Source organism: Macaca fascicularis, chromosome 6, assembly GCF_037993035.2.
Source record: "Macaca fascicularis isolate 582-1 chromosome 6, T2T-MFA8v1.1".
Classification (NCBI taxonomy): Eukaryota; Metazoa; Chordata; class Mammalia; order Primates; family Cercopithecidae; genus Macaca; species Macaca fascicularis.
In genome coordinates, this window is record NC_088380.1 from 140,281,929 (window position 1) to 140,354,017 (window position 72,089).

Sequence of the window (72,089 nt, forward strand, 5' to 3'; positions counted from 1 at the left end):
TTGGTCCTGAGATTATCAGCCCTGTCGTGACTGTACCCCAAAGAGGCATCAGGCCCTTGGGGAGGTTGGACAGGGACACCAGAATGGCCAGCCTTGACTGCAAGTCCCTGGATTGGTGAATGGAAGCCACAGAGTCACTAGATGTCTAAGGGCCACAGAGTCATTTCAGGGCTCCTGCTCTTCCAGTCTCACCAGAATTATGTGGTTCCTGGAAAGGGAGCAGAACCTCTACTTTCCAGGAGTCACTGACTGGCCACTGACTTCCTCATGGCCTTCACTGTCTGGTGCAACTGGTGGGTCTCTGATGCCTCCATGCCATCGTGCAAGAAAATGGGACCCCAGGGCTGAAGCCCCATCTCTATAGACGCACCACATTTGGGCCTTATCACTTGACCTGGAGTGTCCAGTCAGGGCAATCTCCATTTAAGGGTGATGGGGGTAGCTCTCTGCCTCTTCCTTGCCCAGTGCACTCTGTCGTTTTCCCAAAATCCCATTCTATACCATGGTCTTGGGCTTTTAAAAAATAAAAGCCAACAAGAAGTCAGGCAGGTGACTTCTGCTTGCAGCCTGGCCATGCAGGTCCGCTGAGGCAACAAAACCCCAAGTCTGCTGCCTGCTAGAGTGAAAAAAAGGAAGAGGGGGAAAACTTAGGAAAAACAAGCAAGAAAAATGAATATCTCAAAATATAATTCAGCCCACAGGCAATATTTGCTCAGCCATGATGGCTTGGTGTGGTAGTGAACCAGAAGAAGGTGAGTGGTATTTCATCCACTGACCTCTAGATTCAAGTCACACCACAAAACGGAGAACAGCACGGCCAGCTCCAGGCAGAGGGATGTGGAGAAGTGACCTTCAGGCGCAGCATGGCGGAAGCTCCTTGCACACAGACTTCATCCCGTTAGAGCTAAGCCATAATTGATCACCGCAGCAAATCAATGTGAGTGAGGTCCCTCCCAAAGCTCTGCACAAACTGACTTCATAATGAAATATGAGCTTGTGAAGTTTCTCATTTTGTTCTATTCTGACATTTCTTGCAATGTGATTAAAATATAATAAGATCAAATAGAAAATACTATTTGCTCAATCACCTCCAAACCTAACACAGTCAATAGTCCAATTCCATCCAGGAAGAAAAGTCATTTCGAAGACTCCATAAAGAAGCCTACATTTAAATTTCATGTTCTCTGCTGTTACTGTGAAAAATTACATGTTTTAAATATAGGACAAATACAGGGTAGGCCAATTCTTGTTATAATAAATTTTATCCTAACATTCTCGGTAAATAAAATCTCCAAGCTCCAGCCAATGAATGGCTGCTTCAAGGTTCATTCAATAATACATAATTCCAGTCCAAATAATGATTTGCTCAGTTCCTTTGAAGTCTAATTCAAGCCCCATTTCCCCTGAGAAAACCCAGATTCCCAACAATCGTTTTCTTCTTCCAGACTTCTTAGAATATACACAGCCTTAAATGTGGCCTAGCTGTTAGGTTTGTGTACCTTCTCTTCCAAGCTTGACACAGCAGCCCCTCAAGGTCAAGCGAGGCTCTGCCCTTTTTAACATCATCCAGAATGCCTGAATTCCTGGGTACCTGGCCCAGTGTTGGACAGGCTGGAGGTGCTTGACAGTTGTTTACTGATTGAAAGAGCCTGTAATGATGGCATTTAACCCATGGCAAGCTTTCTAGCCATCCATCTCCTGTGCTACTAGTCCGCATCACACCAGTCATTTCTAGTGAAGACATTATGTTATCCTCTGAGACCTCGACACACACAATCATTTTACACATTGTCAGCTGCATCTATTAATTTTCTTACTGTCAGAGACAGTTAAGGGAGCCTTTGTGGAAACATCTGAGGATTTGTAAAATGGAAGCCTGTTTGTTTGGCTTCCCCTGACACACAGGCTAAGAAACTGTGCAATTTTAAGTACCAGAGTGAGCTGAATGACTTACAGATAATTGACTGTGGGAGGCAAGAACACAACTTGGAAAGAGAATTTTCTCTCTTCACTAGTAGTTTCCAATCCACAGACCATTTGAAGAATGAACCTAAATCTTCAGGTTGGATTTTTCTAGATCTAGATCACCCTTAACCCCCAACATACCACAGACTAGTCCAGCCTCTAGACCTGAGTGCCCCAACAATGCAAAGAGGGTCTTTCCATGCTTTTAAAGGGAACTACAGTGACTGGACTAAACAAGTGCCCAGCACAGGTCAGCTTGTAGATTCCAACCTCTAAACAAGCAGAGAACTAGCCCTCAAGTCACAGCCCCAAACTTTTATTTTCACCTCCTTTGGGCTGTAGCCCCAGAACATAGACTATAAAGTCAAATAATCAACTTTTAGGACTGAGAGGATCCTTAGAAACTAACGTGTCCTGGCCCTGTGTGTCAGTTAGAGAGCACTCGATGCAAGAATGAAAAAAGCCAAATCAAACTGACTTGAATGATAAAGGGATTTATGGACTCGTATGTACAGAAAGTCCAGCTCCATTTCCTTGTAATCCTCTCTGCTCTGCTGCCCTCCATGTGTTAATTTTATCTTCAGATCAGCTTTCCTCATGGTCCCAAAATGGCCACCAATAGCAACCAGGACTCCATGCTTCACTTTTTACATCCAAAGGGAAAGAAAGTGTCATTTCTGAGACCACTGAACTAAAGCCCTAGGCTTTGTTCTGACTGGACCATCTCTGTCTCTCTATCCCTCCAGCAAGTGGGGAGTGGGATTTTCCTGACTCACTTGGGCCAATCAGGTCCACCCAAACCATGAAGCTACTGGACCTGGGAAGGGTGAGATGGATGCTGGCAAGGCACCCATGGTGTCCATTTCCTCCTGCATCTGAGCAGGGCAGCACTAAGCTCTCCAACCTTCATCCTCTTCCTAACAGTTCTGTCTCCTTCCTTGCAAATGGCTTTGGGTCCAGGAGCACTGTCTGTGATGGCATTCAGTTTAAGCCAAACTTCAGGAGTCCTAGGAATGCTGAGAACCACTCATCTCCCCTCCAGGATTGTGAATCCTGAAATCACCAACCACTTTGGACACGAATTCCTCTATTCACTAGGACATGCCCAGTAGCCCTTGCAGGTGTGTCTAGAACTCTGGGATAGGCCACTGGCCATGTTTATCTACAGGAGCAGCCAATTACTGCTCTGCCATTGAGAGTATGTTAAGCCAGTCTTGCTCATCTCAGCCCTTCAACATCTTGGAATTAATTAAGTGACTCTAACAACTGACTCCTATTCTCTAAAAAGGGCCAGATCATCAGCTGAGGGCACAGATGGAACCCTAGCTCCTCCTTCCTTGGTTTCCTTGACAAACAATTCCCCTCGTGCATTTATCTGAATTACAGATGAACCTCTCATGATGGTCCCACAGCCCCTCTGAGCCTCCTCCGTGCATTTTCCAGGCAGACCTGGCTCACTGCGAGCATCTGCTGGACCAGCTGACTGCACAGACCCATAATCCAGACAACAAGACCCCATCCAGCACATTCATATGGGCCTTTGTTTCCCCACATGCCTTCTTCATTTTATAGTTTATAAAGCTTCATCACAACTCCTCCCCAACTCCCCCATCCAACCCTGGGAAAAGGAAGAACAGATACTGCTAACCATTCTTCAAAAGAGAGAGAGATCAAAATATGAAATGGGGAGGCAGGTGATCCGCGGTACCCCAAGGGCAAGAGGCAGACCCAGACCCCAGGCCCCTGACCCTTCTCCACCTCCACAGACTGCTTTGTTCAGGCAGCCCCTGGCAATATTTCTGGAACAGAAAAACATGGCAGCAGACGGCCCGTGCTCTGTCCACCAGACTCCAAGCCAGCCCAAGGCAGCTGCTTCCTGCTACAGAGAGTCACTTCAGAAGTGCTTTGTGCTACAGTCCCTGCCTGCGGCATCCAGGGCTGGCCAGAGCCCAAGCCCTCCCCAGGCTCAGAAGTAAATGCTCAGAGAGTGAGCTTCAGAAAATCCAATTTGTCTTTCCTTCTGCAGTCTTTGCTTTGCTTATTGCTTTGAGATTTCTTTTGCAGTGATGTGGGTCTTTGATTCACAGTTTGGGTCTTTGGTGAATACAGCCGTTTCCTTCCTCCTTCCTGCCCAGCTCCGAGCCCAGCCTTCCTAGAAAACCAAAGTAGCCTCTTTCCTTCAGGAAGATGCCAGGCAGAGGGCTCTGGGATCAGAGCAGCCCAGGTTCAAGTCCTGGTGTGGCCATTTTCTTCTTTCACCTATTGAATCATTCAGCCTACAAATACACAGTGGGCCCCTATGATGCACCAGGCATGATTCCAGGAGTTGGAACCTGGGGACCCAGCAGAGAACAAGCCAAAGGTCCCCCTTCATGAGGCATCTCATCTCCTGAAACCATGCCATAGGCAAGCCAAAGAATTAGCTCCCCCAATTCCTTGCAAATCCAAAGAAAAGCTCTAGGCTTTCTCCCCCAAAACAATGCACTTAAGCACAGGCACATAAAACCATGTGCCTTTTCAGAGAGCTGGTGGATCCCTGAAGCTCACAGGCGGACTCCCGGGGGTCTGAGAACACCAGGTTAGAAACCTCTGAGCAAAGAAAAAGCTGGTACAAGGCCCTCTTCAGTGGGCAGAGCTCTCTAAGGGTTCTGTTCAAATACCACCATGATCTGTTGAATTCCTTCCATGGATCATAGTCACATTCGACCCCAATCTTCAAATCTTGACTTTCCTGCATTCCAAAGACAGATTCTTACAGGTGAGCTTCTTAAGATAAAAGAGTAGAAGAAATATGCATTCTGGAATGTGAACTAACTGCCCTGTGGGATTTGGGGGTAGAACATCCACATCAGACTTGCAAATTACCTTTTCCTCACATACGTGGGGTAACAATTTTCTCCAGGTGAGCATGAATATGCTGCGCTTTATGCAGTCCCTATGCTCCGGAAAAGTTATACCTGAATCAAAACCTTGCAAATAAAACCACTTAAAGTGCACTAAGGGAGCTTGCTACTTTGTAAAACCTGGCAATGAATTCTTCTGCGAAGCAAGGGAAACTTTGAAATGTGCAAATTATTTCTCCCCTTTGTTGAAGTGGTTTCTGTAGAATGGGTAACTATAAGTGAATAATGAAAATGGGGAGAGGGGGAGGTCAAAGCATAAGGTTTCTATTTATCATGTATCTGTGCATCCAGGAAGAGTTTTTCATAGAAAATATTACTTTGTATTCTCTGTTTCAAAAACTAAATGACCCAGTATACAACTAAATTTTTTGATGTGAAGAGGACAGACAGGAAGTCTGGGGACCTAATTCATCACGAAGGCACCCACCGTGGAGAACAGAACAGGAAAAGGGGCAGACATGCAAAAAAACTTGAGTCCAAAACAGCACTGGGTGCAGCCAGCAAGGGACACCTCATTGACTACTGACCAGCTGTGATCTCAGGCCAATATCAGGGCCTGTACCCCTGCAGAGCTCAGGGGATCAGCAATGGAAGAGGTCTGGCTATCAGTGTAAGAGAGGCCATCAGTGATTCTTGGGAAGGCCCTTGAATGGCAGGAAGGGAGGAGAGGTGGGTGAACAGAGGCAGAGCACAGTGGAAGAAGGAGGCTACAATAACAAGAGACAGGCACCAGCAAATGTGGTAGGGAGGGGTAAAGGATTGGAGCCTATTAGGAGGTTAATATGGGGTGAGTTTCCAAAGGAAAAGCAGAAATAAGATTATGCCATTACACTGAAAATTCATTAAGCAGCAGCAGCCATTTAGGAAGGCAGAGACCGCTGAATTCCAGCTGAAATTAAAATTGTAATCAAGTCAAGAGAGCCATGCTGAGAGAGAGCAGCCATGGCAGGATGGAGCAAGAGCTGTGCAGAAAAAGTTCCCCACCCAGATGATGGCCGCTCCCTTCAACCTCTCAGGCATATTTTCAAACACCTACCAGATATGTACCCACACTGAGGAGGGGACCCATGAGGAGGAGTGACTTTGCCAGATAGGTGCCAGGCAGAGTGTAGGTGCTCAATAAATGCTGGATGGGTGAATTGCTGCATAAATGCAGGGATCAGAAAACCTTGGCCTATGGGGCCAGGTTCAACCCATGGTCTGTTTTTGTACTGCCTGACAACTAAGAATGGTTTTCCCTTTTTAAAGGGTTTTAAAATGGAAAAGAGGAGGATGATAAAGAGAAAGGAGAGGAAGAAGAAGAAAAAAGAGGAAAAGGAAAAAGAAGAAGAGGGGGAAGGAGGGAGGGGAAGGAGGAAAATATGTGACAGAGACCATATGTGTCCCACAAAGTCCAAGACAGTTGCTATCTGACCGTTTACAGAAAAAGTGTGCCTACCACCGAACTAATGAGTTAACACCTTGAATTTAAGACTCACCTTGTATTTTCCTATCCCCATAGACACTATCCTAATAAATGATTCACTGAATTTATTGGTTGCCTGGAGAATTTTAAGAGCCCTTCTTGGCCTTTAGCTTGGAGGACAATTCTGAGGGGAGACTCAACCGGTCTCCACAGGAAGGCTGTGGGGCACTGTGCCACTGAGTCTCAGGTTGAGTGCCCTGGCAGAGTGAGAGGAAAGAGAGGGTCACAGTGACCTGGAAGAGCTGGGGGTGGAGGATTAATGTCGTCAGCATTTGTTGAAGATCTAAGTGCCAAGCTCCAGGTTAGGCATTGCAGGAAATAAAAACGTAAGAAGGCCTCATTCCTACCAACGAGACAGACATCAAATCCAACAAACAATATGACATAGAGAAGGGAACCAACAGAAAGTGTGGTGGGAGTGCTGGGTGGGGTCTTTTGATGCTTCCCATGCAAGTCCACCTTTCAGATGAGCCTAAACATAGCAGGACTCTAGAAGGCATCCTAGGTGGAGGATGAGGCTTGAGCAAAGGTGCAAAGACAGGTGGAACCAGAAGATGGTCAAGGAAAGGCAGAGGCTCTGGTGAGGAGACAGAGTAGGAAAAGGTCAGTTGGTGACTTAATTTGGGTTCCTCTAGAAGCAGATCCTGCAATGAAGACTTGAGCACAAGTAGTATATTTAGGAGGTGGTAACTCCTGAAGGCTACCGGAGTTAACCTGATTGGGGAACTCTGGGAGTCAATGCAGAACAGGAACCTCAGAGTTATCCCACCCAAGGGAAAGAAAGCTGTGATATATCTATAGCAACTCCCATCAGTCATTCATTTATCAAGAGTGGTTCTCGTGGGTGAGGGGGCATCAATTCTAGCCTATCATGTGCCCTTATAGAGTGGGTTCTGCATCTGCACAGATATGCCAGTGAGCCCTCAGGCATACGGATGCAGATATTGGCACCTGGAGGGTGGAAGGTGGGCCTGCGGGTGCTGATATGGTTAGACATAAGGGATATGAGAGGGCATCGACAGGATCTGCTGCAGCTGGGTCCTGATTGTGGAGAGCCTTGAGTGCATCTATGCTAGGGAGTCTACTGGTCTATAGGGAATGGGAACCAACAAGGTTTTTGAGCCTGGAGGTAGCATGACTACAACCTAGGAAGCTACGTGACCACAGTACAAATGAGTCAAGGGACAAGTGAGCTCAGACCTTCATGGAAAGATTCTGTAACTATCCAAAAGGCTGATAATGGGGGCCAGAACCAGGCCGCCATGATACTGAGGTTGGAGAGGAGGGAACACATGTACACAGTGATGCCTGGAGGCCATCGATAATGCTCCCATGGTTCTAGCACTCAGGCAGCTGTGCAAAGAAGCAGAGAGAAAAGTAAGGTGGATGGGTCACAGGATGGATAGGGGCTCTGCAGGGGTGCTGGTTTGTGCAGCATCTCCCTCTGTAGCAACTAGACTGGAGTCTGGAGCTTTAGAGAGAATGCAGGACTGAAAACTCAGGTGGAAAAACATTGACAAAAAGGTCAAGGCATGGCCAAGATTACTCAGGGAAAGGATTTTGAAAGATTTATATGAGAACTATGAAAAATATTTATGCTGATGGAAGAGGAGGAATGAGTCAATGAAGCAGAAGAAAAAAGCTGGGAACCCAAGGAAGAAACGAGAGGATATTTAGCAGCTAACTCTTTCCCACACGAAGGTATTCCTCCTCCCAGGGTCCACACCCAGGCCCAGCACCATCTCTCCATCTGGAATGGAGCAGGTAGTGTACCCGGGGTTGTGGCGAATCCAACTCTCTGCAATTCAGGACGATGGATGTTGTCATACCCCCGTGTCCTGAACCTCAAGTGTATATATTTCTGGATAATCTGAACTTTCAACCACCACCAGCGGAAGTGTTGACAATACCTAGTGTGCCTGTGCAGTAAGCATTTGTGGAGGAAAGGATCTTTCATTGATTCTCAAAGGGCTCTGTGAACCTATGAAGGACAAGAACCACAGGTCCAAAGAACCAGTGAAACAGCCACTCTGAACACTCATTCATCATTAGCCTGAGGTGGAATGGCAAGAAGTAGACCAGAGACCTCCCTGAATAGGCAGGGATGAAATTTTCCCTATACTTTGCAGAAAACTGTCAGAACCAAAAAAACCTGACCTGCCATTGCTGCAGGCACATCTACCAAGGGAGTTCATTCTGTGTAAAGTTTGCTCTTGTGCCTGCCCCCAGACCACTGCCGACCTGGAAGATCTGCTGTGCAGGCTGCTAACAGAGCCACTGGGCAGCAGAAAGATTACCCTGAATCTTCCCTCAGAGAACAGAGAAGCTTCTGTTATGGAAAAAGGAAGGAGAATAAAGCTACAAAATTTTAAAAAGCTTTGAAAAATGTTTCAATGCAAGGAAGTTAGCTCCACTGCTAGGGTACTTTGACGCTCAAGAAAGACAACTATTGTTTCCTGCATTTTACATCAGGTATTCAAGGCTCTTTGGGTCTGTCCTGTGGATCACAAGAATTGTTGTGTGGAAAGCTACACTGCTTCTCCAAATAGGACACAGAGCCTGTTGCAAAGACATCAGTACATCTCAACTTCTGCTTGCTGGCTTCACCAGCAGCTTCTGGCTTCAAAGAAAGTTCTTTGGGCGATGCTTTCTAATTCTGGAAGAGAACAGGAATCGGTGATCCCGGTGGCTGGAAATGTGCCCAATAGCAGACATTTTTCCAGAATCATTTATCAGAAGAGGTGACAGTGCTTGGTCTCATCATGGCTCTGACACTGGTAAATCTCTGGGATTCTGTTTCCTCCTCGGTATACAATATTCAAAAAGATGTGGACCATATGACGCCAATGTCTCTTCCAGCTCTGACACGCTGGATATTTGACTTCCTGAACATACCACTCTGTAGGGTCGGGTCACCCCTGCTCCACCTCCCATAAAGCTACTCTGGCCCATCAGCATCATCAGTGGCAAAGAAAGGGGCCCCTAGCTCTGCCCAACACAGCCATCTACAAATCTTCTGTGGGGTTATAGATGGTAGCAAGAGTTCATATCTGTAAGTAAGTATTTCCATTTCCAGTCTTTATAAAATTACATAAACTAATTCTTTTTTTAAAATCTTTATGTATTTAGGAGGTACAAGTACAGATTTTTTATATACATATATTGCATAGTGGTGACACCTGGTCTTTTAGTGTACCCATCACCTGAATAGTGAACATTGTACCCAATAGGAATTTTCCATCCCTCAATCCCCTCCCAGCTTTCAAACCTTTTATAGGCTTTGGTGTCTATTATTCCACTCTATATGTCCATGGGTACCCATCGTTTAGCTCTCCCTTATAAGTGAGAACATGTGGTATTTGATTTTCTGTTTGAGTTATTTCACTTAGGGTAATGGTCTCCAGTTCCATCTATGTTGCTGCAAAAGACATGATTTCATTCTTTTTGATGGCTGAGTAGTATTCTGTGTTGGGGGTGTGTGTGTGTGTGTGTGTGTGTGTGTGTGTGTATGTAACATTTTCTTTATCTAATCCTCCATTGATGGACACTTGAGTTGATTCCATATCTTTCCTATTGCGAATAGTGTTACAATAAACATACAAGTGCAGGTATCATTTTAATATAATGGTTTCTTTCCCTTTGGGTAGATACCCAGTTGCTGGATTGAAAGATACTTCTATTTTTAGTTCTTTGAGAAATCTCCATTCTATTTCCCATAAAGGTTGTACTAATTTACATTCCTACCAACAGTGTGTAAGTATACTCTTTTTTCCACATCCTTGCCAATATCTGTTGTTTTTTGACTTTTTAATAACAGCCATTCTGATGGTGTAAGATGGCATCTCATTGTGGGTTTAATTTGCATTTCTCTGATGATTAGTGATGTTGAGCAGTGTTTTCATATGTTTGTTGGCTGCTTGTATGTCTTCTTTTGAAAAAGGTCTGCTCATTCCTTTGCCCAATTTTTAATGGGGTTTTCTTGTTGAGTTCCTTACAGATCCTAGATTTTAGCCCTTTGTCAAATGCATGGTGTGCAAATACTGTTTCCCATTCTGTAGGTTGTCTGTTTGCTCTGTTGATTGTCTCTTCTGCTGTGCAGAGCTTTTTAGTTTAATTACATCTTCTTTATTTTTGGTTTTGTTACTCTTGTTGTTGTTGTTTTGCTTGTTTGAGGACCTGGTCATAAATTCTTTGCCTAGGCCAATGTCCAGAAGAGTTTTTCCTAGGTTTTCTTCTAGGATTTTTACAGTTTCAATGTATGTTTAGGTCTTCAATCCATCTTGAGTTAATTTTTGTAAATGGTGAGAGGTATGGATCCAGTTTCCTTCTTCTGCATGACTATCCAGTTTTCACAGCATCATTTATTGAATAGAATGTTCTTTTTCCAGGGTGTATTTTTGTCAACTTTGTTGAAGATCATTGAGTGTAGGAGGGTGGCTTTATTTCTAGGCTTTTTATTCTGTTCCATTGATCCATGTGTTTGTTTTTATAGCAGTACCATGCTGTTTTGGTTACTACAGCCTTGTAATATAATTTGAAGTCAGATAATACGTTGCCTTCAGCTTTGTTCTTTTTGGTGAGGATTTTTTGATGATTCAGGCTTTTTTTGATTCCATATGAATTTTGGGATTGTTTTTTCTAACTGTGAAAAACAACATTCATAATTTGATAGGGGTTGTATTGAATCGGTGGATTGCTTTGGGCAGTATGGTCATTTTAACAATATTGATTCTTCTAATCCATGAGCATGGGATGCTTTATTTTTTTTGAGTCTTCTACAATTTCTTTAATCAGTGTTTTGTAGCCCTCCTTATAGAGATCTTTCATTTCCTTGGTTAAGTATATTCCTAGGTTTTGTTTAGTTTTGTTGTTGTTGTTGTTGTTGTTGTTGTTGTAGCTATTGTAAATGGAATTGCTTTCTTGATTTGGTGCTCAGCTAGATTCTTATCAGTGTATAGAAACACCACTGATTTCTGTATATTAATTTTGTATCCTGAAACTTTACTGAATTCATTTATCAAACCTAAGGATTTTTTTTGTGGAGTCTTTAGGGTTTTCTAGATGTAAGATCATATCATCAGTGAACAGGGATAATTTGACTTCCTCTTTTCCAATCTGGATGCTTTTATTTTTTTTCTATCACCTGATTGCTCTGGTGAGGACTTCCTAAACTAATTCTTTAGAAATTAAAGATCTCTTTCATGTACATCAAGAGAGCAATAGCAGTTTGTGAAGATCAGATAAACCTGCAAACAAATCAGTTTGTAATCAATTTATAACTTAGCTGAACAAGTGCTAACTGCCATAGTGGGTTTCATCATTATACTCTTTTCAAATGTTCTTATTCTTAGTTATACATTATTTAATTTCTACTCACAATGGATCATTGGTTAGAGTCAGAAAGCATGGAAACACTGATGTTAACATACAATAAATTAATGAAGACTGTAAAAAAGGATAATAATTCTGCAAAATAACCCAGGATGATTTTTGCCAGGTAAGTAAGTTGCATCCATCTGATCAGAAATCACATATAATGCATCTAGATGTCCTTAGTACTGCAAAATTAAAATGCTTAAAGAGGAAAATATAGTGACAATTACATCCAATTTGGCTTTCCATTTGTTGGAAATAAAGACTGCTCATAGATGCCATATGTTATTTGTGGCAAAGTATTTACAAACAACAGCATGAGGCGATCTCTCTTATCTTGTCATTTAAAACATAATGCAAATGTTGTAAAAATAAACCATTTGTTTTTTTTAGTGCAAAAAGCAAGAATCCAAAATATCGGGTCATGAAATTAGTTTTTGTCCATTTGATGTTGAATCATGTAAATTTCAATCTGCATTTTAATATATATTCAGTCTCCAACTGTCTTAGTCCAGTTTGTGCTGCTATAATAGAATACCACCAACTGAGTAATTTATAATGAACAGAAATTTATTTGGCTCACAGCTCTGGAGGCTGGGAAGTTCAAGATCCAGGGGCCATATCTAGAGAGAGCCTTTTTGCTGTGTCATTCCATGGAGAAAGGTAGAAAAGCAAGAGAACACATGTGCACGAGACAGCCGGGGAGGGCCAAATTTGCTTTTACAACAAATCCACTCCTGCAGTAACAAACCCACTTCCAAGATAATGGTATTAGTCCATCATGAGGGCAGAATCCTCATGACCTAATCACCTCTTAAAGGTACTATCTCTCAACACTGTTGCATTGGGATAATTTCTAATAACGAACTCTGAGGGACACACACAAACCATAGCACCAACGAACGTCATAATTTCTTTGTTGGCAAAGCATGCTTTTCCTTATGTAACTAATTAAAAAGAAACTAAATTGACGAATGCCTGTAAAGCACTTAATATGGCACCTAATATATAAAAAGCACAAAATAAATGTTATTATTTTTATTATCAAATTATCAATTGTCAAATGGGAAAAAGTTAAATTTGTTCTCATATGGAATTAATATTACTAAATGTTATCTATGGCAACAAATTATAACACAAACTTTAGCAATATTGATCTCAATTTTTTAATTAAAATTTTACCTTTATTATATGCCATTCAAGAATGACTAAGTGATTTTCTAAAATTCTTATGGGGACTGGGAGACTAAAGTACTGCAAAATAAGTTCGTATGACCAAAAAAAAAAAAAAAAAAAAAAAAGTTGAGAAAGAGCAATGACCCTGCTCAGCCACTGTCTTGATTTGTCCTCGATATTTCTTTCCGCTTTTCTCTAAGAAGAATGCTCTGTTCTGTGTCTGGGGAGACTGACCTGTATAGATTGCAAATGAGTTTCCTTCACCTCTGGCTTCTAGTTCAGCCAATAGGAGGCACCAGGTGATTAGAGGGTAGACAGAGAAGACAGAGTATTTATTCCCCTACCTTCTCTCCTTCCAGGCAGCAATTTAACAGGAGCCACATTTCTCTACCTAAGAAAACAATAATGTAATAGACCTCGCTCCCTTGTCTACAGCTTTCTTTGGGTCCCAGTAACAGCTTCTTTCCTTTCCTCCTTCAGTTTAGAGAAGGTATCAGCTTACTGTTCTTACTAGTCCCTGGGTGTTTCATCTTCTTTTTGTGAGTTCCCTTCATCCTGCTTATACCTTTATAAATAGTACTTGCATTAAGCTCTTTTTAATTACTCTTTTGAGTGTGTCACTTTTCTCCTGACTTTTAAAATAATTGGTATTGGAACTGGCCCCAGGAAGCAGGCCCTAAAACTAGAATTTGGAGATTGGGTTACTCATCCATTTGTAGAGAGCATAAACAAGCTTCTAAAGGTAGACAGGATAGTGATCATCTGTAGCATTACAATTAAAATTATCACCGGCATATGATGGAGTGCAGGTGGAAGAAAAAGTGTGGAGAGCTGAAGTGGCTCTGGCACTTTGTCACTATAAGAGCAATGGTGATTATGAAAACCCTGGGATAGGCTAACTGCTTCTCACTGCTCTAGAGAGAATACATACAAAGAAGGACAAAATGAAAACAGTGAATTCCTGAGTAAAAGAATAGCTGGAAATCAGGAAGACTTTCTTGGCAGTTTTGAAGGAGTTTTTCATCATCTGTAGTTGCAGAACAGATATGGCTGAAGATCAAGCATAAAGCCTAAGTATGAGGATGACACAGTTGTGGTACCAGTGAATATGTATCTTTGCCAGGGCTCTTATGCTAAGCCAAGGATTCTCAGTCAGAAGTGGTTTGCTTGTCAGGGAACATTTGGCAATGTCTGAAGACATTTTGGGTTGCCACAACTGTAGAGGGTACTATTGGTATCTAGTGGTTAGAGAGTAAAGATGTTGTAAACATCCTACAATACACAGGATAGCCCCCATAACAATTATTTAGCCCCAAAAGTTAGTATTGCTGAAGTTAAGAAACATTGTGCTAAGGTCATGTCACTGATGAACAAAATCTAAGACACTGATACATGGGATAGGGACACTTACATAGTTGAGAACATTGAATCCCTAAATCCTCTTAAAATTTGTTTGCTGGTTGAAACATACTCTTATCTTATAATAAAAGCCATTTTCTTTCACATGGCAGGTATGGCAGTATACCTTTGCCATCTTATCTACCTATAGAAAAAGCTATTATCTACCCTCCCATTCTCTGTCACAATATAGCCTTAATTGTTTTGCTATCTCATAGAAAATCACAATAGTCTGTTACATGGATATTATTATGCTAATTGTACCTTTTGAGCAGGACTGAGTAAGAACCATACGTATTTTAGCAAGACATGCATGCCAGAAAATGGATGATAAATCTCGCAAAAATTCAGACTTGACACATAAGTGAAGTTTCTAAGGATGCAATAGTCTAGAATGTATAGGTATATTTCTTCTAAAATGACATAAAAAAAAATGTTGCTTTTCCTTCCATCATTCACCACAAGGAAAAGCACAACTTGATTGAGGCTCTTGGAATTGCAGAGGAAACATATACCTTGCTCTGACCTCTTGCCAAATAATGGGTAAGTCTCCTAGTTTGTGAGAGGTCTTGATCAAGAGAAGTTTCTATAGACGGTCCTGTCAATAAACTTCTCTATTATTTGGTGATCCGGTATATCCAGTTGTACGAGAAATATCTGTGGCAGATAGAGATGTTACACAGAGTGTCTAACAAGCCTGAATAGGGAAATTACAGCATAAACCCCATGGTTTTAAAGTAAGAATTCTGCTAATAATTGTTCTCTATCTGTAAAGCAGCTTCTGCCTTCCCAGTAAGCCCTGGCAAAGACCAAACACCAGACCACGGGACACCAATCTGGTGGGTAGAGGCTAGAGATGGTGTAACACCCTAGAATTCACAGGATAGCCCTCCATAACAATTATTCAGCCCCAAAAGTCAGTAGTGAAGTTGAGAAACACTGTACTAAGGTCATGGCATTGATGACAAAAACCACCGGTTATAGTGTTATGTGATCCACTGAATCATAAAATTGGAAGTACACAGCAGAATTCCATTTTCAAATGGAAGTGATATTTATAAGTTCAAGCCTGAACAGGCCCAGAAGGTGGAAGGGTACATTGCACAATAGGTGACTTAGACTCCTATGGCACCTACTCCTACTGATTCAGCAGTTCTATCTTGACCCACACCTCAGAGGAAACTTCCTATAATCAATAAATAGGAGAAGAAAGCATGGCCTTCTTCATTACCGACGGTTTGCACAGTGTGCTGAAATGAGTCAGAATAGACAATATATCACAATCCCACTCAAGGGTGACTCTAAAAGACAATGGTGAAGGGAATGCTCCCAGTGGGCAGAATCGATGTTAATTGTTTATTTTGTTCCCCCTTTCTTCCCCACTACCTTATATGAAGGACACAAATAGAAGCTAACATTTTAAGTTGATTCCTAGGAATTGACATCATGCCAGTAAGACCCATTAGCTGATGGGACTCTGTGTTCCACTGTGTAGGGGCCATACTTTTTCCCTGACAAGAGAGTAGAGCAGGGGCTGAACGTGCTGGAGAGTCCCCATTTGCCCTCCAGGTATATCCTCCACCCGTCTCTACCCTGCTCTGTGCTCTGGGTGGCAGCCTACAGAGACTACATCACCCAAGTTCCCTTGTCCTCTGGCTTTGTGGTTAAATTTGTCAATGGGAGGTACCAGCAGCTAGAGGAAAAAGAGACTGGGGTGTTTATGTCTCTTTATGCCAAATCTCAGCTTAGAATAATAGCTTAAGGCCACAGATTCTGTTTGGCAGCCTCTCTCTCATGACTACAGCTCTCCTTGAGTTCCAGTAACATCTCCTTCTCCTTTCCCCTTCAGTCATAAAGGTAGTAATGGTTTGCCTATGTTGCTAGTCCCAGGGTACAACAATCATCTCTTGCTGGTTCCCTTAATCCCACCCACAGCATTCTAAATAGCCCCTTCTTTAACCTCCCTTAAATTGCTCTTTTGGGTTTTCTATCTTTTTTCCTGGTAAGATCCTAACTGAAGCAAATACCTTTATTTCTCAGAGCAGAAAACTGAGGCCTAGAGGAAGGATAGGTGCAGCTTCTCCTTGACTGCCCATGAGAGGCACTCTGGGGACCTGATCACACCGCATACTTACCTCCAGAAACCTCCTTTTCTGTTTTCAGATGACAAAATGGTTTGCAGGCTGGTGAAAAAGGTTTTCCATAGAGGGAAACAGAGTCAGTACCAAGGTAGGTCTCTAACCCAGGGCTCTAGAGCCCCAGAACCAAATGCTTCCTGGCCATCTTTTGTCAATGATTTCACAGAGGAGGACTTCATGTCCAAAAGGTCCCACTGACCTGGCTTACCCGCCTCTGGCTTGAATGTATGGCCCACCCCTTTGTGCCTAAATGACCCTCAAGAGGGCCATGGATAGCCTACCCCTTAGAGAGTACCTCAGCCTCCCATCACTCATTCATTCACACACACACGTGCACATGCACTGACTCCCCGCCATGTACCAGGCACTGCACCAACCATGGAAATAATGATTTTATTTGGCTCACAAGGCAGGTGGAAGAGTTCCTAGGCAAATAGATATCACTTTTAAAATGGGAAGGAAAAATGCAAAATAAACATTCACAACGGAAAATTACACAGCTATTAAAGAGATATATATATATACACAAAGAGAGTTTGAAACAGCATAGAAAGTTTTTATGACAAAATGTTTAGAGGAAAAGTAGAATACAAAATGTTATATAGTGTGCTTATGTAAAATGCATAAGGAAAAAATGGACTGGAAGGAAATGCACCAAAATGCTAGTAGTGGGACGTAGTGTGACATTTCTCTGTATTTAACAACTTTCTTCTAACAGGCATCAATTAACTTATGTCTTGTTATGAGCTTCTTAAATACATAAGTAGTTTTGAACACTATTTTTTAGATATTCAAACTGCAGTTATGAAACAAAAGCCCAGTTGAGAATGCCACTTCTAATCCCAGTCTCCTCCCAAGACAGTCACTGTTCTCAGTTTGACTTGTGTGGTTTCTCATGTACAGAGAGAAAGTTACTATTTATGGGAGGTTTTCGACATAAGTGGAACATTACACAAATTATTCTGCAACCTCATTTTTTTCACTTAATAATAAAGCTCGGGGATCTTTCCACAGATACTGTACACATATCTAGCTAAGGATTTTAAACATTAATAGTGGATCCTGCTATGGCTACTCCAGCACTTATTTAATATTCGGGCCATGAAGGTTGTTTCCATTTTGTCATTATTAAAAACAAATTGCAGTGAACAGTCACATAGGTGTCTCTTTGCACATATGTAGGACTTTGTGTCTAGAACGGACACTAAGAAGCAGACTTTCTTAGTTGAAGTTTTGGATATTTTAATTTAAAACGTTTCCATATAGAGATCCCATTCCCCCAGACACCACTAGCTACTTCTGGGAAAACTGGGAGTCTCAGCTGTTCACTGGGCCCTAAGGCTCTAGAGGTGGGGTTTCCTAGCATCCTCGAGGTCCTTGGGGTCTCTGATGGGCTGCCTGTCACCCAGGAACACAGACTTTCTACATCTGCCCCCAAGATGTGCCCTGTGGATCAGACCACAGGCCCTGCCTGGTGCCAGACACCCGCAGCATCCTGTTTAGCATTTAGATCATGAACAAATGAGCAACGTGGGGGAAAAGGCTTCTCAAAGAAAGCCCACCACCCACTGAAGTTTACCATAGTTCTTTTTGCCTCATGCAGAAAGGAGGTATTTCCTCTAAAAGAAAAAAAAAAAAAAAAAAAAAAGTCCCTTGGGGGCCTGAAAGTCAGAGCCAAGTGTTTTAATATTCCAGATAATTAATTAATTAATTTCTGGGAAAAACATAACTTAGAATGACCATCATTGCTTTCTCAGGAAATGTTATCTTTCTTTGCAGAGGCAAAGTGAACTTCAGCTCAACCCAATTGCAGCTAAAGTGAGTTCATTCTGGCCCTTATGCTGAAAAGAGGGTCCTCAGGAGAGCTTGTGGGAACTCTGAGCTTGTGGGATGCTGGGATACACACCCTCCACTCAGTTCACCTCACAGAGGCTGTGACACAGCAGATGCCTCTGGGAGAGAGGGAGCCTTTGGCCTTTCACATCCCAGGCAAAGCTCTCTCCAAAACCTCTCTTTGAAAAGCCTCAGAATTGGCCTCAGAAGGGTTTCGGCACTCGCAGCGCTGACTCTCTTCACTCCAAAGCAAGGAACCAGCCCTCAAAAGGGGCAAAATCTGCCCAAGACCTCACCGTCCTGCCAGGGCTCTTCCCACATGACTGCTCTCACAAGGCCCAAGCTGGGCACAGCCTGGCAGCAGGAATTAAGGCAGGGCACAAGTAGCTGGGACAAGGTACAAAGTGACCCAGTAAAAAGGCACCAACAAGGGCTTCCTGGGTTCAGAGGAAGGTTACTTCTTGTCTCTATGGTGGGGCAGGGGGAGGACCCATGGAGTAGGACCTCTGCGGGACCCTAGTGGCCCGTAGTACCCATCTTGAACTCTTAGACCTGCTATGACTTTGGGAAAACTATAAAACTGAATCTGTATTGTCAATCATCTACTGATCCTCCAGAACAAATCCCAAGTCCATCTCCTTGGCTCCCCTCCTAGTCCAAGTCCATCCTCTCTCCTGGGTGACTCCCACAGCCTCCTTCTACTCCTGTCCCCTAATGGTCCATTCTCTACATGGTGATCAGAGAGATCTTTCCTTATAAAATAAATGATGTGGGCCGGGCGCGGTGGCTCACACCTGTAATCCCAGCACTTTGGGAAGCTGAGGCAGGCCAATCACAGGGTCAGGAGATGGAGACCATCCTGGCTAACATGGTGAAACTCCATCTCTACTAAAAATACAAAAAATTAGCCAGGCGTGGTGGCAGGCACCTATAGTCCCAGCTACTCGGGAGGTTGAGGCAGGAGGATCACTTGAACCCTGGAGGTGGAGGTTGCAGTGAGCCGAGATCTTGCCACTGCACTCCAGCCTAGGCAACAGAGCAAAACTCCAACTCAAAAAACAGAAAAACAAAATAAAATAAGTGATGTGATGTAACTCCTCTGCCTAAAACCTTCCAACAACTCCCCACTGCTCTTGGAAGAATTCAAATCTAGCATAGCCTACAAGGCCCCAGATGACCCAGGCCCTGCCTAACTCTCCAGCCTCGGCTCTATCCCACCTCCCCAGCTCTCTGCTGGTCTTCTCACTGTTCCTGTGACAGACCATGCCCATTCCTGATTCAGGGTCTGTCCCAGGTTTCCCAGAAGCAGAACCTGAGAGGAGGGGTTCATGTGAAAGTGCTTATTAGGGAAGTGTTCCCAAGTACAGAAACCCAAGTACAGTAGGGAGGTGAGCAAGATGGATCAGAAGGGGAAGGAAGCCAAGGAAGTGAGTACCAACCCACCAACGCCTACGGAGGGTGTCTGTGACCCAATACCTCTGGGGAGCCACGGAAACAGCATACGTCACTCCTGGAGCCATCCTCATCAGGGACAAGAGGGCTCTCAGGTACATACCCATCAGTTGTAGGTCAAGGGCTGCCCCGACGGGGATGAAAATTCCCAGCAACCTACTGCTATCTAGGGAAGGACAGCAGTTCCAGCAGCCTGAGGCCAGTCCGCCAATGCAGAACTGCCAAAGAGCTGCAGATGTGGGCACTGGGAGGAGGCGTGTGCACAAGCAGGGGACACAGACACGTGGGGACATGAGCAGAGCAGCAACAGCATCTCTCTCCCTGCTCTTCCCATCTCCTTGCATGACTCACTCCCTCTTTTTCCTACAATGTCCTCTCTATTGTCACTGGCTCCATCTCCCTAAAATCACCCTCCGTCCCACCCTGTCACTCTGCCACCTTACCGTGCTTCAGTTATCTTCATGGCCCAAACTCCCTCTGAAATGATCCAAGCAAATCAGTTTGTCTCCTGTGTATTGTTGGGGTCTCCCACTGGACTGGAAGGGCGGGGACCTGGCCTGGCTTATCTGCATCTTGTATCCCTAGCACTTAGCGCAGAAGACATTTTGAGGACTTTATTAATACTGCCTGGAGCATAGCAGGGCAATTTACATAACTATTTAAAGTTCATTTATTTCTATTTCACAAGCACCTGCGTAGAATTTACTATCTAAATTCCTTACAACCTATTTAATCCCCAGAATAACCCGATGAGGTAGGTACTATTACTATCCTCATTTTCCATGTTGGGAAAACTGAGACTTGGAGGCTACAGAACTTGCTCAGAGTCACACGGCTAGTAGGAGATGTGGGCCAGGGTGCCAAGCCCAGTCCAGAGGCTTCAGAGGTTCTGTTGGCTCTAAACAGCCTGCTGCAAGGTGGCAATCATTATCCTCCATCCAGAAGAAAACACTCAGAGAGGTTCCGTGACTGAGCTCAAGCCCCAAATCTGGCGATAAGTGGAACTGAGATTCTGATTCCAAAGTCATCCCCCAACCCAGGTGCCGCTATGAGTGACTTTACTGGCAGCATGCGCAGATGCCTCGTCCCTCTTCCTCTGACTCTTCACTGCATGCTCTTGGCCCTCTGCACTGGTCCCTGGTGATCACCTCCAGCCCACTTTCCAGGGAGGAGAGAGATGCCGCCCCATGGCTGAGGAAGCCTCTTACCTCCCACTTTCTGCAAACTACACAGGCTATTTGGTGGCCCAGCTGCGACAATAACAGGTCCAGACATCTTGCAGCCAGTAGCCCTCCCTGCAGCACATTCAGCTACCCCTTCCTACAGGTAGAATACAGCTCTCAAAAAGAAGCATTCCAAACAAAGTCACTGATTTTTAAGCAGTTGTGTGTTGTGTGTGTGTCTGTCTGTGTGTGTGTGTGTGTGTGTGTATGCATGCACGTGTTGTCTTAGAAGGGGTAGGAAGGGCCAGAGGGATGTGTGGACAAGCAGATGAGCTAGCAAGGCCGGAAACCTCCCACCATTACCATTCAGAGTGAGACTTCATTAACCCAGATACCACATTACTGGAGACTGGAGGAGGGTGCAGTGTGGCCCACCACATCACCCACCAGCAAGTCAGATCCCCTGAGGGGAACCCTCCAAATTGGCGAAATGATTCCTGCCACACTGTGTGTAGCCTGCTCAACAACCTGGCTTTGAAACAGACACATGTGCACCCCCCCACCAACCAGCATGCCCACCTCCCAGCTGAGCGTGCCAGCAATTATGGCAATTCCTAAATCACAGTAGACAACTCACTGGGGGTTATTCAGTACCTTCTAATTAGTGTTACACACTGATTATCTAAGGCTATTGATATTGACTTTAATGGTAATTATAATTTTCACATAAAATATTTAATAACCATTCATAATACAAGAAATTTGATTAAGGAGAAAGCATTTTTCTTGGATTTCCACATTGATCTCCTGAAGGCTCAGCTGGGTTTATTCCAAGCAGGAGTAAATATAGCTGACACAATTACCCATCAAAGGCTGTGGAAAACAGCAAACTCAGATTTACCCACCCCTACTCTTCTGAAATACTCAACAGCTATGAAAAATGGGCTAAGGCCACAGACAGGAGATTTACAAAAGAAGAAATGTAAATGGCCAACACATCTGTGGGAAAATATTTAGCCTCACTAGTAATCAAGCAACACCCATTTAAATCAGACACCATCTCTTCTATCAAATTGGCAAAGACGTATTTTATAACTACAACTGCTGCTGTTAGCAAAACTATATACTGGGCCACTACAGACTTGTCTGTCACATTCTTCCCCTTCTAGAACATGCACCCCCTTCCTGCAAATAATCACTTTTCCACCTTCTGCAATCACATAGTAGGAAGTGGTGCTGTCATTTTCTTTCTTTCTTTCTTTCTGTCACCTCCATCTACTGTAAATGGCCAGAAGTAGATCTTCAACCTAAGACAAGCCCGTCACAGATGCCCACCTCACTGCCCTTCACGACTGGTCGGCCACAGACATGTGACCCAGCCAGGCCAATGAGAGTGCTTCCCTGTGATCTTTCCATCTAGGATCCAAGAGCGTAGATAGCTTCAGTACCTCTTAACAAAGGGGCAAATCTAGGGGATGGAAGCTGGGGGAGCCAGCAGCAGCCATCATCCGTCCAACTCTCTGTGACACTTAAACATGGAGTTGTACAACCAAGACCCAGAATACTGTAGAGCTAGTTAGTGTTTTTGTCATCCACAACAGCAAATAGTACCCAAGCCACATCCCTCAAGTCCCTGCCTATTTCCCTCAGAAACTATGACAATTTGCTTGAGTTCTCGTCCCAGGCCATCATAAGGACAATACAGAAAGCTCAGAGCAAGCTTGGAATCAGGCCCTCACGCTGCTCTATGGGAGGGAGGAGGAACCCTGTCTACTACTTTCCTCTGTCAGGGACTTGCAGGTGGCGGCGCAGGGGATGCCCTTCTGTAGGCATCCCAATGATTGCTTTGCAATGTCAATTCTTAGCACCCTCACCAACACCCCTCCCAACACAAAAAACACTACAGAGTGTACATTTCGTGAAGTGATTTCCAAACCTCTAGAAACACCCTTGATGTGACAGAATGCAAGTACAGAAACTCCCAAGTGCTCACAGTTTTTGCAGCGCCCCCAGCCTTCCAAAGAGCTCTGTGGCTTCCCTCTTCCAAGATACCTACTCTGTGTCAACCTCAATGAAATTAGGTTCTCTCTCACACGACTTCTAAATGTGGACATGACTCCAACCAGACAAACATGATCCAGCTCTTCAGAAGCCAGAAGGGCTGCTTTAATAAATAAATAGGCATCATTATGATTGTACCCAAGGACAATCCCAGCTTAATGCCTTTTATCCCAGTGTAATTATTAATAACACCTTTCCCTCTCACAGGCATCCTGGTTTAGGTGATAAATTAGCCATATCTATCAATAAATCTATAAACCAGCCAGTCCCAGCCTAACACACACATGGCCTCACATAGCCTCCTGCTGCTTTCATCATAGTGGAAAACAATGGAATCTCTTGCCTCGTCTGAGCTCCAGGCAATATCTTTTAAACTTTCCTTCCACTGTGTGCAAAATGACGGAGAAGGAAAGTCCAAGTTTCATTTGCCATCAGCTCACAAAATGGCTGAGCCAGCCCTGTGCCCTTTTCTTTGTTTGTGGGCTGTGCTGCCTCGTCCTTTCCAGCATGCCAGCATCCTCAAGTGGTTTGGGGGAATGTTTCTCTCTCCAAACTGGATTGTAGTTCAAGGGAAGTTACAAATCCAAAAGAAAATGAATCACCTTTGTGAGGCTCCTTTTTTCAGGTTTGTAGAAAACAATAGAAATTCCTTTCCACTGTCCCTGCCCCCCTCCCCTCCCCACATACACAGAGTCTGCAAGAACAGTTAGCTCACAGGCAGGAGTTAGAATTCCTACCATGCAGGTCTCCTGCCCTGCAGTCATACTCCCTGGTTCAAACCCTGCCTCCTCCACTTACTAGTTCTATGACCTTGGCCACCTTGCTTAACATCAGCAGGTTCAGCTGCATCATCTACTGAGTTATGAGATTAAATGGGAAAATATGTACAGGGAATTTAGCCCAGCGCTCCGTACCATGGGAAGCTTTAGATAAATGTTAGCTATCGTCATTAATAATAGTAGTAAAGATCTACCAATGGCAAGTTTAAAGTAGATGGGTATGGTATGCTTTAGTGAGAAATTCACTCGGCATTTGAAAAGTTGACTTGCTGATATTTATGACTAATCTGACCACATATTGTCTATTTTATGGCTGCATAAACTGAGGCCAGAAAAAACAAGTGCTTGCCCCCAAACTCCAACCTCTAAAAGGCCAAGCAGGGCTGAAAGTTCCACACTCATGTCACCATCCTGGGGAGAACACCCCATTCCTTGAAGAGTACTGGTCAGAGAATTCATTTTATAAGCATCATGTGAGGTGGACATCGTTGTTATACCCATTCTGAAGTGGAGAAAACTGAGGTCTACAGAGGTTAATTAACTTTTCCAAGGCCACATACAACTTGTAAGTGGCAGAACAGGGACATGATCTCTGTGTCAAAGTCCAGATCCTGTGATATTAAGGAGTAAGTTGCATCCTGGCTTCCACTACTCCAAGAAAAAGCTTTTGCTCTTGCCTAATGGTAGGGCAGAATTAAGTGAGACCTGTTAACGTCTTATTTCCCTTAAAAAGAAAAGCAGCAAATAATAAATTATTTTGGCACAAAGTTTGTTTTCAGGTTTCAGGGCTGGATATTCGTATGGTCCTGTGTGTTTCTATGAGTGGCTGTTGGCATGAGAAAATTCTCCTCCTAGTTTCTTCTAAATGAAATGGTGAAATGGTGACTTTGGGGGAGAAAGAGTAGAGACTCCAAGGGAATAAGGCCATGGGGAAGATGACAACCCAGCCCACAGGGACACATTCCTGCTCCTCTGAGCTTGAGAAGGAACAGATCTACTCCCGACAGGGTACACCCAACACCTGCTCTGCCTCCCCTCACAAAGCTCTCAGCCCTCAAAGCACACGAAGTCTTACAAACCATGCCGGGCTCACCCGCTGAGGACATGCTGGTGAGAAAGCAGGCACTGCAACCCCCGTTCCTTCCTGATGGTCATGTGCAGCTGTGCTCCAAAGGACAGATGGGCCTAAAACCAAGAGACCAACTCCAGGTAGAAACATGCCCTAATTCAAAAAGGCACCTATAGGCCTAGAGTGACCTATCACAGGGAAGGAAAGCCTGGGAACGTTTGCCAAGATACCTTTAGCAGGTAACTCACCTTTACTGCCCCCATCAGGGTCCAGGGAACCTCTACATGCCCAACTCAATGCTCAGCTCAACGCCTCTGACCAGTACTCTTCAATGATAGAGACATGAGTGTGGGAACTTCAGCCCTGCTTGGCCTTTTAGAGGTTGGAGCTTGGGGGCAAGCACTTGTTTTTCCCAGCCTCAGTTTATGAATCCATAAAATAGACTTAGTATGTGGTCTATGAAGAGGAAGAGGAAGAAGGTGCCACCTTCCAGAAGCACAGCACATTGTCCAGGTATGGATGAGAAACACTCACGGGGCCCTCAGTGGAGAACAGAATCGAGGGCCAAGTGGTGTGGCTCAGGATGAGGTTGGGTTCTTTCAGAGACAGAAGTCATGGCCGTGTCTGGGACAGCCACGGTTGCTGAAGCTTGGTGGAGAAAGGCACATAGACAATGTCTGCAGGGTCACAATCACCTGCCTGTTCTCCCAGATGCCTGTAATCACCAACCAGCAGCACGTAGGCCAGGTGAAGCTGGCAGATGCCAGCCCACTGTCAGGTCTGTGCTGTTGTTGGCCAGGAGGTAGGACAAGTATGACACCTTTGCAGGATTTTTGAGGACCCTGAAGTCACAGTGCCTCTAACCATACACCCACGATGTGCTGGCATGCACCTTTCTGCCCTTGGTCAGTAGAGAAAAAACTTCAGCATCCCCAACTGGGCCCTTACCTGACCCCTGTACTCCCAGAGCCTCCGTGATTCTTCCCCACCCAAGCAAGCCCAGTTTTGTGTACTTTCCAAGTGGCCTTTTCCTCCCCAAGTGCCTACCAGCAAAGCAGGTCATCCTGGACTCTACAGCCTCCCTTGGGCCAGGCCTGTATCCTGGACCATCCCACTTTTCTGAAGAATGGAACAAGGGATGTTTTCTATTTTAATGGCTGCAGTTAAATGTTTCATGGGCCAAAACTGAGGCCAGATCACTTTATAATCATTCTTCTGGCTCCTGCATAATTGATGCCCTTATGTACTTTTCATGATCTAATTTATCTACCTCCTAAAATATTTTGTAAAACCTGAATCCCATCTGTAATGATCTATGTCCCCTTATAAAGTCTACCAAAGAATTTGCCATACAAGCTGAATTTGTGGATCTACACTCAGCTGCATTAGGTGAAGGCAGGACTGTTTCCAGGCAGGGCTGGAGGCCCGATGGGTCAAACAAGTCTAACCTTGGCTTGGGAAACACACCCAGGGGAGACGGATGCAGGGAGGGGGAATTCCCAAGGGAGGCCGGCCTTGAGGATTGTGAGGAAGTGAGACAGGCATTGAGGGAGCAAAAAGGACTTCCTAGGGTCAACTACAGAGAGCCTGTGTGGCCCATCAGGTGGCAAAGATAACAACAACAATTATAATAGCAATAGTAATGATGGTGACTGCTCTATCCAGACTGTTAAGTGTCAGGTACTATGTGAGCACCTCCCAGGCATTAGTTCACTGATTCTCATTCATGAGGTGGGGACTATCACCATTCCCATTTCACAGATAAGAAAACTGAGGCTTAGAGAGAGGTAAGTAATTTGCTTGAGTTCCGGTAGTCAGTACATTAGAGAGATGAGATTCAAACCTGAGTAGGCTGACCTGGAGCCAGGCTCCCAATCTCTGTACCACTTCGTACTCCTAAGTGAGTCTGCCTCCTCAAACTTGATGTCCTAGGAACCTAGAAACCCTTGAGTTTCAATAACCAATCAGCAAGGCTTTTAGGGTAAAGTTACCAGATTTCGTTAAAAACAAAAACAGAACACCTGTTGTGTGGGCAATATTTGGCATATACTTATACTAAAATATGATTCGCTATTTATTTAGAATTCAAATTTAATTGGGTAACCTCTATCTTACCTGGCAGTTCTATTTTGGGGCCACTCACCATGTGTCCAGGACTGTGCTAGGATTGGGACTACAGGGACTGCCTTCAATTGGAACCCAGCCTGCCTGGGCTTAAACGAGATGGACACCAGCACAAGGGACAAACATGGGCAGGGGCAGTCTGATCCAAATCTGCCGGCTGAATGCCTACGGTTGTTGAGGGTCAGAGGTTCACAAAACAACATCTTCCTGGAGGAGCACGGGGCCTGAGCTGAGCCCAGAGATGGGAAGAAGAGCAAGGACAGGAAGGAAGGGAGGCTGCCCTCCCCACCCCACCCCCAGTCCCACGCCCTGCTCCTGAGGCCTGCACTCCCCTCCTGGGTGCAGTCAAAAACCCCACTGGAGCCCAACACTCACAGCAACAAACTCCAGGGCAAGGCAAAACTTGGGCCAGGCCCATCCCATAGGAGGCCCCACCCAGACGGGCCCGCCTGCTATCCCATGGGCTGACCCAAGTCCACAGCTCCCACACCCACAGCCCCAGCCTGTGCTCACTCTGCCCCTCCCACTTAGAAGCTGCCTGTCCTCCCCAGACCCCGCCTCTCATCAAGGGCCCAGCTCCATCCTCCCCTGTTCTACCTGCCAATCTCACGCCTGCTGGCCTGCCCTTAGACTATATCCCTTAGACCAAACGTTTGCACATTGTTTATTAGGCCCCTAGCATGGAGCCTAGAACTTTGTTAGTGCTCTGTAAGTGGTTGTGAATGACTGAGGGTCACTCTGTCTGGCACCTTTGCTTTCTATGTGTGTGGTTACCCAGCAGAGGTTGGAACGGAGGGCGTGCCAGAGGAGATCCAGGGACAACACTCAACAGAGGAATACTGATATGTCTCCATATCCCCAGCGCCCAGCCCAGGGTCTGGTGTGGAGGAGATGCAAGAACTGTTTTGCCGAAGAGGGGGACATGAGATCAGGAGATCAGAAGCACGATGGGAGAGTCCAGGCCTGGGAAGTGCTGCCTCTCCTCTGCTTCTCTCCATGGCTTGTTCTAGGACTCGGACAAGTCACAGACCACTCTTCACTTCGGTTTCCTTGGCTGGAAAATGGAACATGGACACATTGCTCTGGCTGCCCAGCAGCTGGTTGCTAGGATGATGGGACCACTATAATAGTAGCACCTCCCTGCAAGACGAGTCTCACAGGAGGCCTAAAATGCAGTTGACTTGAGGTTCTGGACCTTGGTAAGTGCCATTCACACCAGTAGCCTCCCAAGCCCTGACTGGCCACGGCCCTGATGGCGACAAACTCCCCCTCCATGAACCCGGCCACACATCATTTGTCCATGTCTCTGTGGCTTCTCCAAGTCCAGCCTCTCTGAGCAGAGGCCAAATAAAGATGGACTTGCTCTCTCTCGCAGCAAACAACACCTCCGTCAATCTCTGGGCACCCACACCATGCTCATTGTTCTTGTGTGAATTCCACAGATGCTTATAAACACTTCCATTACTTCTGAAGTTTTATTTATGGTTTTTGTTAAACCTTTACTCTGAAATTTGCCATTTTAAACACTCCCTGACTGAGTAAGATTTATGCGGTTTCCTCCCACAGAAGCTACCTATAATGGACAGAGCCAAAATCAATTTATAGGGCCTCCAGAGCAGTGGACAACTCATTTTTATTGGAAGAAGGTGTTCTCAGGAAAGAGAAAAAAAATCCATTATGACCCCAGAAACATCCACTCCTCCAAGAGGCTGATTGCACTGGGCACCCATCTCTACTCCTCCTTCAAAATGAACTCAATAAAATGGCATAGAACCTGCTCCCCTTCACACCAGAGATGGAAACAAGGATGCCAGCCTCCTCAGGAGAGGTCCCTGCCCCTCAGTGGCTTGGGATACACAGGTAGGGCACAGGCTAACCTGAGCCCAGTGATTCAAACAGAGCCAGGAGTAGGAGGTGGCCAGTGTGGTGGGGGAAGGTTGGCCATGTTACCAATTCATTCATGTTCTAAATCCCCATCTGAAGGGAACCTCACCTACATCTTTTCAGGCCTTGTCAAATAAATTAGGAAATCTCTTCCTTTGAAGATCAATGGTATAGAGATGACTTTGAACTCTTAATATCAGGCATTAGCAAGGTAATGTTAGGTTTTATAAGGAATGAAAAGAATTTACCAATTTTCTTCCAGCAATTCTCTCTGGGCTCTACAAGGAAGCTAATCACTAGATAATTGTTCAATGACTCTTCAGGTCCATTCAAATCCATTGAATTTTTAGAGAGGGAAAAAGTAGAAGTCCCTTAAAGGACCAATTACCAAACGGCTGGGACCTATACCTTTGCCAGAAAACACAGTTCTAGGAAAAGCCGGGATGCAAAGAGATTGGTGTATTAGTTGGCTCAGGCTGTCGTAACAAAGTACCACTGACTGGGTGGCTTAAACATCAGATGTTAACTTTTCTCACAGTTCTGGAGGCTGAAGTCCAAGATCAAGGTTCTGGCTGATTCAGTTTCTGTCAAGGGCATGCGTCCCGGCTAGTAGATGATGACCACTCCTCACCGTCCTCATATGTTAGGGTGGGGGAATCTCTGATGTCTCTTCTTATAAGGACATGAATTTTACTGGATTAGGGCCCTGCCTTATGTCCTCATCTAACCTCAAGTAACCTCAGGCTTACTTCTTTGGAGGCCTCATCTCCAAATACAGCCATATTGAGGGCTAGGGCTTCCATACATGCATTTTGGGGAGACATAAATATTTACCCCATAACACTGGGTCTGCCACAACTCGGTTCTCCACTCACAGGATTCCATTTCCTACCCCCACTTGGTGGCCCAAACCTTCTCCATGCTCTCCACCTCTGGTCTCCACCTCTCCCTACCCAGTACTTTCTGCAGGAGGCTCCGGTTCCCAAGCCACAGCTCAGAGTCCTTTCTCTGCTCAAAAACTTCAGTGGCTCCCCATCATGCATACAATTAAGTCCATAAGTTAGAGAGCCAGTAAATGCATTGATCTAAAAACGAACAAACAAACTTCAGAGTCAGACAGACCTAGGTGAAAATCCTGGCTCTGACCTATAGTAGCTGTGTGATTTGGGATAACTTACTTAACCCCTCAGAGCCTCAGGTTTCTCATCTATAACATGGGGAAAATAACAGCTCTTACTTCATTGGTTTGTGGTAGAGATGAAAGAGGGAATGCTGGGAAGTGCCTAACAGAGTGCTTGGCATTTAAAACCAAATGAAATGTTAGCTCTGGGTGTCATTACACTCTCTCAACAACCCACTGGTGATTGCAGCCCCTCTTACGGTTTTAACACCATCTAAAGGCCAACAGCCCCTACATTTACATCTCCAGCCCTGATCTCTCTCCAGGACTACAGATGAACGAAGCCAGCTGTCCCCTCAACGTCTCCACGCAGATATCAACAGGCATCTCAGGATCATCACATGTAAAACAGCTCCTGATCCACTCCAACCTGCTCTACTCACAGCCTTCCTGATCCTGACTGCTGAGGCTGAAACTGTGAAGTCACCTTTGATTCCCCGCTGTCTCTCACATCCCACCTTCAGATGTTAAGAAATCTTCTGTGTCCAGAACAAAACCACTTACCACCTCCACGGCACTCAACTAGCCCTCGCCTCTCACCTGGAGGCAGCGGCAGCCTCCTAACTGGCTCCCTGACTCCACCCTTGCCCCAGAAAGCTCAGGTTCTCACACACACACACACAAAATAACACTTTCAAAACAGAAGCCCCCATCTCACGAAGGGTAAAGTCCAAAGCCCTGTACTGGCCTGCAAGGCCCCATTGCTCTCTGATCCCTTCTCCTACCACAGTCCCCTCGTTCACTCTGCTGTAGCCACACTGCCTCCTTGCTAGTCCTTAGCATGCCAGGCACACTCCTGCTTCAGGCTCTTCTGCCCTTGCTACTCCTTTAGCCTGGAGTGCTTTTCACCAGATAGCTACCTGGTTAGCTCGCTACAGCCTTCTCAAATTACTCAAATATCATCTTCCCAAAGAGGTCTACTCAGCTACCCTTGGCGAAATTGCAACCTACACGCAAACACACACACACACACACACACACACACACACAGTTCCCATCCTCCTATCTCATCCTACTCATTCTTGTTTCCTTGTACTTACCTCTCGCTAACATACTATATACATGACAGGTATATTATATTTATTTGTTTATTGCCTGCTTCCCCCTGTAGAAACTAAATTCACATAGGAGTGATATTTACTTGTTTTATTCACAGCTATATATCCAGCCCCTAACATAGTGTCTAGCACACAGAGGTCACTCAGTAAATGTTTGTTGAACTAATGAGAGCTGAGCCATTCACTCACACATTTATTTAACAAATATCTGCTGAGCATCTTCCAAGCCCATCAGGCCTTTCCAGCCACTTTCCCTGGATGTCCCTCCGCAGAACCTCTTACTAAACTGCCCTCGTCTGTCTACACACCTGCATTCTGAGTGCCCTTTCCCCTGCAGCCTTGCCCACTCCTATTCCACCTGTGGAAATCCTAGGCCTCCGCCAAGGGCAGCTCCCCTCCTCCTCCTCTGTGAAGCTTTGCATCCGATGTGGGGGCCTGGCCTTGAGTTTCCCCATGCCTTTCCTCTGGCCATCTTCCCATTCTGCTGGGCATCGGCATGGGTTATGTCCTGTCCTACATTCCTGCTAATCGCGCCTTGCTCCTCTCCACCTCACCCGTGGTGCCAGGCATACCTCAGCTGGTCCAGATTTAGGAGTAAGTTGGCATGCCTTTGTATCAGCCTGTAAATTCGGAAGGCAAAAGTAAACCTTAGTCTTGGAGAGTCAGCTAATTTGGCCCCTTGAGACAAGAGTGGCACATAATTATACAATTACCTTCCTCCTGCCAGGCTCACAACCCCATCAACAGCCCCAGAAGGAACGCGCTGCCTCTCCCTCATGCCATGTCTCCATGACGCAGCTGACCTGTGTCCTCCCACCAAATGCAGCTGCTGCACAGCCTGCCCTCAGGTCCCACCCCAGGCCCCCGTTAGGACTGTTCCTCCCAGCCCATGAAAAAGACTGTGTGCATTCAGGAACAGAACAATGATACACTTGCTATAAACACGGGTTCTACCAGGCACCACACTCTAGTTCAACTGGTTTTAATCCTCGAAGGAATGAGTTGTTGGGCAATTTCTTGCTCAAAAGATGGAATAAGTAATGCATATGATCAAAAGCATATCTACCAGCCCTGCCCTGCAACCTCATTCTCTGAGAAAATAGGTGACACACCACCCATGACATCCCAGAGTTCATGTGTCCCCAAAGCTTGCTTCATCCATGCACATACATGTAGAAATTAACATAAAAACAACATCCTTGTTTCCATCACTCCGTCTGTCACCGACTTTAGCTCCTGCTCCTAGCGGGGGACTGAGGCACCGAGGTTAGGTGAGGAAGGCGTGGCCTATGTTGTAATCACATTTCCTCTCCTTTTGCTCATCTTCCCAGAGGAAAATGCAGTGGAAGTCATGGAAAGTCGAAGAAGAGGAATTATGTTAAATGAGACATCCCTCCTCAAGTCAGCAGTGATCCCACGGCCCAAAGCAGCAATCCAAGTTTTATTTGCTCATAAACATTAATGGGACCAAACCTCAGGGAAAAGAAAAGGAAAAGCCAAATGGCAGAGAGCACAGTGACGCTGTAAAACTCAGGCTCAGAGCAGGAGGGGAAAGGTCAGAGCTCTGGGGAAAGGGGCGCTCACGATCTCCCCTTCACAGAGGGACTGTCCTTGCTGGCTCTGGGAGGTGGATCTGGGCAGGTTTTTTAATTTCTTGGAATTCCATAAATGCTTTTCTTGAGGAGGAAGAAAAAACTTAAAATACAAGGTGTGCTTTTAATGGCCAACCTCTGCCAAAGCGCAGTGACAACTGAGGCCCGCCCCTCAGGCTCTACATCCCTGACCAGCTGAGACTTGGGGAGGGACCATCCTCTTGGTGCAGGGACAGGACATCCTAACAGAATAGACAGATCCCAATCCCAGTCTCCGCCCTATTAGTGACAGCCAAAAGGATTCTAGGTAAACTCATACAACCGCTCTCTGTCTCTGCTTTGTTATCCTCGCCACGGGCACATCCCCTCTGCCTGCTGCTGGGGCTTAGAGCTGGTGCAAAGCACCGTGTGAGCAATGAAGGTGTTCCCAGGCACCGTGCTGAGCTCCCGCCCACACCAACTCATTTGATCCTTTCAACAACCCTGTGAGCTAGGCACTAGGCTCCCCGTTTTACAGATTAGAAACTGAGGCTCAGAGGACCTAAGTCCCTGGTTTAAGGTCTCACAGCTGGAACATGGCAGAGCCAGGACTAGAACTCAGGTCTGTGTCAGCAGTCCGTGTTTTTCAGCCGGAAGCTACCTGACCTGATTCCACACAGCGGCAGCCCAAGACTAGCACACAGTAGCTGCTTAAGCAAAGCCTGCTGAACTGAATTGATGCCCACTCCCACGGTCTCACATCTTCCAGCAGCCCCTCAGGGTCAGCACCACCTCCTACGCTGGCCCTACTAGAAGAAGCGCTGGGTTTGTTTCTCCCTCTCTGATTTGGAGGGAACCACAGGAGTCTTGAGGCCATTTCTGACCTTCCAGCTCTGTATCCAGGTTTTAACTTAGAGGGAGGAAAAGAGAAAGTATTTTCTTTCCCAATTTCCTCTTTCATTTGAATGTTGAATTCTGTGGGATCTGTAGACGCCTAGTTCCCCGGAGGAATTCCCTGAGAAGCCATCTGCTTGTGTGCTTCTGAGACTCCTTGGCAAATGAAAATGTAGGAGGCTAATCAATCATCCTGGGGAGCCGCTTGCCCTTTCCTGGGAGATGGGTGTGTACGCACGCCCTTGAACATGGGGCGGCACCTCTGGAGCTGCGGGCTGTGCAGATGCACTGCCATTCTGGAATCGTCTCTGACTTGGGCCAGGTGTATCCAACCCAGAGGCCAAGGCAGTGACAAGGCCAAGACAGAGGGTCAGGACAGCATTTAGAAGGGCTCATGCTTTGGGTCAGAAATGCCAGGGGGCCACCACTGTGTGTTTGCCCACAGCAGACCCCACCACGGTTACAGACAGGGATGCAGACATAACACTACAAGCATATCCATCAGGAGTCAAGTCATGGGGCTGTCCCCAGGAGGTCAGCTCATTAGTGTGGCTGGCCAAGGCCATGCTGGCCCTTAGAGGTGGCTGCTCCAGCTCCAGCAGCGACTCTGTGGGCAGGAAAGCCCGGGTTCTGATCGACCCACAGAAGACCACACTCGGGTGGGCCCTGTAAGTGAAGCCCTTTCTTCCAAAATGGCCACTGGATCCAATTTCTCTCACTGGGAATCAAGGCAGCATTGCAGGTAACAAACGTGTGAACAGACAAGCCAGCTTCCAAGTAGAATCCAGTTACATAAACCCCAGAGGGCATCTGGTCACCCATGTAGTTCTATCAGTGGGCAAATCCAAGCCCTCTGGAGAGGGACAAGTACTTGCCTAAGGACTGCAAGACTCCCAACCCAGCACCGTATCCAAGCACACACCAGACCATGTCCTCCCAGACTCCTGACCAGCAGTCCCCACCTTTTGCAGCTAGCAGGCAGAAGACAGGAGAAGATCCATCGCCAGCCACCCTTGAGCCATTCCTGGACCTCTCAAGGAAGCTCCACCTCTGAAGTAGTTCCTCCTTCCCATTGGCCCTTCAACTCCTCCCTCTAAGCTCGGGGGGGGGGGTTTCTGTCACATGTTCAGGCTGTTCCTGGTGCCTTGACAAAAAGGTTTTCAAAATCAGAAGAATTTAATATTTCATCATTATATGCAAAACAAGGCAGTCAGAACAGCCCGGGGCCTGAGCAGCTGCAGGTAACTGAGGATGGGACAGATGGAGAGTTTCTGCACACATCCTGTCCCCTGCGGAGCTTCCTGGCCCCAAGTGAGCTTTATTTGTCCGTGAAGGTGAACGTACAGGCTGGCTATGGGGCCAAATGCTCCGACTGAAGCAGGAAGCAATCTGTCTGCAAACTCAGGCCGGCAAGGGGATAGTGGGGTGGTGCAGAGTGAGCAAACACGCCTGCGCCCTAGAAGCTCAGGGGAGGCCACAGCAAGCCAGAGAATAAATGCCCTGCCTCATGTTCACTGTGGAAGGAGATTTCAAGCTTGTGAGTCCACAAGGCAGTTAGCATGAGAATATAAAGTCATCAGAGTTCCCCAAGGTGTGCATGTCAACTTTCATAGCTTTCTATGACAAAAGGGATCTGTGATTAAATAAGTTTAGGAAACACAGGATTAAAAAAAAGTTTAACAGGTTTCTTTAGAAGAAGGATTTCTGAAAGCTTTGGAATGCTGATGTTCACTGGGAATCTCTAAGAAGGAAGCACAGAATGGGACATTTTCCAGGATTATTCAGTTGGCCGTAGGCAGCATAAACAGAGCATCTTAGGAGACTCTACCCCCATAAGGCCTTCTGAAATGGAGTGAAATAATGTCCAAGGAAGTTCTGAGAAAGACACAAGTGCTCACAGGAGCCGAGTTTCTGTGGTTTTGGGTAACATGGCCTCCTCTTCCATGCAGCCTAAATTCCCCACCTGGAAATCTCCAATGAGTAAGGGAAGCACCATGCCCAAAGCTTGGAGTCCAAGCGGACATGTAGAGTGTGAATCCAGGCCTGCGTGGGAAGGAAGTCACCTGGAGTCCACAGGGTCTCCCAAGCACTGAAGACCCTGGCCCCCTGCTCAGTGTCCAACACCCCTGCCCTGCACTTCCAACCTCTTTTTTCCCCTGGTCACTAGTCCTTCTGCTCTGGTTACCAGCCCCTCTCCCGCTCCTCCAACCACTTTCCCATGTGTTCCTTACACAGCTATCCCTCAGATAAGGACACAAATCTTATTTGAAACAACAGAGAAATCTGTGCTACTGAAATGGGAGAGTTCCCTGATCCCCCTGGCAGGACATGCAACAGGGGTGTAGCTCACCTGTTCAGTCACTGCTGCTGCTCAAATCCCTTATGGGAGGGGAGCACACAGGCAGACAGGTGCAGGAGCCCAAGTGGGCGTGTGTTACAGTGTGCCCTTTCAGCCTTGCCGTCTGCGGAAGGCTTGACTGTCAACCAACTCAGTGGACCCTCTGCCTTTCTGCAAGGGCAGAGGACCAGTGTGACAGCTTCCTGTATCCCGAGCTCTGGTCCAGCATCCTGGAAAAATCAGGCCACACACGGACTTGAAGGATGAATGCAGGGGTTTTATTGAGTGGTGGAGGTGGCTCTCAGAGGGATGGATGGGGAGTCACAAGTGGGGGATGGAATGGGAAGATGATCTTCCCCTGGAGCCTGGCTGTCCAGCAGCCAAATCCCTCTCTGACTGCCCCCAACCAAACTCCCCTTGGTGTTCAGATGTTCCTCCTCTTCTTTCTCTGCCACGTCATTCCACCGTTCTGCCATCTGTCTGTCTGCTTGTCTCATATCCTCACCTACTCTGGAGCCTGCAGTTCAGGGCTCATATGGGGTACAGGATAGGGAGCATGGTGGGCCAAACGACAACTTTTTGGGGATGAAAATGGGCATGCCTGTTCCCATTTAGGGCCTTGGGTATCCAGGCTTGAGGGTGAGGCCTTTGCCAGGGAACCACCCTCTTCTACCCAGTGTTTCGGCCTCCTGTCTGTGTCACTACCAGATTCACCAAGTCAAAAAAGTGTTACAAAATCTTGGAGACGAACAATGCCCATCTTGGCTCCACTGAAGAGTAGACTGCATTGAGCCCAGGACTCCTCAGTCCCCTTCACACCCTTCCTCTTGTTAATGGAAAAACCAAACTCTGGTACTATATTTTAAAGAGATTTATTCTGAGCCAATATGAGTGACCATGGCCCGGGGAAACACAATCCCCAGAGATCCTGACAAAGGGCACCCCAGGCAGTCATATTCCAGTTTGGTTGTATACATTTTAGGGGGGCAGGAGTTACAGGCAAAGACATAAATCAGTACATGGAAGGTAGACATTGGTTTGGCCTGAAAAGGCAGGACGTCTTGAAGCAGGGGCTTCCAGGTTTAGGAGGATTAACGGATTCTTTAACTTGTGGTTGGTTAAAGGAGTAAGGCTCTGTCTAAAATTGGGAGTCAGCAGAAAGGAATGTTTTAAATTAAGGTAAGGATACTATGTAGTAAGACTGATGGCCTGCCGGCTTGACTTGCAGTCCTTGCGTTGCATGGCCTTAGATCTTGTTTATAATTTGGCATCTTATTGCCACAAAGGGTCTGTTCCATCCGTCTTAGGATCTCTATTTTAGCATTAATGCTGGTCAGTTATGCCTAAACTCCAAAAGAAAGGGGGTATAACCAGGCGTGTCCAGCTTCCCTTCCTGTCATGGCCAAGCACTCAGATTTTCAGGTTTCTCTGGGGCCCTCTTGGCCAAGAGGCAGTCTGTTCAGTCAGTTGGGTGGGCTCAGGGTTTAATTTTTAATTTACAGTTTTCTCAGTTCTCCGTAGGAGTCCAACTCAACCTCCTCCTTCCCCAGGACTGGGATGCCTTATTTGCATCTTCCATCAACAAACACCCCTTGCTCCAAAGCCCCATCTCATACCCTGAGCAGTGCTTTGCTCCCCAAACATGCCCTGAGGTCAACCAGTCCCCTGCAGGGGACCCAGGCAACCCCCACCTTCAAGTTTCAAGACAGTCTACTCTAAAAACAGCCTCCTGGCCCCAGAGCACAGCCAAGAAAACCTGGATATGCCAAACCTCTTCCTCCCTCCCCGCCCCACACACACCATCGTGCAAGGACAACACTGGCCTGCAGCCTCTTCCCTCGCACAAGAATCAAACAACACCTACAGCTGAGCCAAAGCAAGTGCAACTTGGCTCATTCCAATCCTACCTGGCCCTCCGCTCATCCGTGAACACGGGCCCATCCCAGACCTACTGCTCAGCGTACTTGCTTTTTCTCAAGTGATTTGCTCCTTCTGAGGTTTCTCCCCCTCAGGCCAAAAAGAAGTAAAAATAAAATTTTAAATCATATATTTTGAGTTTCCAGAAGATGGGTTCTGGAGGTTTGAAATGTTATAATCCTTGAAATGCAGCTACTTCAGCCACCTCGCTTCCCAGAGGAGCAAACTCAGGGTGAGCGGGATGAAGGAGCTGTGATTCTCAGAGGGGGGTCTATACAGGGAAGTTTTTAAAAATACCAGATTTTATCATTGTGGACAAATGAACTCTTCTCATAGATGTGGTTCCTAGACATGGTTTTATGTTAGCTAAGCTGTAAGACTAGATTTAGAGAAAAACAAACAAACAAACAAAAAGGCACCAAAAGGTATTTAAATAAGGGAGAGCTGGAACAGAAACAAGGGACGCCATGTACAGGTACTGGGCTCCCCCTTCTCTCCCAGTCAATCCTCGCGCACAGGGCTCTGACCCAGCCAACCTCATGATATCCTGCATTGGCCATACCCAGCCATAACAGAGAACATCCAGGGACAACCAAAAACTCAGGAAGCTTCTTTTCCCCCCTCAGTTCTGTGGGCTCCTACAGCCCTGTACTCCCCAAACCCATCACCCCCATGCTTACCAAGCAGCTGTCGGTTCTGTCTGCCTTTCCCACACTGAAGGCACAGACCTTAGTCATTGTATCCCCAGCCTCCTATGGTGGGCCTAGGACACATTAATTAATTTATTAATGGAGGTGGGGGAGGGAGAGAGAAAGGGAAGGAGAGAGAGGATAAGGAAGGGAGGAAAGGAGGGAGGGATGGAGGAAGGGAGGGAGAGAGAGGGGAAGGGAAGGAATTAGAGGGGAGGAGAGAGGGAGGAAGGTAGAGAGGAAAGGAGGTGGGGAGGAAGGGAAAGAGGGAGGGAAGGCAGGGAGAAAGAATCCAGCCAGCCACCCCTGACTGGTGAGACACCAGCTTCCCTGGGTTCCACGTGCCCCTCTTCTCCGGGGCACGTAAGCTAATGTTCACAGGTCTTCTAACACTGGGATCTTCCTAGCACCCCATGGGCACCAGTCCCAGGGACAAAACCTAGCTGGGGAGCCAACACCGGGGGTGAGCCATCCCTGCAGACCTTTCTGGTCTGGCACTCTGAAAATGGCCCACTGTGACCAGTACCCATTCAAGCTAGTTTCAGCAGAAAAGAACTTATGAGGTCACTAAAGCATCCCATGGTGCCCAGAGCTGGGACCCAGGAAAATTCTAGAACTGAAGATGGGTTAAGCCACAGACACTTCTTCTCATTTTCATACCTCCAAGCTCCTCACAGGTGAGCCACTCTGCCCTTCCAGAAGCCCACCTGTCTGCAGCTCCACACTAGGTACAGGGCTCTGAGGCAGGCCCTGGGAGCCCACTCAGATTCAGAGACACGGGGTACCTGTGGCTGGCAGGCACAACCCTCCTACCCTGCCCCCAGCAGGAGGTGGTTGTATGCTATCTGCAAATTCTTCCCCATCTCATCTCTCTCCCAGGCTGCGGCTGGTAACACCTCCCTCTCCTGGCCCAGCTTGCCTAGCTGCCCTCACCTTGACAACCACAGAAAAGCCAAAGACTAGACACACGTGCACCACACTATTTACCTCCTGCCTGTGTGTGCTAGGATAACCCCACATAAAACATAACAAGGCCACAACAGAGATGCGACACGTGCCACGTACCAGCTCCCCGCACTGCTCAAGGAGGAAAGGCACCTGGTGATATTCTGCGGTTCATCCCCCGCAGCACCTGAGCACCCTTCTCTCTCAGCATACATCCCTGCCTGCTGGAGGAAAGCCAGGGACCTGCATGAAACATCGGCACGCGGCGTCCCAGCCTGTGCAGTCGTCATGGACGACAGGAGTTCAGGGGAAAGTGCAGGGCCTGTAGACCATGTGGGCTTCAGGAATTCAGAGAGCTATCAGAGTCCAGGATGAGTTAGGGAAAGGAGTTTACAAAACAGCCTTATTTTGGAAAGGTTGGTGCTGAGAAGCGGTCCTTCCAAATGTTGGAGGCAGTCAAAGCAAGGGCAAAGAGATGCAGATGGGACAGAGACAGTACCCAGGGAGGGGACGGGGAGGAACCACCTTCCTGGCCAAGGCTGGTGAGGCACAATCTTGCACCAAGGTTTAGGGCAGGGGTATCCAATCTTTTGGCTTCCCTAGGCTACGTTGGAAGAAGAAAAATTGTCTTGGGCCACATATAAATTACACTAACACTAACGATAGCTGATGAGCTTTAAAAAAGCTCGGTGCCTAAACGTCATAATGTTTTGAGAAAGTTTACGCATTTGTGTTGGGCTACATTCAAAACCATCCTGGGCCACAGGTTGGACAAGCTTCGTTTAAGGGAAACAGGGACCAACTGCTTCCTCCTCCCACTGACTTGTAAGCTGGCATTTTCTCCTTCCCCTCCCCCCACAAATGACCACCTTTCTCAAAATAACTACTTTGCAGCCCTTTCTTGAGGGGCTTTTAATGACTTTTGAAATAAGCCCGGAGCTACAAATGCTGCCTGGCCAATTTACTAGAACACTTCACCTCCCCAGACATTTTTTCTAAAATGACTTTCCTTCTTCCACCACAAATAGAGCCTTTGGAGCAAGGGGCCTTTTAGTCAACAATTATAAGAAGTTTTAAAAGTCACTTTTAAAAGGCTGTCATGGCAAAGCTGCTCAGCTATTTCTCTATTCCTGAGGGACTGCCTGGTGGTGGCAGGAAGCAGGCACCGGCGGGAGGTAGGGAGGTGGGGAGCAGCCTTCATCCATCACGCTGCCGCGACAGGCCCTGGCACCCGGGGGTCCTTGAAGTGCACATCTGCAGCCCGGCAGCACTGGCATGATTTATCGCAGGCAGGTTGTCGCCTTCACCTGCTCGGGTTTCTCCGTTTTCTGGCTGCTTCTCCTCTCACCGACCTCCACATATTTCTGTTCCTTGGGCCCGAGGCCTGGTCCATCCTGATCCCACACACAGGTGCCCACTGCTGCGACTTTCCTCACTGTCTCTAAACCAACAGCTTCCATGCCTGTGTCTCCAGCCCAGACCCAGAGACCAACTGCTTTCCAAGCATCTCCTCAAACTCAATGTTGAAGAACACATGTGCTTATTTCCTCCCAATCAGCTTCTTCCCAGCCTTCCGTACCTCAGCCAGTGGCACTACCATCTCCCCAGGCCACAGGCCTTGCCATCACCCTTCATTCCTCTCTCTCTCCACACCATGTCCCAAACCAGTTCCATCCATGAGACCAGTTCGCTTCACCTCCTAACCACGTCCTGAATCTGACGCTCTACACCACCTCCGCTGCTTCAGCCTCCTGTAGCAGCCACCATCTCCCACCTGCACAACAGCCTAGCCTCCTTTCTGTCTGCCTCATGCAGCAGCTAAGGAGGCCATCCTGCAGCAAGCATAACCACCGCGGTGTGCCCGCCCCACTGCCAGCCAGGGCCTTGACGCGAGTTCAGCCCAGGTGCCGTTAGGAGAACCCCTTCCTCCTCTCCAGGTTATCTGGGGCTGGAGAGACAAGAGGAGGCATGGGGGAGCCAGACAGTACCCATTTCTCTGATCTCCCCTGAGGGCTCCAGTGGGACAGAAGCAAGTTCCCACTCCCAGGCGAGCTGGAGATGGCAAGTGGAGACCCTCAGTCGCTGCTCCTTCCAGCCAGCAGCCCTGCGCTCCCTGGTCAGAGCCTGGACATGCAAACACACCTCCCACTCCCCACCCCTTTCACCTCATCAAAATCCGAAATCCAGCCCATCCTTCCTCTCTCAGCTTACTGTGCCCTTCTCAAGGGAGCCTCCTGCCCCATGGACCAAGTCAGTCCTGAGCTGTCTGAACACCTGTGCCTCTCCTTCAGAGCCCACTGCTGCTAAGTAATATGTTAACCAACTGGATAATGTCTTTGTGTTGAACACCTGACTTCCCTGATGGTCTTTAGTGTTTGTTCTCTGCCTAGAGGTACCATCATCCCAGCCCAAGGCTCTTCCTGTTCTGTTTATTTCTGAAAATAGATTGCTGTACCTGCAACTTTTATTCCTTTGGGGAACCATCCCTTCTGCTCTCCTTGTGGTCCTGTGGGACTACCAGTCACTGTTTCCCTCCTCTAGCCCCAGACTCTCGCCACGGAGGTGGGCGGCTGTGCCCAGCTGAAACAACTACAGTGCCACATCTCACCAAACACAGTAGCTGGTATAGGCGTACACAACTTAGCAAGGCTTCTCATTTCCAGGTGCAGATACATAGGTGTGGAGAGGAGGCTTGCTTTTTACTGACTGCCAGGCTGAGGCCATGTAAGCCCGGAGCTGCTAGCAGCCATTTTCCCTGACTACATGAAGGAAGCTCACCTGCAGTAGGGGGAGAATTAGACTCACACAGAACAAACAATCAGGGCAGAACCAAGAGAAGGGGGAGAAAGACTATCATTTGTTTTGCTGGATCTGACCTTACCTGAAAGCAGGCACCCCTGAATGTCTCACTTTGTGAGTCAAACAAACTTTTCAGCTTGAGAGGTTTGCCTGTTGTGTACAATCAAGAGTACTGATGAATATAGCTTTCTTCCTGAGACACTCCCCAGTTTCACCCACATACCTGAACAAACTCACCTCCTCCAACTCCAAGCCAAGTGTCTAAGATGTCTGAGATCATAGTCTGCATGTAAGAGCTGGCTAGGCGACAGAAAGGTAGAAGGGAAATCACAGTTGGGCCCCGCCTCTATACTTCAACCCAACTCCCAGGGATACACCTCCCAGTACAGGCTTTTGTTTCCCCACCTTAGGAAGCCTGGAATACAAGAGCCACAATTGTCATCTCCCCAAGTCCAAGAGCACCTCCTGGAGTCCCAGACCGTCCCTCCTTCTAAATGGGAAAAAATCCCTGGAAACCCACTATCCACCCCACCCTAGGTGGCAGAAACATGGGGGCAGAAACGTGGTCTTTCTGGGTGGAGTAAGGATGCCCCTCTGAGTTGTACTCCCACCCACTCTTCGTTTCTTCAATAATTGTGTGTTTAGTCCTTACTTTGTGCCAGGCACTGTGCTAGGCACTGGGGCTACAAAGACCCTCATGCCAAACTGTCTGTTGTCTACCTGGTATCAGTAGGCCTCTTTCTACACCCTCTTCCACATCCCAGGAGTCCCGTATCAGCAGGGTTCCAATTAGAGTATACCAGTGAGAGGCACTCCTGTGAGATTTGGAGGGCAGAAGAGAAAGATAAGCCCTGACTTTCAGGTGGAAGCTATGAGCCAATGAGTTGAGGCTCCACCAACGGCCTCCAGGTTTCCTCTGAGAATCTCCTGCTTCAAGGCTGGAGGCAGTTGAAATCCTCAGCTAGCTTCCCATAAGATGCTTACATTTCCAAATCCTGAATGTAGCCTTTCTGAATTTTGCTTAACCCCACCCCATCTCCAACAATTGGATAAGCCTCTAAATCCCTATATTCAATCCCTTTCTGCTCAAAATGCCTGGAAAGGTTCCTGTTCTCCATGCCCTAAAGGACCTTGGCCTCATCCTGGATAAACACAACAAGACAAACTCTCCCCACAGTGGCCCAGAAGAAAAGTTGGGTCTCTCCTGGCACTTTGGAGAAAAGCCTTGCCTGGTCACATTGTCCTCAGGGCCTACCAGGATACCGCACCGCTGATACAGTGCAGTGCCCACTACACCATAGCAAGTCAGCACAGCCAATGACTGTATGGTCATTGAAAACTTGGCAAAGCCTTATAGGATCACACCAGGCAAGGATAAGTGAACTTAGCCTAGTGGGTATACTATGACTGAAAACACACACACACACACACACGGAGTAAAACTGTATCTCTGACCCCTAAACATTGAAAGGGCAGGATAGAACAAGCCATGAAATAGTCTGACTCCTTGTTGACTGATCTGCATGATACCCAGAAAGGGGTGCAAGGAAGTCATTTATGCCAGACCCAGTCACCCACTGTCACCAGTATGGAACCCTCCTTGGCTGGGGCTTTGACTCTCTTCCTGACTCTCAGAACTGCACATGTGGGGACCCTCTTCACAGCCCCTCAGGCAGCCTTCTCCTAACGCCACCTCTGTCTTAGCCCCAACCCCACTGCCTCCTTGGTTTCTTAATTCCCTCTGCTTGCCCCTCCCAGAATCCCTCTCTTGGCCTCCTCAGTCTTCAGACTCAGTACTCCTTCATCCACTTCACCCACCTCCCCTCATTTCCCAGCCCATTTCCCCATCGAGCTTGACAGCCAGGCCCCTAGGGAGGCAATGAAGGTCCCACATTCAAAAATGCACCAGACAATCATGCCCCTGCTCTGCCAGGGAGTCCACCCTAGGCATAACCGCATGCGCTATTACGCAGAAAGGGCCTCCGCCTCCACTCCCTCCTTGAGCTGCATCACTCAAGAGTCCCTTGAGCTCTCCCAACTTGGCGTATGCCCCGCAAGGAAGGTGTGTGCCATGCTCCAGCCTCAGAGGGTAGAGAAGAGGGAGCAAAAAACCCAAGCTCCCAAATGTGCGTATGAAAAGAAATGCGCAGCAATGTGACTATCGCATCCAGAGTGCTGAGATGATGGGGTTGTTTCCTAAGATTCCCTGTTATACATGATCCTTTCAGTAAAAAGAAGAGAAACAAATAGAAAGAGATCACATGATCACTTAAATCTTCCTGAAGGTTTGTATGAGTGCAAAATTAGCCCAGGCAGCACTGCGGGAGAAGAATTTTTCCACACTCTCCTCTCCCAGATAGATGTTCCACCTCCAGGATGTCCTGTGCCCTGCTCTGCTCAGTTCTCCCAACAGGCCTGAGACTTCCACGATACTATTACTTGAGCGCCATTTTGAGTTTGACCTGTTTGGAGACTGTGGGTGCAGCCCCTCACCAGCCCTCAGTTCCCTGCCAGACCTCTCAGCTCTGGGTCACTGCTCTGAATCTCAGTGTCATCAACTCTATGTGGCAGAATGTGCAAACTGAGTTCACATCACAGTCAGGCTGGGGCCAGACCCCCAACCCCCAATCAGAAGGTTCCAGTTCACCAAGTTGCCTGCATCCCCATGTGTGGGACACCGCCTAATGAAATTTGCTGGAATCACCCCAGCCAATATTGCTAACTTTTCTTTTATTTCCTATTCTGAAAATCTGTCAAACTCATCATCTCTGGCCCGCAAAACAAATTTATTTTTTGAGTCATGTAGGAAAAAATTGAAGTTGAAATGCTGTGAGGGTAGAGGCTTTTGTCCTGGTGTCAGGCATCTGTGAAATCTAATGGAGTCGTTCTCTGACAACATTATCTGTGTTTGGTTAATTTGGTGGAGTAGACAACGTCCTCCATTGAACAGAAAGAATAGAATGCACAGTCCTAGAAAAGCAGAGAGTTGGCCCATCGTAGATAATTTCCTTCTACTATTCATCCTGCAGATAGGCACTCAATTACAGAGGTGCTCATAGGTGCACTTCCATTCATTCTTTTATCACCTTGCAAATGAAATAGTCATTTTTTAAATAGCATGAGCAGAGATGCATGTCAGTAAACAAAAGGGCAGGCTTCCTTATCACAGTATATTTTGTCCTGATTATTTGTTCTTCTATCTCACAGAAAGCTCTGCATCTAATTCAGAGGTTTGGCCACCTCTTGCCAACTTTTTCTTATTAATGCAGCCCAAACTGGGTTGCTGATGCACAGTAACAGGAGTAAACCCTTCCTGAGTTTGACGTTCAGGGGCCTTGGCCCAGGGCTGAGCGGATAGAGGATAGGAAGTGCCCCTGCCCCTGAGAATCCACTGAGTGCTGCTGGGTGGTTACTGGTACCAATTGCTGGTATTAGCTTCTGGTACCAATTATGCTGCCCCATAACTGCTTATTTTCTGAAGCGGTACTTGGAGCAACCTGGATGGGGACACCCTGCTGTGCATAAATGGGAAGACAAGTACCCCAGACGATCCTCCAGGCAGATGCCACCTAAGGGAGCCCAGTCTTTGCAGAGCCCACTGAGTCAGGGCGATGCCCACAATCATGACTGAAAGGACTTTTGAGGATGCTCCAGGGAACATTTCAGGTGTGGGCTGTCAATCACACCCACACTCTATGAATATGCATAAGTTTGATGGATATTCATAAGTATCCCAGCAACCTCAAAGTTCCTCCTTACAACAATAGCACAATTCCTTTTGTTGTTAAACAGCCTCTTCACATTAAGTGGTCTGCTGGGTCAGAAGAGGAGGCTGGGAAGGAAATATACATCTCTCCTCTCTGTTCCTCAGTCTCCCAGCCAGCCAGGGCTAATATTTACTTACTGTAGCTAAAATGCTTCGTGCCTCAAGGGCAAGCGGCTGCTTTCCAGATGCAAACGTGACCCCTTGAGTGCTGCTCACCTCACCCAGCTCTATATAGGGAGACTGTGTTCAAACTGTATTTCTGTAAATAGAATTCTACTTCAGAGAGTTTTTCCTTAAAACATTCTTTTATGATCAGCTTAGATGGGGTCAAGGGGGCTCCTCACACTTTAAATGGAGGACAAATGGCATAATCAAAAAGGATGTTCTCCAAACAGATGTTTAACAGCACAGGAGGGCACTCACATTTCAGGAAGCCTGTCATGCTGCTCTTCTCCCTTGGAACTCTGTTCCCTCTCTTTCCACCAGCTGAATTGTGCCTCTGATAGTCAGTGAGGATGCTCTGTAACCAGCAGAGCTGTAGGTATGTGGGCCGTTGAGGCAACACCCTGGAAACCAAGAAGTCTTTGGTAAACAGGATAGGGCAGGGAGAACGACAGGTTACCTCTTGAAGCTGAGATGGCCAGAGGGTCATGTCCTCTCACCGCAAAATCCAAATGGAACTAAGGGAGACCCAAGCCACACATCTAGACAGCTTTACCTTATGAGTGAATCTGGTCCCTGATGGTAGAGACAGTGTCTTCTCCTCATGCTTAGGATGGTTCCTTCTGGGAGAACCTCCTTGATTTCCAGCCTGAGTCCTCCCTGCCCTAGCCTTCCTGCGCTCAGCTTCCCAGGCACTCGGACACTGCCTTCTGCTGCCTTGGATGTTTTTCTACCTCTGTCTCTACCCACCAGGCACTACCAACTCCTTGAAAAAGGAGGAGTTCGTCTGCACAACCTGAAATAAATCCTTGTTAGATTACACACAGAACTTCATGTTTCTAAGGCATGAAATATGAAATCCTCAACTGAGGCTTTATTTTGTAATATAGTCAAATATTTTATTTTTCCCCAGAATTTAAACTTCTATTAAAGTTGTCACTCCAAACTAGAATGCATCTTTTAAGACATAGTACATCTCTAACAGAACACAACATGTGGCTTTTCTAAGTAGCCAGGGTGCTGAGAGTTCGTGGAGCCCTCGGGGCTAGACCCTGGGAGGACAGACAGAGGAGGGGAGCATCCCGGGACAGAGCAGGCTCAAAAGAATGAAGCCATGTTGTTCGATCTGGGGAACATCTGGTGAAGCTCAATCTCCAGTCCTGATAGTCCAAGTCAATTAACTGCTACCAGATATGACTCTCGTCATCTTGTCCTCCAACCCACCCACACTTGAGGGCTAGTGTGAAGCAGGAACCAAGGAGAACACCTGCAGCTGGAAGTCCAGATGTTAAGGGACTTCAGTGTGAACTTCGCAGTATTAAAAATAAAATCAAAAAATTAAAGAGAAAAGTTAAGTATGCTGTCTTGGCTTGTTTCCTTCCGGATGACTTTGAAACCCTGATAGTGAAACTGAGCCTTCTGAAACGTTTTCCCTCGCATCTCCCCCAAAGTCAGTGAAAGAGGACATCCAGGAACAAGCCAGCTGGAATTGTACTCAGCTGCCCCTCCATGCCTCTGTGCTGGAGGAGAAGATGGAAAAACCCAGAGCCAACCTGACAACCCAAACACCACAAGGGGCAAACGTACCCTTCACTCACTCCCCGCCCCTCCCCCCACCCCTCCCCCACCCCTGCACACAAACGAAACACAACTGAACCTGGAAAACAGAACAGAAAAAGGAATTCAGTGAACCACCAGGACTGTTTGGTCCACAGGACGTGTGGTCACTAGCAGCTCAATCTGCTCACTTCAAGGGCAGTTCTTTTGGACAGGTTGTGTGAACTTGAGTATAAGGGCCACAGACGAGAGGGCTGTTTCCTAGTGGTAGGTATAATAAGATTACCTCAGGCCAGGTGCGGTGGTTCATGCCTGTAAACCTAGCACCTTGGGAGGCCAAGGTGGGCACATCACTTGAGGTCAGGAGTTCGAGACCAGCCTGGCCAACATGGTGAAACCCCATCTCTACTAAAAATACAAAAAATTATCCAGGCATGGTGACGCATACCTATAATCCCAGCTACTCAGGAGGCTGAGGCAGGAGAATTGCTTGAACCCAGGAAGTGGAGGTTGCAGTGAGCGGAGATTACACCACTGCACTCCAGCCTGGGTGACAGAGGAAGCCATGTCTCCAAAAAAAAAAAAAGACTTCAGAGGGTAACATAGATGCTGAAGGTGGTGTGGCCAACAGAGGAGTGCAGGAGTATCTCGTGCTATCCCCAAAGCGTTCAGTCTGGTGTGTCCTGGCATCCCCTCCTGGGCCTGCACCCTACTTTCAGTAGAATTGGTCTCAATGAACAAGATCTGGTTTCAAAAGCTCCAAGAAATAAAGTCTCCCCCAAGTCAGGATAGCACCAAAAATGGAAAAAATAAAAAATAAAACAAAAAGAAAAAAAGAATGTTGTGTAGAAATAAATCCCAAACTACCATGTGCCAGATGAGACCAGTTCGCAGAGACAGAAGGAAGGAGTAGGGACCAGTGTGAGGACTATACCCGAAGAAGCCAATGCCACGCATCCCACAGCTGTCAGTGGCTGCACGGAAAATGGAAGTTACGACTTCTGCCTCTGTGTGAGGTCTTCCCAGCCTGATAGTCCAGATCGGGAGGACATCACTGCCTTCCAACTAGTCCAGAGGCATTAATCGAGCACCTGCTATTTTCCAGGCCTGGTGCGGGGGTCTGGGAATAATATCAAGACTCACAAAAACAGACCGAGGCTGCCCTCAAGGCATTCTGGCTCAGCGGGGGATACATTCAATACACAATTACACGAAGAGGAGCAATGCATTGATAGGCGGGACAGGTGCTTCAAGGCTGTAAGGCTCTTTCAAAGGATACCACATGTGCCACAGACTCAGCTCATTCTTGAGAGCAGGGAGAGCCTGGGAATGACACCTAAGGACCTCCTCTGCATAAAACCTGTCCATGCAGGTCTTCTGGCTTTTGAGGATCTGACTCCCAGGGCCATCACTACTAGGGTTGCCCCTTACAAATGACACCCTGAGGCTGGCTCAGAACCTCCAGGCTCTGAGAATCCTCCAGTTCTTCTCACACAGCCTTCCCAGGAGCCTGTGTCCAGCTCTCCAGACATGATGGCTACAGGATTTGTATTTCGAAAATTCAGTTGCCTTTCCCATTGCCTCATGCCAGATTAATCAGCCTCAAACACCACCTTTATTTCATCATTCTGAAACTGCATTGTTGTCTGTGGTAATACCCAAGGTCCATTGTCTCATGCCAAGAAAATTAAGGACAGGGACACATACAAGGCGTGCGTTTAGGAGTGGGGGTTTAACAAGCAAAACAAAGAGAAAGGAGAATAGCTGTCTCTCCTGCGAGAGAGAAAGGGGCCCCTGAGTGGGAATTCTGGCCCACAGTGGAGTGCACCAGATTTTATGGACAGACTTGAGGAGGTGGTGTCTGATTTACATAGGGCTCAAAGATTGGTTGGACCAGGTGTGACATTTACATAAAATGTGGGGAAACTGACTGCCCCACCTAATCTTATTATGCAAATGGGGTCTTTGCCCGGCCAGCGCCATGTTGCCTGTTCCTTACTGTACATGAGACTGGCAAAGAGAAGGAAGATGCAGCCACCATTTTGAACATGCCTAGTCCCAGGTAGTCTTTTCCTATTGGCACAACTGCTGGCATTCACCTGTGTAAGCTTCCAGCTTGTCTATACTTGCAGCTCGATTTTACAGGCTCCTCTTTGTTAGAAAAGAAAATTATTTGGTGGCTGCTTTTCATTAAAAGGAAAACCTTACCAGGGGCTCCCATACCCTCACTATCTGCCTAAATAATTTCTTAAGTCCCATATCAATTGCACTCCTCAAAAGTGCATTATTTCCAAGCAGGCACTCGTGGGCCTGTCCAGCTCTATTTCCCTTATGCACCGAAACAAAACCTCTACTTTTGATGAAAAAGCAAAAGTTATTGAGTTCTGATATAGACAGCTGTCACACTTACCCTAGACCTCTTCATAATCCATTTCCTTTTCACCACTTCCCCCATGCACTTTGAGCTCACTTCCACCTCAAGGTTTGGTTTCACACCTAGCGGGCCCTCTCATATCTTTATTCTCACTGCCTTTCAAGGCTTGCTCAGGACTTGCCTCTTCCATGCAGCCTTCCTAGATTGTTCTCATAAGTGGTTGTCTAAAATCCTATCCTGAACAAAAGCTCCTTCTGCAGCTTCCTGGGTATACCCTGGGACTCAGCCAGCAGGATTGCTGCCTGAGGCATTCCCAAGAAGCGTGTCTTCCCCACCCAACACTGAGCCTCCTTGGGCCTGGGAATTCCTCAAACACAAATCAGCAAAAGGCCAAAAACTAAGAGTTTATACCTGACGCCACGCAGGGCTAAGGAGTTTTAGATTTTTTCAGGTTTGGCTTCTGTACTTTTAATCAAGTTTACCTTCACCTTTGGTGGCTTCTCTTCCTCTGCTCAGCCTCTAAATATGGGAAGGCCCTAAAGCGTGGAGTTTCCAGAACTCTGCCATTCCCCATCTACCCTCGCGCCCCTGGGGAGCCCATCCAGATGTGCAGTTGTAAATGTCACGTCGGTGCCCACAGCTTCCTTGTTTCTATCACAGGCCCAGACCTTTCCCCTGAGCTCTATCCTGGGTCGTAGACTCAAGATCCTCCTCCCCTGTCTTCACTTGGAATGTCTCAACATGTCTGAAACTGCACTCTTAATAACCCTTTTAATTCCCACCTGTTGCAAAATTCATTTCCCCCACCCAGGCCTCTTCATCTCAGTAAAGGACACCACCAGTCAAGTATCCAGTTGCTCGGGATAAACATCTCGGCATCATCCATATGCCTCTCTTTCCCTCACATTCCACAGCCGAATGATCAGCCACTCCAGACAGCTCTACCACCAAAATAAATTTTGAATTCAACCACCTCTTTCCACGTCCACTGTGTCATCCTGGTTCACTCACTACCATCCCTTGCCTGGGAGGACCCTCTTCAGTGGTCTTCCTGCTGCCAGGCTCGTATCTCTGTGGTCCATCCTCCACTAAGGGGCCAGAGTGGTCACGTCACTCCCAGATTGAAACCCTACAGGGTTCCCAGAGTCTCAAACTAAAATCGGAACCCCTTACCATGACTACAAGGTCCCGCATGATTTGTCCCGTGACACTTCTCCATCCCCAGTTCCTACCACACCCTTCCTATGGGTCTTCCTTCTGGTTCTCAAACACACCAGGCTTGGTGAAGACTCAGGGCCTTTGCTCCAGCTGATCCCTCTACCTAAAGCATTGATTTTTCACATTTCTGCATGATGGGATTCTTCTTGTCATTCACTCTCAAATGTCACCTCCTCAGAGAGGCTTTCCTAGACAACCCGGTTTAAACCCACTCAACCCCGCGTCATTTTCTACTCCGTGTCTCCACTTTATTTTACATCCATGCAGCTATCACTGCCTAAAGGCATCTTGTTCATTTATTTACATACCCGTTTATTGTCTGTCTCCACTACAGAATATAAGCTCCAGGGGAGAAGGAGCTTACCTGCCTCGTCCACCACTGCATCCTAGTGCTCAGGACAGTGCCTAGCACTTGGGAGGTGCTTAATACATTCATGATTGTTGAGTATTTTCCCAGCTCTATGACATGGGGGCTCGGCTGGTTCCTTCATGGTAGCACTTCTGCTTTGAACAAAGAAAAAACATAAACTGGGCCAAGGTTTCCAAAAGACAGTTCATTGGAAGATAGCTCCCTTTGGGACATCGTGTTAACATTCTGTTGATTGGCTTTCCAGGAAGAACAGACTCTGGCAAAGGAGAGGCTAAGATGGGCCAATGAGTTTCTCAACCACACGCCCACACTCCCCTCCAGAAGTCAGCAGCCTCCTGTCCAGCGCAGGAGAGCCCGCTCTCCTGCACACTGTCCTATAGAAATGCAAGCCACGCATGTAGCTTGGAATGGTCCTGTGGACACATTTTTAAAAAGAAAAAAAGAAACGTGAAATAAATCTCAATAATACATTTTAACCCAACATATCTAAAATATAATTTTTCATTGCTTCAGACAAATAATAAAATAGCATCATTTCAATCAATATAAAACTTTTATTGAATATTTCACTTTTCTTGGTACCAAGCCTTCAAACACCTGAGTGTTCTTTATACACATTGAACATCTCCATTTGGACTAGTCACATTTTAGAGGCTCAGTAGTTACATGTGGCTAATGGCTGCTATATTGAACTGTGGGGACCTAAAAATAACCAAGCTTCACACATGTAGATTCGAGGAGAGCACAATGTCAAATGTAGGATGCATTTTGTTCTCATATGTTTTGTCTTTTTACACAATGCAGGATTTCTTGTCATAAGACTAAAACACAAAAGCTGCATTGATTTTTCTTCTTTTCCCCTACGTTTCTGCAATACATTCCTTTGGCTTGCCTTAAATTTGCTGCATGTGTAAATAATGGGCACCAGCCCTTCCCTGCCAAGGAACAGAAGCAGTGTTCCCCCCCCTCCCCATGGCATTGCTACCATCAGGCTCCTATATTTCCTGGCTTTGAGTTCACCAAGAGACTATTACAGTTTATTAACTGACTTCAATAGGGATCTGTTTCTAATAGCAGAATTAATGAATCCTATAAACCAGTAGCACAGGGTGAGAGCAACTCCATTGCAAAGATACAATATGCTTATTTGGAAATCTGAGCATGTGTAGGAATCATACACTTTCATATTAGCAAATCTCTCCCCTGACTCCTACAACTGGCTTATTGTACTGGGCTAAACACCATGCAACAGGGGCTGGGAAACCAGGGACTGTCACCAAAAAGGACGGCAACAGCCTGCTGAAGTGAGAACGCAAAACCTGACACTAATACTTCTCAGGCTTGCCTCTTCGGGGGGATCCAATGTGGGAAGAGTGAGAAATTTAACTGAATTTGATGCAGTGAGTTTTTCCTGAGGGCTGGCTGGGTCTTCATACAAGGGTCTGGAGAGGAGAAAGGGAGGAATTGGGCAGGATGTGCATCTTCCGGTTGGAGGTTGCAGGGAAGCCATGTGGAAAGTGAAAAGCGGTCTTCCAGTGCTCACCATAACAAGCACGTTGCTGTCTTGGAAATTGAATCGGGCAGGAGTCCCTGGGTGTGGCTAGAGGGTGTTGGTGGATAATCTGTATTCCATGCCAATGCCCCTGGCACACCATAGCAGAGAGTGACACCACCCAGCCCAGGAGCTAGGTCACACTAGAAAAAAGATGATGGAGAAAAACACAAGGGATGGCTGCAGACTTCCTTCTCCTCCTTTCTTTTGATGTTCTGGAGAGAAAAGGTTTAGTTGACTTAGTGGACCGAACAGTTAATCTTGCCCTCACAATAAAAATAAGGGCCAGAGAAGGCACAGACAGTGAAAAGCAGCATTAAAGGCAAGCAGTAAACCAAGCAACTCTGTCGAGAGCAGAAGTCTGTCCAGTCAGCAAGCAGGGATCAGAGGGTGGCCACCGTCAGTGTCGTTTTGAAACAAATTGCAGCAATGAGAAAGATAGTTTAAAATTATCTGGAAAATGGAGTAAGAAACCTCAGTGATGAGAAATAACTAGAGTATAGTAAGGGAAATTCTAAACTGTGCCCTAAGTTTTCTATTTTCTTAAATTTTGCTCCAATTTGTTTCCCCTCATACTGCACACATGTATGTGAGCTACGTGGCTTGTTCCAGGGGCTTCTCAAATCCAGCTCACATCAGAACCAAACCCAGGGCCTCACCACAGAACAACTGAATCCAAATCTCAGTGCGAGAGGTCTGGGTATCAATACGTGATTTTGAGGTGCGGCCAGGGTTGAAAACCACCACTCTAGGGTAAGACTCGTGGCCTAAAAGGACAGAGATGTGGATACTGATCCTCTAATGGAGAAGATTCTAACAGGTCAGGCTGCTCTTGGAGTCATCAATATGGCGAAAGAGTGAGCTCCTGTAGCTGGAAGGGATCTCGCAGGGAGTGACTACAGCAGAGGAGATTCTTGAACTATTTGGCTAAAGTAGCTTCCAAATCTTAGATACCAAGAGAATTAAAAATCAAAGGCTTCCTGATGATTTTTCTGGAAAGGGTACAGTTTCCATTTCCTAACTCAGGACCTGAGATCTTGAGAATGCCTCCTGCCTGATCTATGTTTGAGAGGTGGCCTGAGAGATTCACCTTGGGTAAAAAGCCTGAGGCGTTCTGAACTATTTCCATGGTTTATGGGAGCAATGGAACAGAATGCTTGAAATACGACTGTCCTCAGAAATGTTAAGATGTGGTGTTGTGGTAAGGGTAATTGGCTGGCTCATGTGCCAGGGTTGGTACACTGGAGATCAGAATTACCTGGGGGAATCTGGTTTTAAAATACACATCCCCAGGCCCTTCCTCCAAATCTACTAAAGCAGAATATTAGGGGTATGGTTTGGGCTCGTATTTTTAAATATTTTCCCAGGTGTTTCTGGCACAAAGTCAGGTCTGAAAACATTTAGTGTATAGTCTTCTCTGATCCACAGGTGGGAAAGCTTAGGTGACTGGCCCGCACAACAATATCCTAAAAGCTCTGTCTTCTTGATACAAGTACCCAGAATTGTACAAAGGGCCCCAAAAGGAAGTCCAGACTCCTGTAGGGTTGACCAGGCAATCCCATGCATTATAGAGACCAACAAAGACACTCCAGCCTGACATTTACAAAGACCTGGAGAATCATTTAAAGGAAAACATAATGACATATCTATTATACAATACAGAGGAAGACAAGAAAGACAGAGTTAAGCGGGCTCTGGGCAGCCAGGGAAGGTTCCTTAGACCTTACAGAACAAGTAGGATCTTCAATCATGGACAGGAGGCCTGAGCAAAGTAGCCAAAGACTAAGGGGCCGTACTGAGCACCTTGGAAGCTGACCTATCTGAAGGCGAGGATGATTGTGAGGCAAGTGGGCTCCCTGTAGTGAGGGCACATGGTAGAGTGGAGGCCTTGCTCTCCGGGCTGCTGGAGCTACTCCAAATACGTGGTTCCCAGTTCCGGGTCTCCAGGACCACCTGGGAAAAGGCAGGGCCTGAGAGTGTGGAGTCAGGTGGGCAGTCTACACTGCCCAGGTGACCTGCTTAGGATGCAGGTTGTCTCTGCTGATTCGGATCCTTCCAAAGTTTGCACAGTCTTGGTTTGCTCAGCACAACTCTTCCCTCCTAGAGATGAAAAGCCCAGGGAAAGCCATTTACAATAGAGATGCTGACCTGGCACTCCACAGGAGCCTGAAGGATGGCACATCGATCGGCTCCCAGGCCCTGCAACTCCCAGATAACCCCCGGGCAAGGCCAACACCACCAATCCCCACTGGACTGTCTAAGCAAGTAAGTGCTGAGAGGTTTGGCCATTGAGCAGCAGATAAAATACTGTAGCTCTCCAAACCCCACGAGTGTCATTCTGAGGGGAAAATAACATTATAGGTTTGTGTTAGGTCATTGGCTAATTAGGTGAAATGAATAAGTAGATTTTAAAAGCCACACTGCCAGCAACTCTTCAGACAGAGGCACTGACCCTTGCTCTCTTACCTGAGCTCTGGAGACTTGGGGGAAAAGCCGTGGCACCAGGTGGCCACAGGGAGGGCCTAGCCTCTGGTGCTTAGCTGAAGCTCTGAACCAAACTGGGAGGAAGTGACAGGGAGATCAGGGGTGTAAAGACTGCTGTACTCCAGGCAGCCCCCATTCAAGCCTCCCATGGCTCCTTGCTGCCCACAGATACCCAGGCCCAGGCCCACTGCCTCACTTGCCCTTCCCAGTGGCATCCCCAACACTCCTGGGCCAACCTGAGAAAGCAACACACACATCTAGAAACAAACCCTCATGTTGTGTTGATGTTCACTATCCCACTGTGTTAACCTTTTCACTTCTATTGTTATCTTTTTAAATCCTTGCGACAGCCCTATGAAGCTGAGTCTATTATCATCCCCATTTTACGGATGCAAACACAGAGGCTCAGGTCACACTGCAAGTAAGGAGTGGAGCCAGGGTGTGCAAACCTTGTCTTGTCTGACTCCAAGGCCATGCACTTGTTATAACTAATGGGAGTTCCACTGTATCAGTCACAGTCCGGTCAGGGAAACAGAAATCATGCTAGGTCCTTCAAATAGAGGAGTTTTCGCACAGTGAATTGCTTACCCGGTGCTGTGACAGTAAGAAGGAAGATAGGGTGACCAAAGATTAGGTAATGCAGGAAGCCAGTATCTCCCCAAGGGCTGAGAGTCACAAAGACAAGAGAAAACGTGACCTAAACCTGAAGTCTAAGAGGACCGGCTTCTGTCCCAGGAGCTGAGAGCATGGAGGAAGGACCACAGCTGCCCCTGCCTCAGAGACACCCCTAGAAGAAGACAACGAGCAAGAGAATGAGGAAGAAGGAAGGCTCCTCTCTCTTCCAGCCCTCTGATCTCCCGTGGGCAGAACATGACAGGGAGCCAACTGGAAAGGGAGCCCAGAAAATGCAGTTTGTGGGTGTTCTGGCCCAGAAACACAGAGTATGGAGGGGCAGGTGAAAGCTGGGACAGAGAATAAAGAAACAGCATGACCTGGCACAGTACTAAGTGCTTTCCATACCTTAAGTCACATCATCCTCCTAATAACCTATGATGCCAGCAAAAATAGTGGCCCCATTTTAGAGATAAAGAAAATGAATCTTGAGAATACACATGACACGTTCAAGGTCATCCAGTAGAATCTGGATTCAAACCCATATCTGCCTGAGCCTCCTAAGCCCAGGGAACTGGGGGTAAACACGGCAACCTCGTCCGAGAGAACTTCAATCCAAGAATCTCATGGCACGCGGCCCACCTGAATGACTCTCCTTCCACGTGGTGCAGTCCTGTCACACTTTAGGGAACGTGAGCACGGGGGTGAATCACATCTGACCTTCTCACAGCCCTCGGCATGCTCCAGGTCCCAGAAATTCTGACAGCAGCAGCAAGAGTCAACAACGGGCTGTGGATTAACAGCATTTACTCCGCAAGGAGCTGCCAGGACTGGGAACACACAGCATGGCCATGCAGGGGCTGTTGGCCAGAGAGGCAGCCCCATCACAGAGCCCAGCTGCAGGCCAGTACTGAAGGCCTGGGGCTTGCTGCTTTGGGCCACTCCCAATTTCATCCACATCCCAAACTCCACTAGCTCTGCGTGCTACCTCCTTGCTGGATCCAGTTACTGGAGAGGGGAGCCGGCTCTGTCACTGGGGAACTTAACAAGGCTAATTCCACTGAAACCTCCATTAACTTTACTACTTCCGTGTAAGTGTTTCATTGTAAATAATGATTCCGCACCACAGAAACACACTGCCAGAATCTCCCGGAGGACATAAAATTAAATCCAGCCCCCACAGCCTACTCATGAAGTGCATTGTGATAGCTGCATAATCTTCCAAACCACAGAGGGCTGCAAGCCTTTCCACCAATTTCAGGGGAGGCTTGACTTTAATCTGCCCTAATGAACAGATCTATGCACCCCGACACCTTCCGCTGCTTCACACCAAATCCCCTCTCAATTCAGATTCCTTTTCTAGGACGAATTGTACCACAGTTCTGAGCACAAAAGAACCTCACTCGTCTCAGACAAGGACGTGGCTTAAAGCCCCTCACCCAGCCTTTCTCTTCCAACAAAGTCCAGCAAAAGATGTTTTAGAAGATATTATATATACACACACACACACATATACACATATATATGTATACATACACACACACCCACACTCACATACACAATTTCCAGGAAGAACAGCAGAATTTCTAGACCCAAGGAGATCCGCCCAGCCCTCCACCCACGTGCCCAACCCCCACACACATAGCTTCCCCAATCCTTTCTCAATGCTGGGTCAGAATCTGCTGTTTCGCTGCCTCACGTTTGCATGGAGCACCTCCCTCCAACCCTGGAGAGAGACTGCACAAAGTTCAGCTAAAATAAGAACCACCTAGAACAAGAGAGTGAAGTCAACTTCACTTTGAAAATAAACAGGCATGTCCTCTGTCTCTCCCAGCCTGGGCAGGGGACAGGAACGGCTTTTGGGTGCAGGGCCCTTGGGAGGAAGCCTTTCCTTCTCAGTTTTTAGATACAGGTTTCAGGGATGCCCGGACCACCAAACCTCTGTCAGCTCCCTGCTCCCACCCTGCTCCTCTACTCTGCTCAGTGGCTGAGAAGCACAGGGTGTCATTGCTGAGCTCTCAGGAGCCTCTCTGACCTCCTGGAACCCACACCAGGCTCTTCACCCTCTCTGCGTAAGGACACTCAGCCCGAGGGGCGCATTGAACTGCAGGCTATAATTTAAGTGTCTGTTTGTGTGCTCTTCACTTGCTAAACTCCTAGCGCTGTTGGAGTCGCAGGTAGGTTTAGGTGACCCGAGAAATTCACAATACATCCACAGATCAAGATGAAACCGGGCTGACCACGCGTTGTTCCAGATGACACCTCCTGTTTCCACATTCAAATTTCCAATTCTGATTTTAAAGAAGAAAAGCAATAGTTGGTTTATCAAAAACTAAAATCCTGAATGAAGCCTTGCACATGAAGAATATTCAGGTTGAGGGACCTCCACATCAACTGCCCCTGGCCTGCACCTCCTTGTTCACCAAATGACAGCGTGGCAGCCACCCTCGCTGCCCTTGGAGATGGGCTGCTGCATTTGATCCTCACAGCAGCCCCGTCAGGCATTCGCTTCAGCTCCATTCTTCACGTGAGGAGGTGGCCACTCCTAGGCACACTGACTTGCTCAAGGTCACACAACTATAGAAAACGGCAGAAGGAAGACTCAAACTTGGGTCTTCTTGCTCCAAATCCTCTTCCCAGCATGGCATCACGCAGGTTCTGCAGTGCCTCGTGTCGGCAGGCCTGAGGGGTTGCAGTCGCAGAAGCCTGTGTCCTCCAGGGCCCCTTCCGACCAACACCTCCTCCCCCAGAAGTCCTTCCCCACGGAGCGGCGAGGCTTGCCCGGGCCGGCTGGGAGAGACCAGCTGTCAGGCTGCATTTCTCTCCACGTACTTCTGCTTCCCTCATGACCTCAGTTTCAACAAGATGTGCCTTTAAATTAGATCCCAGAAGGAACTTCAAGGCAAATTCCCACATTTGTGATGTTTATGGAACTTGTCATTGTTTATGCTATTATAGTGCCATCAGCTGCGAGGGCACATTCTTCCTGGTTACAACATTGTTTTTCTTCCCTTTGGGAGGGAAGCACCCTTGAAACCAGAGGCTTGTCTGGTACCGGCATAACCTCCTCATTCCCTACTCCACTTACGTATATTTTTCTCTGTGGATCATGTACATGGTCTTTCAATTTCGTGTCTGTGATTTATACATTACAGTGTTTGCTATCCTCTGTACAACAGAGGAAAATAGTTACTTTACAGGAAGAACAATATGACAGGCTTCCAACTCTACAACATTCGCCAAACCCAAAGCCAAGTGCAGCCTGAGCTTTTGTAAGTGCTGGAATTTAGGCTTCGTGTTTCACTTTCTCTTGTAGGCAACTAAAGAGCAGAAACCAACTCTTTGTGGCCAGCCCTGAGCTAGGGACCAAGGAGGAACCAAGACATGTAATATCTTATATCCCCTCCCTGGGGACTTCTCAACTTGTTGGAGGGAAAAAAGATTCGTTAAACTATTAGAAAACAATGCAATGTATGTTTTTGATAGTGTGTTTTAATAAATAAGCTGCTATTTTCAGAGAAGGGTGGTAATAGGAAATGTTTAAGATTTGAAGAGAAGTTATAAGAGAAAACATTGATTGTGTTTATAAGCTATACATTTTCTGAAAACTTGTTTTAATGTATCCCTTTAAAGGCTTAATACAAACTATATCATAGGCTGTTGCCAAACTTTGAAAAGTTCACAAGGAGGTAAGGAAAGAAAGAAATTATTAAATTATAAAAATACTGATTAAAGGAAGAAGATCCTTACTTTAGAAAAAATAACTTTTTTCTGGTTAGTCACAGAATTTCTTGAGGGCTTCATGCTAACATCATGCCTTCAGCAAAAGGTCATGATTTCTTTCTCATCTTGTTCTTGATAAGCCTGAGCTAAAGACAGACCCTCCCTGGAAATGAGCCATCAAGGACGAGAGAGACAGAAGCTGAATGCAGTAGGAGGGAGAATGAAGATGAAAAGTGAAAGCAAACAGGGGTAGAACACAGCTACAGTGACCACATGTCCTGGCTTCCTGGGACAATTCAATACACACCCATTGTTCCAGCATAATTATTAACAGTGTCCCTTTTCCTTACCAGAATAATCCTGATTGGGATAATAAGTAACAAGGGCCACTCTAGAAACTGTGGGAACAAGAGTTCAGAGGCAGGAATTGTCAGTGTGTGTGCTCAGGGGTGAGAGGTGCTATGAAGACTCCATCCAGCTCAAGTGGAGAGTTGAGCACATGTGGGGAAAGGGAAGAGGGTGCTGTGGAGGAGGTGCAGGGCTGGATCTAACAGGGCCCAGAAGCCAGCAGGGAGGAGCTCCTACTTCATCCTGTGGGTATATTAGGAAGTCACTGAGGACTCTTGAGCAGGATAATTATGGCCCCAGGCAACATGCTCAGAAAGGACAAGGAGTGAGATACCAGAGGCAAGGAGACTGGTCGGAAATTCAGTTGCCAGGAGTGTGGCGGTGCAAGGAGGAGGAACACGAAAGGCAGGAGGATCAGACACCAAGGGTCTTACAGGAGCCCAATGGGGGCACAGTGAGAAGGGAAGAGTGAAGACAAGTGACCGTGGGGGTCACACTCAGGCACATTTCTCAATCAAACCTTCTGCACTTCCTGAGTGATGAAGATGACTTTCCTCCAAGACTCTGCATTGCAAGAACAAAGAGAAAAGCTGATATGACAAAATGCTTAGAATTATGTCTTTGATGTATGAACACTCCTCGCCCCCTGGACCCTGAAAAACAGAGTTCACCCCGATTCCCTTGATGAATCCAAAGTGCACATCTTTAATAACAAGAGGTCTCTGAAGGTAGATTTCCTCTTCCATTTGTGGAGCTATTTCCATTTTTAGGGGCTTGGAGATGCTTCCGATTAATTGTTAAGTTAGCCTTTTGAGACCTCAATTTATATGCAGCATTGACCAGTGTCTGCAAATAATCTGAGCAGAGGAAGGAAGAGGTCCTTAGGAAATTAATGTAATCATTTCAGCTCATTATTTGAAGAGCATGTTCTCAGAGCCCAGAAACTTCATTCATTCATTCAAAATTGCTCTAAAATCCAATTAAAATCAGGGGTCACATACAGCACCATTGTTTATTTCTTCATTACGGAGAGGGGAGAGCAGACTTTAAAACTGCAGAAATCTAAGAAAGGTGAGGGTGGAGCCGTAGGGAAATCACGCAGGGTCCCCAGTGAAGCCAGAAAGCTAAGGATGTGAACATTCCAGGGGGCATCATGGAAAGGCACACTCACCAACGCTTCTGGAAAGGCAACATTTCAACAAGAATATGAATCCCATCTTTAAGAAATAGTTTTTAGTCCTTCAGCAGACATTACACATCCTTTTTCGGATGCATGAACTCTAACACCACACAAAAGGAAGTCCAAAACCAAAAAACAAAGAGTAGAGAGTTACCTCCCAGAGGTAATTCTGCCAAAAGTCTGAAGATACGTGGGAAGGAAATGTGATTCACTTATTCATTAGTCTTTTAACAATATCCATAGAGATCTTACCTAAACTACAGCAGTGAACTAAACAGACAGTATCTCTGCCCCGGAGTAGCTTCCATGTGAGGGCGGGAGGAGGGGGTGAGGACATGGGCACGGAAACCAACCATGAACAATAGACAAGGTAAACAGGTAAAGCACGTGGCACACTAGAAGGTGATCAAGCACCACAGCACTCAGGAGACAAACCTTCAAGGCAAGAAGTCAAGAACTTCTAGATGAGCCAGAACAAAACGGAAAGAAAGCAGGGTCAGGAGCTGGCCACCACCACGCTCCTGGGCCGTTCATAGGTCCCAACCAGCTCCTCTCAAAAGTAGCTTCAGCACCCCAGGAAATACGTTGAAATGAAAACATCAGAAGAGAGTGTCCCACAGCAGCCCTTCTAGTCCCCTGAGCAACAATCACATTCCACAGGAAAGGACTTTAGCACAGCCCCAAACCATGCCCCTGTACCCAGAATCTCTCCCCACCCCTGCACTCTCCTCCTCTCCAGGGGCTGGTTCAGGCCCCTTGGACAGAGGGAGCGGTGAGGCCTTAGTCTGAAAGTCAATCTTAGGGGACTTGTCACACAGAGGGGAGATCTCACTAGAGGCCAGATCCTCAGGATATCAGAGACTCAAACACCCAGCAGGGCTGAGAATATTTCCCAGAGAGGCAGTATGGTGTCCCGGACAGAGTGCCCCCCTCTCCCTCCCCACTCCTCCACCAAGCTAGAAACCAAGGGAGTCCTGCTGGGCCAGGAGCCTGCTGGGACACATGGACCAGTCCACTCCCCTCTCTTGTCTCAAGTCCCTCTGTTGTAAAATGAGGAGGCTGATTGGGTGGTTTCCTGACCAAGGTCAGCATACTCTGGAACTGGGGCATGGGGAAGTCCTCATGCCCCCCACAAGGCCAGCCTGCCCCTGGGGAGAAAGGGCAGATGGGAGGGCTGCAACTCCCCCCTGCAGAACAGCTCCCCTTTTCTTTGTCTTACATGTTGAATTTCCTCATAAGGTTTAATTTTTTAAAGAATGTTGCTACTAAATAGATGTTTGAAAGCCACTTTTAGTGTTCTGAGATTGAGATAAATACCTTTGAAGAGACAGGACAACGAACAAAGCGTTTTTCCCTCTGCCCCCACATCACCCAGCCACTCAAGAGAAGGCTTCTGACACCAGACGCACGGGAGGGTTTTCTCACACACCACGCAGTTCTGCAGGTGATTCTCTAGCAGACACCAGCTTCAATTCAATTCCGACACTGTCTACCTGGAGAGAGCGTCAGATCCCGCAGGACTGCTCCCACTCCAGATGCCAATCATAAGTAGTGGGTTGCCACCTATGCTTCTGATGGACCCACTATAAATGAGGGTTCCCACATCCCCCTCCTTGAGTTCAATTAATTTGCTATAGCAGCTCATAGAACTCAGGGAAACACTTTACTGACATTTACCAGTTTAATCCAGGTGGAAGAGATCCACAGAACAAGGCATGTGCCCCTGTCCCAAGGCTATCTAGGAGCCACCAGCCATCTCAGAAGCAGAAAAAAGACACCCATATCCCTCTAGAGATTCCAAGGGCTTCGGGAGCTCTGTGCCAAGAAAGGGGGATGAAGACCAAATGTGTATTTCACAGTATCACAGTACCTGAATGTATTTCACCACCATTAAACAAGAGGTGATGCATGACTCAGCTCCATCAGAGAAGTAAGAAGACTTGGGGCAAAGAAGGCCCTATGCCTTTCTCTGACGCACTGGAAGCATCTACTTGTGTGCCAGCTCCTCACCAGGACCCACATTGCCAAAGCAACCAAGTTCGGCTTTTCCTGCCCAAAGCACACAGGCATCCTTGAGCAGGGGAGAGGTGGAGCCAGGCATGCACCGGGAAACCACCACATACCCAGTGGCTGAGCCCTTTGACCTGCTAAGGTTGCTGAATGGTACTTGAGTCCAGGACTCCCACTAAGACACCCAACTCCACAGACAGACAAGTTAAGAAATCACAGGGTGAATCTCCTTCAGAGGGTGGCTGTGTGTAAAAACAGAGAGGGCAACACAGCTTCCTGCCTGCCTTTTCTTGGTGTCCCTGGAATCATTCATTACAACCACAGGGCAAGAGTCTGGGGTGGCAGAGATGAAGAGGCTCAGTGGGCTGGCTGCACCTCCTCCCTTCACAGAGACACGGAGGTCACTCAGGGACTTGGTGCCTTGCCCAGGAGTCAAAACCAGGCCTTGGGTCTCTCTACTCCCATGCCACCTTGAAGGACACACCCCCCAGAAACCACAGCTCACTCCTTTTTCAGGACTTCATAGTCAAGAAACAAGCCCAGCCAACCCTTTGCTCGAAAAGTCCCAAGGCTGAGATGCAGGTCTTTCAGGTGGTCACCAAATTTTGGTCTAGAATCTTGAATTCATTTCAAAGTGTTTCTCAAGATGGTTCTTGTCTAATTTCCATGTTAGCACAAACTAATATCTCCTCATTGCAATTCCTCTGCCTCTGCAGCCATTTACCCCTGCACTGACCTTTGCTTCTAGGTTAATTATCAATAGTTTTGTCTATTGAAAAATTGAACTGAATTAGCTTAGTTTTAATCTCTCATCAACAATTCAAATGACCATTTCCCACAGATGAAAAATAAAATTGCCCGGGTGGGGTGGGTGCAGCAGAGCCACCAACTCCTAATGAGGCTTCACCAGGCAGGGAGGGGCATGGCCCTCACCAGTAGGCATCAAAGCCCTTCCCCTGGCGTCCCATGCTTGAGTGCCCTCGGTCTGGACTGGACACATGCCAGGGAGCACGGAGGATGTCCCAGGTTGGTCCGGCCCTGTCTGACAGCCCATTAGCTCCAGCTGTCAGTGACATCTGTCTGCTCTGATTACTGTCAGAGCTGCGGAGAAGCAGCGGCCCCCAGCATCGAGCTGTCTCCCCCTGCACTCAGCTGTCATCAAGCATTGTGCTTCCACCTCGAGGCACTCAGAACCCATTCCTGGCTGCTATTTATAACCTTCCTGTGAGGTCATCTGCCAGTGAGGCTGTAGAAAGGGTGTGCCACTTCAGGGCAAAAGGCCCCGAACACCACCAACTTCCTGCCACTGCCTCCAGGTGAGAAGCAGGCAACTTCTGAGCTGAGCAAAATCAGTTCACAAAGTACATGCAGCATCAGGCCAGCTTCCACTGCGCTCCATGGCTGGGGACTCCAGGCTACACGAGAGGGACACTGAGACTAGGGTAGCTTGCGATGTCACCAGAGGCCTGGAGAGATGGATTCAGATGGCGCCACATGGCTCCACGCTCAGCCCGACAGGACTGCCTCTGATATCTAAAAAGATGCCACAGTGATTGCAGAGGGACTGAAAATCCCAGCCTTTGACGTGTGCTGAGCCACCCATGTTAGTTTCCTGTGGCTGCCGTAACAAAGGACCACAAACTGGGTGGCTTATAACGACAGAAATGATTCTCCCACAGCTCCGAAGCCCAGAAGTCCAAAATCCTGCTGTACCAGACTCCCTCCAGGGACTCTAAGGGAGAAGCTGCCTTTGCCTCTTCCAGCTTCTGGTGGCCACAGCGTTCCTTGACTTGTGGCTGTATCACTCCAACCTCTACCTCTGTGGCCACACTGCCTCCTCTTCCTGTGTCTTCTCTGTGCCTCAAATCCCCCTTGGCCTTTCTCTTACAAGGACACTTGGATGCAGGGCCCACCTAGGTAATCCAGGAGTATCACCCCATCTCAAGATCCTTAATTTAATTTCACCTGCAAAACTCTTTTTCAAAGTAAAGTCACACACACACGGGGCTCACCTTTTGGGGGCCCACCTATCCAGCCTATGGGAATAAAGCAAGAGTCTGGCATTTAGAGTCAGGAAGCACTGGATTTGAATCCCACCACTGCCACTGACTTAATAACTACAACTCTGTCTTTTCTTAGGATGTCACCAGCACCCAGTGTGATTCCAATAAAGGGGCCCAGCAGGGCAGGGATCTGAGAACAGGCCTTGCCCTCCTCCCCTCTCACCACAGAAGGCCCAATGGCACGCCCGGTGACAGTCCCGCCCCAGGCCCAGATGGGAGCAGGAACTTCGTGGGTCCGTGAAGACGGCCTGCAGAGGAGCCATTTGCTTTCCCCACTCAGGGAAGCAGCACTCTGTCACCTCTTATGATACTGCTCATCCTCGGCTCTGGGACCTGGCTGCCTGCCTGCCTGTTTCTGCCTCAGTGCCCCCAGCAGCACCAATAGGTCTCCATCCAGGCTTTGTTTGCTTTTAATTACTAAGCCAAATAAGCGAGCCCCCAGCACAGACACACCTGGCTGCCTCCGACAGGTAATGAATCGCTCAACCATGTTCAAGGACAGGCCTTCCTGACAGCAGCCGGGAGATCAACTGAACAAAGTCAGGGTGAGCTGGGAGGTCAGAGAATGTTGACTAAGGAGTGTCGCAGACGCCTGCCTCCCCGACACTGCCCCTGAGCTCAGCCGATATTGATGCAGATACAGTCTGGGGACCACAAGTTTCTGACCAGGAAGATTGATTTCTCTAGGAAAAGGGAGAGTGGACACTGAGCAAATATTCTTATATATCAGCACCAACATGGAGATCCTTTAAACATCACTTTTCAGTGACCAAGCGAAGAGTTTTTCTCAAGGCCAGAGAGAAAACATCCAAGTCTGTGAACTCCTCTAGTATGACTTTCCTCCTCAGGCTGAAAAGACCTGCAAGGTCATGGTTTTCTTCCATACCATCTCACCAAAAATTCTGTACATTGTACACAAGGCTGGTCACACACCTCCCTGGAGCCATCCTCAAGCAGGAGAGGGTCATCGTCGACGACCCAGGGTTGACAAAGGACAGCGCATGAGGCACAGGTACAACTGGGAGTCTTGCAGGTTGTAAGGATCAGGATTTGCCTCAAAACCTGAGATGTCAGCCACACCCGGTGCGTCAATAGCTATCCTAGCCCCCTGGGCGGGAGAGAGCTGCCAAGAAATGCGGAACACTTGGCATCTCCTGGGTCACAGAGCCATCGAGGGAATCCAGAGGGTTGGCCACCCCAACTCCTGTCCCTGGCAGCAACATGGAAACGCCACCCCGGCAGACACAGACCTGTGGGCTGGGAACGTACGGTCAGTGTTCAGTTGCCCTCCTCTGCTGTGTGTTAAGCTGGGGAAGATTCCCTAACGGAGGACAAGGGCTGGGAACAAGGCTGGCTTCATGTGAGCTGATGCATCTGGCAGCTTCCTGGGGAACCAGACACCAGGGCTGTGAGGGGAAAGAGCAAGTGCGCTTTTGACCCCTGTCTCATAAAAATTCTAAGTACATACGTATAGGTATACATAGACACAGGTGCCTAGTGGATCCTAAAGTTTGTGCATTAAAGTGTTCACAATGCTTCATCCTCAGACATGGGATTTTTCACTGTGCTTTGTCTCTATTTTCCAAATTTTCTACAGTATACACCATATTACTTTTATAATGTGAAAAAGTGCTATTTTTTTAAACTATACAAATGCAAAGAATTGGCACTCTTAATCTCAGATCACTATATCCATTCTGTAGGAACGAGTGCCCTATTTGTCAACTGTTCGTAACAGATTGTGCCTAATTAAATTCTAGGAAAAACCCAGCCACACCCTCGGCCAATTGTGCATCAGTCACTATGGGCACCGTGATCCTCCAGGCTCAAGGGGACACCGGACTGCTGGTTCCCTCCTCTGCAAACACTGAAGCCCCAACACCGCTGTTTATCCCATTCAAGAATAACCAAAAATACAAAATAGATTTCATAAATCACTTTGTCTTTACAGTTTGCTCCTCAAGGACACGCATGCAGGCTTCTAGCAAAGACGATGCAAAATAATAAGACAGATGTAGTAACTAATACGAAGTGCTTGCTTCACTAAACAAAGAGCTTTTGATGCTGTAACTCAATTTGCGTTGGCATAATAGGATCTGAGTGGGGCTAAGAGGAGCCACATAACAGCGGGCAGGCAGCCTCACCAGCAGAGGGGAGCATGGAAACACATGGCAGAGCCCCCTGGGGCCACATGCTTCTCATCTGGGACCTCCAAAAGGCACCATTTCATCAGGTGATCTTCAGAGGGATTGCTCATGTTCCTCCAAGAAAAGGCTCAAACAGCTGGGCGCAGTGGCTCAGGCCTGTAATCCCAGCACTTTGGGAGGCTAAGGTGGGAGGATCACCTGAGGTCAGGAGTTCAAGTCCAGCCTGGCCAACATGGTGAAACCCTGTTTCTACTAAAAATACAAAAAAAAAAAAAAAAAAAAAAAAAATTAGCCAGGTGTGGTAGCATGTGCCTGTAGTCCCAGCTACTCAGGAGCTGAGTCAGGAGAATTGCTTGAACCGGGAGGTGGAGGTTGCAGTGAGCTGAGATCACGCCACTGCACTCTAGCCTGGGCAACAGAGTGAGGCTTGATCTCAAAAAAAAAGAAAAGAAAAGAAAAGAAACAAAAAGCTCAAACATTTCATGGTTGTTTCTGGTACCAAAACCCAAACCAAACAGCCCTTCCTTCCCTGTGCCCTGCTCTCCCATTTATTTATTCAGCACCTGCTCTATATTAAGCACCTACTGGGTCCACCAAGGTGAGTAGGGAGAGGAATTAGATACAGTTGCCAACACTCAGGAGTTCACAAGCTGACAGATGCTTTCCTCGTGTTGTCTGGGGAAGAGAAAGGGTTCATGGTTTTACTGCCCCTGCTGCCCCGAGAGTGGTAGAAAAGAGCCAGAACTGCTGGCTCCCAAAGGTCCCAGCCCGGGGAGAGATAGAAGAACCTCATGCCAATTCTTCTTATGAAGTCTGTTCTCCTCAAAGAGGCCGTTTCTAGAGCCTTGCTGCTGGGACTGAGGAAGAAGTCCTTCCTAGAGACAGGGTCTCTGGGGTTTGCTCCAGGGAGACCGGTCAGCCTTCCTCCACCCTTATAGCTATAGTCCCTCTGCCGAGAAGATGCTCTGGGTCTGGGAATCCAGTGATCTGTCCTGGCTCAAGACTCCCATGAGGCCTTGAAGAAGACCCTAGCCCCCACTAAGGTATGGAATCCCCCCTGGTGACAGCCAAGGTTGTCCTGGATGAGGATGAGGAGTGGGCCCACCTCTGCCCTCAGACATGCTCTGAGGATGCTTCCCTGACATGCAGGCCCCAGTGATAAGATCAACAAGCATGTCCTCACATCAGTGGACAAATGGGCTACTGAGATAGTCATAGCCCTGACCCAGAACCACGGGTGTTCATTTTGTGCTCAGACTTGAGTACCCAAGTCAAGGTAAAAGGATCAGAGGGGTGTGAGATCTGGAGCTGCCTCAGTGATGAGTTAATCCCTGACTGAGCAGGCTTCTTGGCCATAAATCTGGATGTGCCTGTGTCAGAAGAGCCAGCCACTTGACTGTCTGTACCCAGGGGTGCTGCCCAGCATGGCTAGAAGCAGCTCTCAGAGGCCCTGCCAGGGACCGGGTCTGGAAGCAGCACCGCATGGAGGAAGCGGGGGGCCACCATTGCCAACAAGAGCACAGGGCTGGGGCGAGGCCCTGCCTCCCTGTACTCACTCTCCCTCCATCTCTGCCCAGCCTTCCAGAGCCAGGGAAGGGACACAGAAGCACAAATGCTTTCTCAGCAAGCCTTCTATGTGATTCTCACAGGCACGGAGACCATCAGGACAGAAAATCATCCCCACTTCCCAGATGAACAAACCGAGCCTCAGGCAGGGCCGTGCTTGAAAGGACAGAGCTGGCACCTGTGCTGGCCTCCTGCCTCCAGTCCCAGTGCTCCCTCCTCTACACTGCTCTGCCTCATTTAGGGGAGTCCTCATCAATTAGGTGAACACCCCAGACTCTGCCACACAGCCTGAAGCACCCGCCACCTGGCACTGGAGCTTCCTCTTTTTTCCCATCCATCTATTTAAAGGCCGGGCCTAGGAACTCAGAGAGATGGTCTCTGTTCTCTGCTTGGCCACTCACCAAGAACAGATCACCTCTGAGCCTCAGCTTCCCCATCTGTACAGGGCATCCAGGGCCTCCCAGCTCTCCCCACTATAATTATAGGGGCATCTGGGAGATGTTCACTACCTGTCAGACCGCTGAAAAACACAGGGCTGAGACCCTTAGCAGGTGGAGAGTGCAAGTTATTTCTGCCCTGTTATTGTAAAAGATACTGAAAATGAAACCGTGGTTCCACACAGCCCATGAGTCAAGGCTGTCCGTCACTAGGTGGATGGATTTAAGCCCCAGTGAGTTATCTGAGTGCTCCTAGAGGAGGTAGCAAGAGAGCAGGACCCCATGGAAGGGTATGTCTGCAAGGCCCATGGTCCGACCTCTCAAACAGCAAGGCACATCCAGGCTGCTGTATCTGTGCATATAGAGGCCTTCCCTGAGCTACTAACTCCAAGAAGGACAAGGGCCCTACATCTTGAGGTTACCAAATTCCTTTTAATGACTCTTTAAGTGCTTCCTTACAATTTTCTATAAATCCACCAGCTCATCCCCACCCCAGAACTCCACACGCAACCTCATTAGGAGGCAGTAAGTGGTGGAAAATATTGATACTTCTGGCTAATGGCGTTATTAATACCATTACCATTCATATCGCCTCGTAAACAACTCTTATAGGACATTTAGCATGGCTAAGTCCAAATGAAGATAATATTGTTGCTAATTATATATCTATAAACTTACTTTATGGCAGGGAACAAGGGCTCTTATATCTCTGATTACTCAGTTGCCAGAACCATAAGGAAGTAGGAAAGACTGCATGAAGATGTGCCCTCTGGGGATGATTCATTATGAGGAAGTGTGGTTTGCAAGAGCACAAGAGCTGTTTGGAGATTTTTAAAAAGAAAGGAATGCTAATTTGTGAGAGAGGGGACAGGGAGGAAACATCTCAGGGAGCCAGAACTGAGCAAGGCTGACTCTGGAACCGCTGGGCAGGATTCGCAAGCTGGCTCTCTTGGGTCCCTGTGTCCAAGGGTCAGAAAGCAGCCTAGGTAGGGCATGCCTGAGCTGCTCATTTTGGTGATGAATACACGGTGGAGCTCCAGGGAGGGAAGCTGAGCAAGTGTCTTCATCTCATGAGAGGGTTCTAAATCCAGCAGCCCTACAATCACGTTTTGAAATGACTCGCATTTTCTTATTTACTCAGTGGCTTACTTAGCACTTGTGGACTTAACTGGGGCTTGTCTGAAGCTGGTGGAGGGGTTTATGCTGTCTCAGGAAGCAGTGTCAGCCTTGCGATTTCGCCTCCTGCATTGTTTGGGAAACATTACTCCCAGATAAGAGTCCAAAGTGATTGCTCTAAAGGAAGCTGTGAATAAGAAAATAAATGTTTTTCTTTTTCTCTTTCTAGCTGAGCTCAGACGATTTACAGTATTAAATGTCCCCTCGTACTCGGGAGAACTAGAATTGATTTTTTTTTCTTAAAACTGCTCATTGGTTTGCTTATAAATTTCTCTAGCTGTTGTTATCAAGTTGTAAATTGCAGTTATGAGAATCACCACAGATCGATGGCAGTCATTCTAAGGGAGGACCAGGTCTGTGTGGACAAAGGCAATTCAGGCTTTTGACAGACATTTATAGTCAATTATCTTTAGTTCAGATTTGATTAAGAATTGGTGAAATCTCAGCCAGATACTAGGTAGGAATTTACCTTCTCTCTACCCATGGGCCAGTCCATACAGCTATTCACCAAATATTTCCAGCTTCTCTCCCTACATACATTTCTCCATCTCTTTTGCAGTTAGGCAAGACCATTAAACTTGTTTTGGCCAACAAAATGTGAGTATGAGTATCACATATTAGTGCCTGGTAGGTGGTTTAAAACAAGGAGCAGAGAACTTTTTTATAAAAAGCCGGACATATATTAAGGCTTTGTGGGTCATATGGCCACTGTCACCAACTATCCAACTCTGCTACTGTGGCACCACCAAAGCAGCCACAGATAATATGTATCTAATGGTGTGGCTGTATTCCCATAAAACTTTACTAATGGATACTGAAATTTGAATTTCATATAACTTTTGTGTCACAAAATCTTCTGGTTTTTTAAAACCATTTTAGAACGGTTTAAAAAAAAAGTTATAGAATGCACAAAAAAATGTGACAGGTCGGATTTGGTCTCAAGGCCATAATTTGCCAACCCCTGCCGTAAATAAAATCAGTGGATGATTTGTTATATCCCCTCTCCCTGCAGAGACAGCTCCACCATAGGTCCAGGTCCATGAGTGCCCATGGGAGCAGAGCCCACAGTCAGTCCCCATTGGACATGGAGAGTGAACAAGAAAGACACCTTGATTGTTGGAGTCACTGAGATTTGGGAGGTTGTTACTGCAGCAAACCCACCCTCTGAAA